This window comes from Amia ocellicauda, chromosome 18, assembly GCF_036373705.1.
Source record: "Amia ocellicauda isolate fAmiCal2 chromosome 18, fAmiCal2.hap1, whole genome shotgun sequence".
Taxonomy (NCBI): Eukaryota; Metazoa; Chordata; class Actinopteri; order Amiiformes; family Amiidae; genus Amia; species Amia ocellicauda.
Window position 1 is genome coordinate 24,156,421 of NC_089867.1, and position 72,089 is coordinate 24,228,509.

Sequence of the window (72,089 nt, forward strand, 5' to 3'; positions counted from 1 at the left end):
CGTCTAAACTGGTGTGGAGGTTTCAGTAAAGGAGTGAAACACAAATGTTAGCAGAAGAGATAATCAGATTGAAAAGGGGAAAGAGAGCTTCCCGAACAATTCGAGCAGGCTTTGTGTTTCTGGTTAGGGTCTGGACGTCACGGGAGCAGACGGGTGTGGGGAGGCAAAATCAGCATCTTCGCTGTCCATAATCTAAATTGTTAAATGGATATTTGATACAGAAATGGTGAATAAAATATACTGCTCACAAACACTGTGTGAAATTCTGTTTCTTTATAATTTTACCCCATTCGCCACCAACTCCATCTCCCTTCACTTGCAGCTCATTTGGATTTTCCACTTTCTTTCTCTCACCGTTCCATCCTAATTGTTTTAGCAACAAGTGCTCCCCACTGCCAGCCGATGCCTCCCACTCGGTGACACCGGTCCAGGGCTGAACTGAGGGCAACATTTCTTATAGTCTGTCAAGGAGGTACATCTTGGAGGTACACATTTTGAGTGTCTCAGAAGCAAGACTACTGCAGCATTTCCACAGAGAACTACACTGAAACAGGAAGTGGAAATCTGGCCTCTCAACCAGTAGAGACAAACCTGAAGAGAGAAGTATCATGAGTTAAGATCAGGGACTGTACTGGATTTAGCACTAATATTACTGACTTACTCAATGACAAGTTTAGAAGTTTTAATGAATACAATAATTGTTTAAATACTCTCTACAGCTCACCTTAAAATCAAACCAAAGCAAAGCAAAACAAGAACACATCCTGAGTACTGGGATTATTGAAACTAAAGCATTATGGGACCACATAACACATCAGTTGGCAACACAACCCATAGATTTACTGCTGTAACTCTTTCTGGAAAAAACACAAATATTCCGAAGTATGAATATAACAGGATACAGTAGTTTAATATGTATATAATTAAAATTATGATTATTATTTAATTGCATCAGAGGTTAGAAACCCTAAAGAAGTAGACTCAATTAATTAAAAGAGGTCCAATAGAATTTCCCTAATTTTGCAATCTTTACAAGTGTACTTTTCCTTTTTATTTAACTTAAATGCGCCCTTTTTAAAAATATGTCTCCAAGTTTTACACAGACAAACAAAGAAATAAACAACCCATGAACTTTAATCTTCATGTTTATATCAATAACAAGAAGAATGAGACATGCCCAATTATTAATGGTGGGGTATTTTAGCTGTTTACTGGCATTTATTCTGGCCACAAAAGCATTTCTAACTTGTTTTTCACAGAGAATTATTGCTAGAACAGTCTGTCTCGATTACCAAAAGACCATGGGACCTCCATGCGGGGACGACCCACCTCCCGAGATCAATGCCGACATTTTGGAGATCATGCAACACAGATTCGCCATGCAAGATGCATTTTGTGTGCTAAATAATTGTCAAGTGTCTATTCATTGGCGGATGTGTGCAGAAACACGAGCCAGCGCCATCGTGACGTTTATCGTTGAGTAACTTCGGCGAGTGTCTTTCTGGGTACAATGTTTATATTGTAAAAAATATATTAAAAAAGGAAAATCGAGATTATCTTTGAAATATCAGCTGCAGAATACATGGCATGAGCCTCTGCCAGGATGGCTGTGATGACCCTGCCATGTACTGCTGATAACAGACTGATAACCGAACATATGGATGATCCTTTGTGTCAGTATGTTTGTCTGTACAGAAGGGCAAAAAAAAGTGTTTCACTGATTTTGTTCTTTACATCATAAGGTCTAAGGTGTGAAAAATCATCAGTTAGATCAAATGGGTGTCAGGGTATACTCTGGTCTCTCTCCTATCTTGGAGCATTTCATCATAAAGGAGACTAAATTCCAGCCGCCTGGGCTTTTACTCAAATGAGGTTAACAGAATTAATCAGTTTGGCTGGTAAAAACTTTTATATCCGTTATTTCTGTGAATATAGTAATCCTTTCACTTTTACATTTCGTCAGTTTGTTTCACTCTCAGGCAGATACTAGGAATGATATTGAACATTGCTCTCATTTAACTTTATATATTCCTATCACTTTCACAGGCCGATAGGCAGAGTGACTGAACAGTAGATAGATGGGTATGTAAACAGAAAAATCACTGTCATAATCACTGAGATGATGACAAATTAAGAGTAAAGAAAACACATTTGTGAAGGATGCAGAGAAAGAGCCCAACTTCTCAAAGGTCCCCATGGAAGTAATTATAGCTTTTTGTCATTAAAAAAAATACATATTTATTTATATTTGAGTTGACTAGTTTAAAATCTCTTAGATTATTATTTTATTTAAAAAAAAAAGTTCATTAAACTACACTTATGTGTCAATTGTTTAGTTTCAGAGTTGGTTTAACAGAAACTGTGCTTTCAACATTTTAAATATGTTTTGTACATTGTAGGGGTTTAAGGCAGAGGACTGGAACTTCATAGAATTCAATTATTTTCATTGATTTGTATGGAGTGTCAGTACAATGTTTTCACCCCCACTGTGCTAATTCAATTCAATCAATAGGAAACTTGACTGTTTACTCTAGGCTTAATCCCTAGGCTGTATTAAACACAATCAGTGTGGTTTAATTAACAATATTTATTTCACTAAATTAATTAACAATATTTATTTCACTAAATTACACCAAATTATACTTGATCAAATTAAGGGTGTGAATATTTCCACTACAACTGTGTATATATTTATTAATTTATTTATTTAATTTTTACACACACACACACACACACACACATATATACATATATATATATATATATATATATATATATATATACATACAAATAGAGATGTAGTGGAAATATTCACACCCTTAATTTGAAGTAGTATGATTGGTGACATTTTAATAAATTACACCAATATATTTTATAAAATGTCACCAATATATATATGTAAATGTGTATGTATACATTAATTCAATACATTTAATGGGCATAATAGAATTACAGTATATTGTTATAGCAGTACCAATAAAATATGCGTGTGCTATTTCTGTATTTCATTACACATCTCAATTATTACAAGTAACAGTTACACTTGAGTTACTGTTATTTGTTTAAAAACCTGAAATATTCACTAGAAAATACAGAAAGCAGACGAAAGGCCCGTTACAGGAAAGAAAGCATGAAGAAACACAAAAAATAGTGCAATGCTGTAATTAAATCATTAAACTAGCTGAAAAAATACTACTTGCTAATTGTATTACATTATCACACTCAATTTAAAACAATGTTCCTTTGCAAAGCAGCCACAGATAGCTTAAATCATAATTACAAAAACAATCAGCACATCGGTTGCCATGTTGTAATTCACTTTTATCATGCTAATTAAGCTAATACTTAAAAGGCATGGCATTAAACTGTAAACGTCTAAATTGAGCCTGAAATGTTGTTCCCTGATCAGCCTATGCAAGCACTTTTCCTTTCTTTTCATTTTAAAGCGACGTCAGTGTCAGGGTCGATATGTGTATACCGATGGGAAAACCTCAGTCCTGCGTTCTCCAGGTTTCATTTTGTTCTGCAGGAGTGGTACTCTAGGATAAACATAGATAATCAATAGAAAACATACCATCCACAATGACAGTCATATGAAAAGACAGACTGACTCGCCTAAGATTTAAATAAGACTTAACATCTCAACACCTTTTGAAAATATCAACCTAACAAGAAAGTGCACGAGACAAAAGAGTCAAAGAAACGACGACTGTAAAGCCCAGGTAATAGACGGCATAATACAGCCGTATGGATTCCTTTAAATCTCCGTACTATAGCACTGAGCCAGTGTAGTTCCTCAGTTCCCTTTGTGTGCTATAAAATAATCTCAACCTTAAAGATAAAGTAAAGGACATCTATTAAAGCCGGGCTAATCCTCTTATTTTGCAATGCACAATGCGACGCAAGACAGATTTCAATTGTTATTCATCGGAGACAGTCAAAAGACTAAAATATTAAAATGGAGTAGCAACCCAAAGAGAGGCTTTGGAGAGCAGATTAAAAAATCATTTGAGATCCCGTATCGTTGATCCCGCTGCCCAGTTTTCTTTGCAATCAGGTATGGGCTTTTACCACAGATTGAGTTGAAGGAAGGGGATTTTTCCTCCTTTTTCTCAGAGCTACTGATTTGTTTTTCATTTCAGCTGGGGAAACATTCTACATCTATTCGAGAGACTGGAAGGAGGTTTTGAAGACGTCGAAGATGCAATTCTTCCTCTCTTCCCAAATAACTCAGATCGTATATAAGCGCTGACAAGCCTTGTGTCCTTCAGTCACCTGACCCTAACACTGCCTTGCCACCGGACCTCTGCAATAGTCCTGGAATATTATACCTGCCCGCCCCATATGCAGCCCCGCGTTCCCTGACATGTGGAAAGTCTAGGGTCTGAGCAAAAACCACGCCACTGACGCAGAAACACTGGACTACCTTATTCAATAAAGGGGAGCTTGTGTAAGTTAATCAATTACGCTGTTACATTTGTTTGCCCAGTCCTCAGACAAAAAGATCATTTATCCCCAGCGCTAGGTGTTAAGTGGATCTCCCTTCACACTCATTCACATGTCTGTCATACAAAAAAATATCAGGCCTATTTAAAGCAAGTGTGAAATCACAATGTTCCCTTCGCAGAAAGCTGTGTCTCTGATGGGGGGGGGGGAAATATTAGTGTGATGCATTCTCCTCCTGCACCATGCAAAGCACTGTGACCTCTGATTCACGCTTCACCTCAGGAAATAAATCTTTTCCCCTGCCTGAGCTACCGAGGACCGTCTGATCTGTGCAGGTTTATGTAATTTCTCCCTCATCCAAGTGCGGATTTTTTATTTTATTTGGGTTTATCGTTTTGCTGGATGATGGCGGTTTAAGAGGTCTTGGCCTGGAGTCTGTGGCTTGTATTGCTCCAACAGTCCACTCGACCAACTTTCTCTATACATTGTAGAGGAGAATTAAGTAATGATTTCATAGTTTTTGCCTGGGGAACATTTCTGACATAAAATATTAAGTGTTTATGCCTCAATAGAAATAATAGTACCTTTGGTTTTAAAAGAAGGAGTTAATTGTCTAGTTTCCTTCCATAGCATATGTAGGGGTCTGTCTTCGTCACCGACAGAGGGAACACGGCGTTTTAGCAGCACAACCATTTCCGTTTGTGTAATAAATGTTTTTTTTGTTCATCAACAAAAACGTGTTTAAATATTTGTCAGTAGAGTAAGTTTCTTTTAAAATGGAGTAGAATGGGGACGTCTGTATGTGACAGGACTGAAAATCACCAGTATGCCATTTTAATGCCCCAGATGTACCTGCAGTATATCCTTGCCCCTGTCCATAACATTCAACTGGGTCGTGTCAAACTGCTACATAGCTTTCTGCAGATCACTGCACACATACTGATCAATGCGGAGAATCAGAGGTAATTAAAAAGTGTCTGTGCACAGGAGATTCCCAAACTATGTTTTTTGGGTATGAATGCATCTCAAAGCTGGTAGCAATTCAAGTAATTAGTATTTACAAAATAGCATTACAGTATAGTAGTGTTAGAGCTCAGGTATCTTGTGTTAGAATTGACAAAGCACTTCTGAAACTGTTTACATAAATACCATGCAGTGACAAATTGGGACCATGTGGCGATTCGAGATGTATCCTATTCTTTGTGCTCAGTATTCTGTGCCTTTGATCCTGAGCAGAAGTAGACAAGTTCTGAAGACACTCAGGTTGTCGGGGTGCCACGCTGATCCTTATCTGAGTCGGGTGGGGTTTTATGTGGGGTCAGAGGGGATACGGGTATTTCGTGGCTACATGTGACAGCACGCGGTTTGTCTCGGTGTGGACAGCCCGGCTCAGGGCCAGTGAAGTCACATCAGTGCCCAACAACAAGGTGAGGACACTGAGGAAAGCTTTCAGAAATTAATTAAGAAAGAAAGAAAGAACGAAAGACCTTTGCCTGCTGTATCACCACATTGTATGCTTTTCTCTGCTTGTGTTTCAAGCACACTTCACATTTAAAGAAACAGTATTCCTGAAAACATGCTGTGTGTCAGTACAAAACAAGCCAAAAAAACACACAACCAAAGCATCATGGGAGTTTCTTATTTGTGTTATATTCATAATTTAACAGGGCAGACTGATTGTCCGCTAACATTTCAGGTTATGCACCATAAGTATAACGCATTACTCTATTCATGGGTATTTATTTTATTATTATTTGCATTATAATATACCAGGTATTTGTATTTATTTTTAGCCCTCTTTTTTTAACAGAAACATAAGCCTTCAGGTATAAAACACATGATAAACACACAATACAGATCAAACATCATGGGGGGGATTACATGATGTGAAAGGGAGCATGTATGGAGAATTGGACACCTCACCTAGAGCAGGTCTGCATTTCATTCACAACTGAGAACCTTCTCATACGGGACACATATTGGGTCACGGGTGTAAAGTACATACAATGTGAAAGTTCACATCTGTATAAAGACCACACGGATGTCACTGCAGGAGGGTGCAGTCTCAGCGTGGGTGACAGCTGGAATAAGAGCAGGCTTTTGAATGGTGCTATAGGAGTAACACATACCTTCGCTGGGAGATTCACAGGGAAACCTGCGGTCAAGCGGAGCCACTGGGATGTATGGTTCGCCTGCTTTTGAAGAACACTGGGGTGGGAGAAAAATACATATTGTCACCAGTCAACAATATGAACAGAAAAATCTGAATAACATGAAGAAAGCTATTGTACAATGCATGATAAACTGATGTTTATCCCCATCCATTACAAAACATTGATGTAACGCATTTTTGTATCTACATCAGTATTACACTGTCGCCATCTTCTGGACACGTGTAAAATGCAACACATCTGCACACACCAGGCTTACACATTTACTTTATTTCTTGCTCTGGAAACAACAATTCTCTCGGAGTGTATTTGTAGCAAATTACAAATAACAGAAACATGTTAACAAGTGCCTCTGAAATATGCTGCAATTGAATACACTCTCAGCATTAAAGAAACAATTCGTTGAACCCAATTTACCTCATAGTTCAAAATATTACAGTAATACATTAGAAATATACTAATGTTGCACAACAAAGGAGCTTGATTTGGGACGTAAATAATGGAAATGTAGTAATTTTGGTAACTTAATTTAAAGGTACTTACTCGTTTTCTAACATTACAGACACAATTCTATGCCCGACACTATAATTGTGACTAAGATATGTTGAGTAAGTTATTGTTTTGTTAATAATGTGCTGTAAATCAGTTGAACAACCAAATGGATAACCAACCAACCAACCAAACAACCATCCAACCAACCAAAATACGCTTCAGCTACACAAACGCGGTTTCGGCAATTTCCGTAATCTCACGCGGAAACAGCCGAGCGGTCGCTCCTTTACAGTTCCGGTTCATAGGTCAGAAAAATATGGCTGCGCCCGGAGCAATGTGACTCCATCAGGAACAAGTTATTTTTTTACACCTTATCTTTTAAAAATACTGTAATTCCTTGACGCGCTGGGATAATCCTGTTAGGCGACTACACGCACTTCTCTGGTACGTGTATCTGTTATTGTAAAGTGATGGTATCTGCAGCTGTCACATTATTACACTGACTTTGACAAAATAATTGCAATACGATGAATGTCAGTCTGTAAAAAGTGGTGTTTTGTGTTTTTATTTAGGGTGTGCCGATTAATACAGCGACATGGTGCATTTATGTAAGTATACACCTGCTTCTATATTAATCATAATTATATTAATAAGAAGGTCGGTAATAATATTAATCGAAATGAGTTAAGTGACATGTCAACATTGCTAATGTCCTGATGGGTACTACACTACTACCATGCCTATCTGTCTAGATTTGTGTTAGTATTTTATATAGTGGTAAAAGACGAATAAAACGGGTTGAAGCTGCAGGTTTGTCTACATGCATGACTGTATAGGACGCCTCCCCAGGCAGGCGCTATAACATGGCCGTGTCTCCCCCAGCGCCCCTGCTGCTCAAGCAGTACCACGGCGGCCATGTGGTGATCCGGCTGGCCCTGGGCGGCTGCACCAACCGGCCCTTCTACCGCGTCGTGGCCGCCCACAGCAAGCGCGCCCGGGACACCGGCCACATCGAGCAGCTGGGCTCGTACGACCCCATGCCCAACGCCCACAACGAGAAACTGGTCAGCTTCAACTACGACCGCATCAAGTACTGGATCGGCTGCGGGGCTCATCCCACCAAGCCCGTCTCCAAGCTGCTGGGTGTGTATTTTACGACTTGGTTTCTGTGCATTTCAAGTTTCCAGTTATTTGAAATGGAAACAAAAATTGCACCACGTTCAGGGAAAGAGACACAAGTTTCAAATGAATCTGCTCATTTAAATGACATGGGTGTAACGCGCAGGCATCACTTAATTTATAAAGTACAGGGACATTGTGAATCTTAGTTCTTGATGTATGTATGCATTGTAATTACAAAGCTGATTTAAGGTGTGCAGCTTTATAAAATGTCACTGTACACGGCGTTGAAATGGAATTGTATTTTTTTTTAAATGTAACTGAGAACTGTGTCCTCTATAGAGTCTATATAGCTTCAAAAACAAATTGGCACACATGGTCGGCAGCGTCATCTGAAATCATTTCCTGCCCATTTCTGACTGAACTGATGTGTTGTGTATTAGTTTGACATATTCCTATATCTGTAGCTGCCATCTACATCATCATATCATGTGGAAATCTGCAGGCTTTGAAAACCGAAGCTCTGTGTTGGCGTTAGTCTCCTCCTAAAAGCATGAAACCCTGATTACAAACTGCATGCACAACCGTACCTGGGGGCTACAGCGGACACGACACACTTGTGTGCTGCGGTCCTGATCTGTAGGTACAGCGTGTTTACCTTTCCCCTATAATCGTCCGATTGCAGGGCTGTCCGGGTTCTTTCCCCTCCACCCCATGACAGTGACCAATGCCGAGCGCATGAGGAAAAGCCCCACGCAGACAGGAGAGGCATCTCCAGAGGAGGGGGATGAGGGAGAACGGCAGGAGGTTTAGCCTTCCTTCTCTCTGAACTTGACCCTCAGCCATTTGGACTGAGATCTGGGACCCTTACAGACGCACTGCTGCTGTCATTGTGCGGACAGCGGCGCAGCCTAGAGAAGCTTTCCGGGGAGACGCTGTGCTCTCTTGGGGTCTCCCGTTTTGTAAAGAAGTATGTTGTTTATATGGCAAATAAATATTAATTTCTTGTGTCCTTTTCCATAGATGCTTAAATCTGATTTTCTTTTTTGTTTAATGAGTGTTTTATTTATGTTCTATTGACTTCAGTTCTATTTTAAATTGAGTTCCCAGTTTAAATAAACTTTTTTCTTCCAGTAACTAGTTAATGTTTTCAATCAACTAACCAGGTCCTTCATGATTTACAGAGCTAAATGATGGAATTGATTACCCCAAAAGTAAGTCTACTCACAATATGGTTGTGTTTTTAAATATATATAAAGAACTTAATGTATTCCCATCTCTAGTAATGAAGTCCTTATTTACAATTAAGTGTATTCCCGAGGCAGGAATGAAACTGTATATAAGCAGAGAGTTGGCATGTGAGAGGAATGCTGAAGAAGGAAGGTTATGTTGCCGATACTGACAGGTCAGCAAGGAGAGCTTCAGTAGTCTAATAGTCTGGAGCTGAGAGATAAACAGTAGAATGAAATAAGGTGCGTCCGGTAGACGTGCTTTAGAATAAGGCAGTAGGAGCTGCCAAGGGAGAGCAGGAGAGGGAGGGAGAGAGACGTGGAGAGCAGGAGAGGGAGGGAGAGAGGGAAAGATGTGGAGAGCGGGAGAGGGAGGGAGCGAGGTAACGCCAATGCTCAACACGGCACACATCCAAACAGGTTCTCAAAGTACAATCATATCTCTTGTGGGTGTGTTCCTAGTTTTAAAATAGAATCGTGCATCAGAATGTGACCAATTTTAGTTTCACATCAGTCAAAATACCTTCACTGCTGATGGGAGTGTCATAGTTAAAAGTTATCCCATAATCGGATATGTTCCCGAAGTGTTAAACTTCCTCGGAATCTATGTGCCAGATTGAGATGTTAACCTCTGTCACCTAAATCAAAAATTATTTTCAGACTGATGTTGAGAGCTGAGTTTAAATATTGTTACTTCCATGGTTTGTAGATTACAAAATAATCATCAGTGGGTTTAAAAAATAAAAAATAAATCTGCTCAGGATTAGTTATTAGGGGAAATATACATTCTTTATTAGGGGATGTATTTAAAACTATTTTTAGTCTAATCTGTAATTGTGTATGTTGAAAATATATGACCTCACTACATTTTAAAGATATTAATACATATATGGATTAAATAATCAAATTTAACATATAATGTGTATTGTAAATGTACACAAAGGGACCCTTTCAGTATATGAATAAATATAAAGATCCTACATTATCTACCATATGATAAAAATGTATATTTATTCCATAAGGGGTTTCAGTGGAAACAGTAGTTAAAAATGTCCCTCCAGATCGAATACATGTTCTTGCTAAACACGGCTGAATTTAATACTGAATATTGAATCTGTTGCTCTCATAGATACAGAAGTGCCAAAGAACTGCATGGAACCAATATGGGAACTTAATAGTAATTTGTAAATATTTTACTGACTGAAAACAAAAGTTGGAAACGTTTTCACTATTTAAGAAGAAAAGAAACCTCAGCTCTGACAAACACAGTGACATAAACACCATCTTATCATCCGTTCCCTAATCTTGTTGAAATGCTTCTGTGTGGGTAATGTGAGTTTAAGATTACAAATGATTACAGTAATGATAGTGTTGCATTAAGTCCACCTGTGTAGCTCCACTGTTTGCTTGATATTACTTTATCTTTCCTGAGGATATTTTTTCATGTTAAGAAAAACAACAACAAAAAGCAACACGTGTGATTCACATGATTCTTGCTCCAAAAAACAGGAGTAAGATGTTCACTGTTTACAGCACTACTTTTCATTGATTGCAGGCACAGGGGTATGATTAGATATAAATGCCCTTGTCTAAGGGTTGAACAATATTTCTTCTATTACCGTGCCAAACAGATTTCGTACTGCTGTGAGATCAGAGGGCGTGCTATGAACCCACATCACTGAAGGAATTCTCCACAATCACATCCTCACCCAAACCCAAGCAAGCCGGGACAGGACTCCATTTGATATGGTGTTAAATCTCTATTATATAGGTATTGCTGCTTTAATGTAAACTGCATTACCAAACATACTGGAATAAGCCCCACTTTGCCTGCTAACCAAGTGTACTGGAGGTCATATGGACTGTGGCAGTCCAAAGGTCTATATATCAGCAAACAGTTTCAGCCAGTTCCTGCTTGTGTGGTAAATACTTCTTGAACTCGATCTACAGTGCGTTGTCCCCTATCAGGGCCACCAGTATTCCTGAAAGCAGTGTGTGACATTCTGGACATTCTGGTTTACTGCTAATATTGTTGTTTTTTTGTGGTGAGAACCCATACACCTACCAACATGATAACACACCTGGTTACAGAGATAGGAGTGTGAATCAGCGGGTCAAAGAGAGCAGCAATGCAAATGGGCCAAGGAGACTTGTGGGTTCGACTGAAATCAGAAGGAAACTAACTTTTCTTAACACACTAGAAACTTCATTGCAGGACGAATGTCTCAACTTTCCATCCCCAGCTGTCAACAGGAGTGGAAATGGACAGTTCTTGGATTGCTTCTCTGAGCTCTCACTGAGGTTAAAGTTATTCTTACACCCCATTCGATATATAGTGCTCAGCATTTATTTTCTGTTGTTACAATACTTTTCATAATATGACATATGGTACGGTGGCCCTGAAGTGCAAAACACAACAACAAACAGAAAAACAATTTAACAAATAATCCCCCGATTGAAAGTAATCAAGTTTCGGAGGAGGGTAATTAAATGCATTTAGTTCCACTTTGTTTGTATTCCTGATGCCTTATTTATCGAATGGAAAGTGTGAGAACAAGGAGCTGGCATTGTTCGAGGAGTGGTAGTGAGTAGATTGGCAGAAACTCACAGTTGCGCATTATATAACCGAACCGTGGAGGAATCCAGGTAAATGTTTGCAGAGTCCTTGAACTTAATAAAATCTCATTTTTTGACATGCTGTTTACCCATGCTTAGTTTAATGGGGGACAATGAGGATCGAAGACCTTATCTAAAGAACTTAAAGTTACTAGTTATCAGTTTGTCCTCTCTCAGAACCATTAAACACAAGACATTAACACCCTTTATTTAAATTGTCCATGCCTGTTCATACATTTCCATTCATACAGCTTTTTTCTAGAGTCACAAAGCTTTTTTTCTCTACCCAAACAAAACTGTGGTGAATCTGAGTTATACTGTATATTGCTTTGTATATTTTAAAATAATTATAAACGTAATGGAATCCACAAGGGTTATTTGTTATCACAATACCCCAGTAGCTCTGGGATTTAAAAATGTACATTCACATCCTTAAACTGTTCTCCACAAGGTCTTATCCTTCTTATTGGCCGATACATAATCAGGCAGGACTTTGACTTGGCCTGTGCAAAAGAAGAATAAACACTGATATTTTCTTGTAATCAACTCTGCTTTTTATGTTTGTTTAATACTGTAAAAAACTAACAGATTGGAATCAATAACCCACATATTGACAGACTAAAGTGAAACACAAAATCAACAGGCACACATTATCATCGGCTCAGAAAATTAACTTAATCTAGAAAGCAACAATGCACAATGCAAGAGTTTCTGGCACCAGCGATCTGGAAACTGCCCCAACGACCATCAGCTATCGGCTATGAAACGTCTGTCAAAGAAAGAATGAACATATCACAGGGAACAGACAGCAGGTGACCGGTGTCGGGTGTGATCAAGTTCCCACTGACACGGGCTGTAACAGAGGCAGCTGAGATGCCATTCTTAATGTGCAAATATTTCTTGCTTCTGTATGTTTGCTTTCCTTTCATTCACCCTTAGAGTCAATTTCCTGTGAAGCACGGCTAAGTATTACTTTTAGTATATTTGGAGGCTTGCGGTTAGGCAATCTGTGGGCGTTGAACTATTGTAAGACTCCCCTCTGCGTTGCACCTCTGGAAGACTTTGTAACAAGATACCGGTTGGCTCCAGACTCCTACGTGTGGTTTTGGGAATTAATTATCGGTGCTGTGGGGAAGGATCAGCTATGAAAGTAAATCTGACTGTGTTAGCAAAAGACTAACAAGAAGCCAACAGGGCACCACCTGCGTCTGGTGAGTGAAATATACTACGGGCTGAGAGGAGGATTAGCGCACTATTTCAACGTCAAGTGAAAAACCCGCTGGAGTGTAAAATCGTACATGACTGCGATGCTCACAGGCTGCCTCTAACTCCACAGGTCCTTTTGAGATGGGGATGTCGAAATGCGCTGTGTGCTTTATGCATACAGTAACGGGATTAGGGTGTATTTTATCAGGGAGTGCCTTGTGAACTTTTGTTTGCTTTTGTCAAGTTACAAAAACATATTCAAGGAGTTCTAATTGATAGCATATCTTTCACATATATACACACGCACACACAAACACACATGAATACAGTGAGGGAAAAAAGTATTTGATCCCCTGCTGATTTTGTACGTTTGCCCACTGACAAAGAAATGATCAGTCTATAATTTGAATAGTAGGTGTATTTTAACAGTGAGAGACAGAATAACAGCAAAAAAATCCAGAAAAACGCATTTCAAAAAAGTTATAAATTGATTTGCATGTTAATGAGGGAAATAAGTATTTGATCACCTATCAATCAGCAAGATTTCTGGCTCCCAGGTGTCTTTTATACAGGTAACGAGCTGAGACTCTCTTAAAGGGAGTGCTCCTAATCTCAGCTCGTTACCTGTATAAAAGACACCTGTCCACAGAAGCAATCAATCAATCAGATTCCAAACTCTCCACCATGGCCAAGACCAAAGAGCTGTCCAAGGTTGTCAGGGACAAGATTGTAGACCTACACAAGGCTGGAATGGGCTACAAGACCATTGCCAAGCAGCTTGTTGAGAAGGTGAACACAAAATAACTGTCAGATCTGGGGCTCCATGCAAGATCTCACCTCGTGGAGTTTCAATGATCATGAGAACGGTGAGGAATCAGCCCAGAACTACACGGGACGATCTTGTTAATGATCTCAAGGCAGCTGGGACCATAGTCACCAAGAAAACAATTGGTAACACACTACGTCGTGAAGGACTGAAATCCTGCAGCGTCCGCAAGGTCCCCCTGCTCAAGAAAGCACATGTACAGGCCCGTCTGAAGTTTGCCAATGAACATCTGAATGATTCAGAGGAGAACTGGGTGAAAGCGTTGTGGTCAGATGAGACCAAAATCAAGCTCTTTGGCATCAACTCGACTCGCCGTGTTTGGAGGAGGAGGAATGACCCCAAGAACACCATCCCCACCGTCAAACATGGAGGTGGAAACATTATGCTTTGGGGGTGTTTTTCTGCTAAGGGGACAAGACAACAGCACCACATCAAAGGGACGATGGACGGGGCCATGTACCGTCAAATCTTGGGTGAGAACCTCCTTTCCTCAGCCAGGGCGTTGAAAATGGGTCGTGGATGGGTATTCCAGCATGACAATGACCCACAACACACAGCCAAGGCAACAAAGGAGTGGCTCAAGAAGAAGCACATTAAGGTCCTGGAGTGGCCTAGCCAGTCTCCAGACCTTAATCCCATAGAAAATCTGTGGAGGGAGCTGAAGGTTCGAGTTGCCAAATGTCAGCCTCGAAACCTTAATGACTTGGAGAGGATCTGCAAAGAGGAGTGGGACAAAATCCCTCCTGAGATGTGTGCAAACCTGGTGGCCAACTACAAGAAACGTCTGACCTCTGTGATTGCCAACAAGGGTTTTGCCACCAAGTACTAAGTCGAAGGGGTCAAATACTTATTTCCCTCATTAACATGCAAATCAATTTATAACTTTTTTGAAATGCGTTTTTCTGGATTTTTTTGTTGTTATTCTGTCCCTCACTGTTAAAATACAGCTACCATTAAAATTATAGACTGATCATTTCTTTGTCAGTGGGCAAACGTACAAAATCAGCAGGGGATCAAATACTTTTTTCCCCTACTGTATGTCTGAATATACATTTTCTTAACTGATTATGTAATAAGAATTTCACATTCCCCTGAGAGGGGGCGGGCGGGCAGTGAAAAGCTCCTCAGCAATTACAATCTTATCAAACATTAAATGCTCACGACCGTCCATTCTAATGAAAATCAAATTACTCACACAGTGCATCCAAAGCTCTGCATTGTTCCAGTGTCCACTTATGAAATTAGCTAGGTGTTATCTCGCCAGTGTGGATGCTCCAGGCAATCAGGTTTACCGGCCGTCAAGGGATTTGCATTAATTTTCTCATTTGGTATCTAGAGATCTCTCCTTGTCTGGCTGAGATTTGTAATCAGAGACATAAAAAACATGTGAAAACAAAGCCAAACAACTTGCTTAGTTCCCAAGCACTTTCTTTAACATGTGCATGGGGAGAAGGTCAGAGCAGGTGACTCCGAAGTACAGAATACTTCAGCAGAACACGTGTCTCATCTTTCTCTACTTATTTCAACAAATGCCTGAATCTAAGCAGACTTTTCCACATTTATCTACAATGAGATTTGTTTTCTGCCAACAGGATCATTCTATAAACAAATACCTCAGCGCAACTCTGTTATTCTATTTAGTATTTTTTGTATTAGGCTATACTTGAAGGAAATTAAAACCAACATGTTCATTGTGACATTTAAAACAGTTTGTTATCTTACAATATCTGCAGTTAAAATAAGATATCCTGGAGCAAAAGGGTGGGACTTCTAAAGCCTGCAAGGAACCTATTCATTAATCACCTGATCACCTGATTTATCGCCCCCAAATTGATCAACTCTACACACTATGTTAAACATTAGTTAACAGAACGAGAGCACACTTACTCAAATGATGTATAATCTCAGAAACAAGTAGGTGATGAGAAAAACTAAGCCTCAAAATGTAATACAAAGATAAATATGTATTATAAAAGGCAAAGTGTTGAGTCAGTCTCCTACAAGTAATGTAACAGAAGTGTAGTGTGACTAAAGCTCGAGAAAGAGAAGCATCTTTAATATTTAACACAGCTCTCATCAAAGCTTCCTTCCTGACATTCTTGCCTATGATAATTTAACTGTGTAACCTGCTAGCCTCTTTGGTAAAACCTTTAAATAGGATCAAACATATTCCCCCAACACTCAGTGCTCAATTCTAACAACACAGGTACAATTAAATTAGAGCTGTCAGCTTCTTTCCAGGAGCACACTTACAAATGAGAAGGACATTCTCCATTTCAAAAAAGGCTTCCTAAAGGTTAAGTACACTAAATACGGGAGATTACTGGAATAAAGGGAAAGAAAAGCCTCAGCCAGGTGACAGTCAGTGGAGCTGCACAGACTCGAATCCTTGTCTTTGTGCGGCTGGATTAGTGTCACACAATTGTTAAGACTCCTGGAAGATTTCTCTCTCAACACAAACTCTAATACACATCTGTGCAATATATCGTGGCATTATAGTGCACACTGTCTGCTAATGTGAAGTGAAAGCAGAATTCATCACAATACAGAACGGGGGGATGATTTTTCTCCTTGACGCATCTGTTATTTTTTGTTTAAATAAATCTGTGATGCAACGTATGACATCAGCAGTTTTAAGACACTGTTGAGTTGTTGTCGGTGTGGTAAATTTTGAGATTATTTAGAAACTGTATCTTATGAAAAGACTACTATGGGTCACTTTTCACGAACAAAGCAAAAGAGAACAATTAGTGTTCTGCCAGATAAAACATGACCTCAGGAGCAATGTACACATTTAGCAATATTTACTGTAAACTCTTGCTTTTGATGTAATAAACCAAAAAGACTGCATTTCCTTTCCTCTCAAATGGAAGATAATACCATCCAGATTGGCCTGTTCATATTTTTAAATCACACAATTCCTTAATGCAACAATTTCAACTAATAACATACTTTCAAAAACCTTGAATGACATCATTGGATTCCAGTTTGGGGTAACACTGTCCTGCATTGCAAATACTGAGCTGGGTTAAATGGCTGCGTTGTGGATTAAGTTCACCAGCAATCATGAACAAAACTATAAAACAAATATGCTTGCAAATTCCAAGGCTTCGTCTGATCGTTCAAAAGTGCCGATGACAGTTTTCTTCAGATAAAATTTCCACTTCCTGTATTCTTATGTTTCAGATATCTTGCCTGAATATGTTTCATATCTTGGTATCCATATCTTTAATAATATCTTTACATCATATCAGTAAGCATTATGTACTTGCCTCTTTTACATAGCATTACATCTGAATAATCTCTCGGCCCCTCCGTGTATATATATACTCTGAATTCACTGTGTGATTGCACAGGCTCCACGATTTCTTTCCAACTTTATCGATGCGTCAATCAGGTACTCCTAACATAACAGTTGGTAGGTAACCTTATTCAAGGATAAAACAGTGCCTTTATCTGCTGGTATACAGTACAGTATGCATGCAGATAGATCAGACATGTGTAAAACCCACAAGTCCAGAACAGCAAGAATCTCTGGGAAGGAGGAAAAGATAATCGCACCTTGGCAGAGCACCCTCCTCCCTGTGGCACTGCCTGTTTCTGAACGGATTAAATTACATCGCCTCTCACTCGCAGCCTCCAACGGCTTTCACAAACCGCACTTGTTCTATCGTTCGACAAAACATGCGGCATCAAACCCTCTTTAAATGCCGAACTGTGATGTATGCAAGTAAAGGTCACTGTACCAGATTTGCCTACGCTTCAGAGACAGGGGTGGGACGCAGCCAAAAAAAAGCATTTTCCCATTCAAATTAATGACAGTTGATGGCAACCGCTCAGCTGAGAAGAGGCATTAACCGCGATTTGGACCACCGTGCGCACACTTTGATTCCAGAGACTTGTGTCGGCCTCAGGCAGGGTTTTTGTGAAAGAGGTGGAAAGTGCTTTTGACATGCCGTACAGTAATGAGGTAAGAGAGACACATTGTGCACATTTCAGCACAGAACTGATAACCCCCGATACGCCTGGAACAAAGGACGGAAAGGGCGCTGTCGCCTGTGACGACAACCTTGGAAAACGAAACCTGAGAGCAGGGAAGAAAGAGGGTGTGAGCGATCCATGCTGAAATTCAGTCTTCAGAAAACATACAAACCAAAAAGGGAAGACACAAAAGGTTGTCTTTGGATCAGAGAGACACAATCTGGGTTGCAGTGTATTATCTTGATGTTGAACATTAAGAACATGAGACAGTGTCCAGTCGAGAGGAGCCCATTCGCCCCATCGTGCTCGTTTGGTCTCCATTAATAACTAAGTGATCAAGGATCCTATCCAGTCTGTTTTTGAATGTTCCCAAATTGTCTCTTCAGCCACATCGCTGGGGAGTTTGTTCAGATTGTGACGCCTCTCTGTGTCAGCATCACCCAGCACATTCACAACTTGCCAAAAATAGAAATGAACGCTTTGATGTTATCAGCGTTTTACAGGGTGACTCTTAGCTTGAGCTTTTGGTTACTGTTGTTAAGGTAATGAAAAACATGGTCACAATAACAAAGCCTATTCCAGTGAACCACAGAGGGCCCTTTTCCTGGAAATAAGACGGATCTGTAATTATTTTCTCTCCTAATACACCATATATTTTGCTTGTGAATGTACACCCAGCTGACAACTGCACTTACAGAATACTTTAAACAGAAACAAATCAGACTGTACTTCCTCATCTTAGCTCTGTTTCTTACACACTTTCTAAAACCTCCAGTCACTGGAGAAATAGAGCAATCAGTAACTAGGACTGGCTTGCAATTTTAGGCCCCTCGTTCTATCGCATATTAGCGTCAAGTTACAGTATTGAATTAAAAGACTGTTTACATGAACCTATACCTGCTGATCCCTCAGTGTTTCCTGCCAAGCCCCACTGTAAAACATAAAAATTATAAGCTTTACACTCAATTTACTGTACATCAGCATTGCTTCCAGCATCGCATTAACGATCATACTGCATGCTTTTAAATGATTCAGACATTTTAAAAGTTCTCTTATTTATAATGCATTGACATTTCTTATACATTGCCTTGAATAAAGGCGGATCAGACACAAAATAAATACATGATTTTGCTGTGTAGCTGCAGTTCCTACAACAATACAACCGGACCTCATCCTAATGCTAACCCTAACCATCTCTGTAATATGGTTCCGGGTATAACAGATACACAGCAAAATCATGTTGTCAGTCCCTTTTAGTACATCTATCTTTTAACCGTTATAAAAGAGACAATGAGGGTCAGAGCGTGAGTGTAAATTTGTTAATTTCCTGTTTTTGTCACTCAGAAAGTGGCACGGTGCTTCCGGTGGGGTGTACTGGTCCAATCAGGCAAGAACTAGTTCAAATAAGCTGTTAGAAATCTCCGGTCCCTGAAGCTCAGAGATGAACCATCCACAGAAGAAAGCCCGAATACGGAGGTCCTCTGTGGAAAAGTAGTATGAACATATATATATATACTCACCTAAAGGATTATTAGGAACACCATACTAATACTGTGTTTGACCCCCTTTCGCCTTCAGAACTGCCTTAATTCTACGTGGCATTGATTCAACAAGGTGCTGAAAGCATTCTTTAGAAATGTTGGCCCATATTGATAGGATAGCATCTTGCAGTTGATGGAGATTTGTGGGATGCACATCCAGGGCACGAAGCTCCCGTTCCACCACATCCCAAAGATGCTCTATTGGGTTGAGATCTGGTGACTGTGGGGGCCAGTTTAGTACAGTGAACTCATTGTCATGTTCAAGAAACCAATTTGAAATGATTCGACCTTTGTGACATGGTGCATTATCCTGCTGGGAGTAGCCATCAGAGGATGGGTACATGGTGGTCATAAAGGGATGGACATGGTCAGAAACAATGCTCAGGTAGGCCGTGGCATTTAAACGATGCCCAATTGGCACTAAGGGGCCTAAAGTGTGCCAAGAAAACATCCCCCACACCATTACACCACCACCACCAGCCTGCACAGTGGTAACAAGGCATGATGGATCCATGTTCTCATTCTGTTTACGCCAAATTCTGACTCTACCATCTGAATGTCTCAACAGAAATCGAGACTCATCAGACCAGGCAACATTTTTCCAGTCTTCAACTGTCCAATTTTGGTGAGCTTGTGCAAATTGTAGCCTCTTTTTCCTATTTGTAGTGGAGATGAGTGGTACCCGGTGGGGTCTTCTGCTGTTGTAGCCCATCCGCCTCAAGGTTGTACGTGTTGTGGCTTCACAAATGCTTTGCTGCATACCTCGGTTGTAACTAGTGGTTATTTCAGTCAAAGTTGCTCTTCTATCAGCTTGAATCAGTCGGCCCATTGTCCTCTGACCTCTAGCATCAACAAGGCATTTTCGCCCACAGGACTGCCGCATACTGGATGTTTTTCCCTTTTCACACCGTTCTTTGTAAACCCTAGAAATGGTTGTGCGTGAAAATCCCAGTAACTGAGCAGATTGTGAAATACTCAGACCGGCACGTCTGGCACCAACAACCGTGCCACGCTCAAAATTGCTTAAATCACCTTTCTTTCCCATTCAGACATTCAGTTTGGAGTTCAGGAGATTGTCTTGACCAGGACCACACCCCTAAATGCATTGAAGCAACTGCCATGTGATTGGTTGGTTAGATAATTGCATTAATGAGAAATTGAACAGGTGTTCCTAATAATCCTTTAGGTGAGTGTATATATATATATATATAGTTTTCTAAAAAATATGCTGTGAGATCAAGTGATGTGAACGACAAATCCATAAGGAACGTCTGTCTACTAGAGGTGACCAATCAAGCAACCCAATTAAGCCATTCATTTAAGGTGTAACAGAGAGACTTGCGGCTCTGCAGGTTTCAGTCCAAATGTACAGTAGCCTCCACACGCATTCAGAGCCTTAAATTAAAAGCCATTTTTATTGCCATATTGAGTGAACACCTGCACATTCTGGCCACATCAACAATTACCCTTCACCCAATACATTGGAAGCTCGATAACACCTCCAGTCATTTTGCGTTTAAAATGTGTGCGCCAATCCTAACAATGTGTTTCAAGGGAGTTTACCTTTGCAAACATACTTCAAGAATGAACAGTTAACACAAGTAGGTATTTGATTTCTTTTGAAGGTGAAGTGAATTTGCACTTTATCCATCCTTGGTCAATTTGAACAGTGTAGACTTGGTATAACCGACCACAGGAGACAGGCGTTTTATTGTATTTCTTAGCAGATGCTCATATCCAGGATGACTTACAATTGTTACAATAGATCACAGATTAATAAAATATATCACCAATTAAATAAAGAACACACAGTGGTTTTGTTTTGTGCTATTTATTTTCTTGGTCCCAAGTTCAGCCTGACATTTAACTCACTGAAGCAAAGTGTCAACACAAATTTAATTTATAGCTACATTACAGTTAGGCGTAACCCTGACCAATCAACGAACTATTGGACAAACAGCTTTGGTTGTTCTTTCAGCCCACAGTAACTTAATGTACCATTATACAAGAGCATTACTGCATTCTTTATATGTGAATAAGGAGTTGTCAGGTTTCAAATATGCAATCGTTGGGCCAGTCACTGAGTCAGTACCTTAAAAATCAACACTACTCTGCCTATAATAAAACAATACGCGGTCGCGAAAACAATAGTCCGATTTACTCAATCAAAGCAGTGGCTGTGTATTAGGACTCTCTTACTCCCTGTCGACTATTCATTGCCAACACGCTCCGGTAGCCTTAGATGCATTTGTTTAACGTCATCAGAGGTATTACAAAACATCTGAAATGTGAAAAGAAGTATCGAAGGCTGGTCTTAGTGTGTTCATTTTGACCATGATGGTTTGTTCATTGCTGACATCAGATTCCTATCCATTGGCTGTACTTGGAGGGTCCTTGTGTGAGTGCAGTGTCCAATTTGTGCAAATGTTGTTCTTCACACAGGACAGTAGATGTCAGCCTCACCTGAGAGTGTTTCTTTGCTTGATTTCCTTTGAACTTATTTCCACAGCTCACTGGCAGTACAGTTTGCCTCAGTCTTTGCCATACCATCAGACTTCATCTTTTGCCACGTCACTTTTGACACAAAGTATCTTCTTCTTGTCTGTTGGTGTTCAGGAGATACAGCTATTATTCTGATCACTAAGAGCATGCTCACCGTGTTTCACATCATTGTACAAATATTTCCTTAGGAAGACCAGTATCAGGCATTTTCAGGTCCACTTAATTTGCAATTTGGAGGATGTCTTTCTGGACAAATGTCCAACAATTGACATTTCAATGATCTTGGGGCACCCTATGCTGGAGTGGTTGAGTTTATTTGATGTGGGGATTTTAAGGGGTTCCTCTAACATACATCCATGATGTCATAAGAGCTTCTTTGTAGACTTCAAAAGTTGTTTCGAGTTTAATAATCTTTTCATCTCCCTGTCTCTCTCTCAAGGCATTCCGAGGGTTCTACGACATTGAACAGATTTATTAATCCCTACTCATCTGGGAATGTATGATGTGTCAGTTTGCTTCTGTGGCAGGTAAATATGTGGCCATTGGTGGTGATATTAGACAATGTAGGTCAGTGTCTTATAAGCTAGAGATCTTTCGAGGGTCATTGTTCACCTGTTGGGGAATAACTTTCGATCCATTTTACAAGCATCTTCCCTGCAATGACAACATGGGAAAGGCGTGTATATTTGTCACTCACGTGTCTACAGCCCTTTATTGTCGAATAGGTTCTGAGTGCAGTTGTGGGATGTTTGTTTCTGCCGCAAAAAAAAGAAAATATTTGTGCATGTTTACTTGGTGAATGCTGACTTTAGGTTCAAAGTCCTATTAACCTTATTGTTATTACAATTTTATTAAACTACTCATTAAACCGCAGGAGCTTATTCTCAATCTAGCTGAATCATCTTGAGCACGCGTCCAAGACCACAGCCCCCTCCGTCACCTTCACACCATCGCCTTGCGCTATTTTGTGTGTGTGTGATTATCCACTCCACAGGAGAAGTGGTTGTTGAGTTAGCCACTCAACGTACAAATGAAGTATTAAGTTTGGGATTCGGCAGCATTGTAGAATGTATTATAATTCTCAATAGGCTTATACTGCCGGCAGATACCATATCCTCAATAGCCGGAGCTACAGGACAAAGCAGCTATTTCTGATTTCCATGGTGTTTGTATTTATTTATTTATTTACTTTATCAAGCTCTGTCTACTCAGCCCTTGGGCAGGCAGAATGTATTATCATCCCAGACTTGCGTTCGAGACGAGTTAGAGAAAACCCTGGCTTCGTAAATTTGTGATTTAATTCAACGCACTGGCGATGGCTTTGCCTGGTAGGTGCGTTGGAACAGGTGCCGTTATCACCTTCATATAGCCTGAAATTGGGCAGATTGCCCCTAACGTTAAAGGCTTAACTTGCTCTCCCTTGTTTTACTACACAGATAAGTTAAGATAGTGTATCAGCGCAATCACTCCCAGTATCAGACTGATAAATGTTTGCGTAAAACTGAGCATATCAATCTCTAAATATTTTAATACACTTAGGGACCATTCGACGCTCGGATCAAAGGCTCCCCTTTACGTCGTGACTCAAAGCATTAAGATAGCAACTTAAAGTAATCGTATAAATAAATTCAAAGCACTCGAACTGCTTAGGTATGTTTGTAGTTTAGTCTGTAAAACATTTTCATGCACAAGGCACCAGGAGCTAAGCTGCAAACTGCTTATACAGTACATGCTATCTCCCCGGGTTGTCGGGAGTATTTTTTTGTAGCTGGCTAACATGTAGGACATTTATATTTATTTGGCTGCTAAGGGGTCTTCGGCTCAGCTGCATTATTTGTTTGTGACACATACTATGAAACAAATAGAAATGTAAATAAAATACGTTTGTCTCTCCCCTGAAAGATTCCAGATTTTTCAACATAATGATTTTAAAATAAATAAAAAATTCAAATGGCCCAAATAACTAAATAAGCAAGCAATCAAACCCCAGTGCACTTCTCTGTGAATAGAAACACATGGACTGGAAACTTCTATCGCTTTTCATCCTTCAGAGAATCAAGATCACATTTAGCCACTGTTGAGAGAACGTTAAATTGTTCCCCAATAATGTAGGGGACACGTACCCCCCAATATAGGCAGCATCCCTTCCAATTCTGAAATGAAACCTACGCCCCTGCTGACCACAATGGGACTTTAACCCAGCCATTGCACACCATCTAACCGTTGCACACTATGGTATCGCTTGTATACTGAGTATCGCTTGAAAATAGTTTGCTCTACCCTAGAACTTTACAACCCAAAGGGAATTCAACGTGTTGGGCAACGGCCGGCACTGTTTGCCTTTGTTTGTGTGCAGTGGGTGGACAAGGTGGTGTGGTAACTTGGACTGAAGCGCTTTAATGCAGGCATTAACATTTTATATGATTCACGTCTCTGTAAAATAGGAAAAAATTACGTATACCTTGTAGTTATTCCTGCGGTTCTTATACAGCTATTTGCATTTTTCACATTTATTGATTAAAGGGGTGGTGTAGGCTTTTTACTTCTGTAAGCCAGAACAATACCCATGGAGACCAAATGTCTTGTTGCATTTGTAATGGTCTATTTAGCTGAATCATTATTTACTTGGATATATACTTCAATGACCATAATTTCCAAACTAAGACATAAGCTAACAATTCAGCATCTGTCTGAGGAAGAACACGTTTCATTTGGTGCAGGCAGAACAAACCCATGCAGAGATAAATAGTAAAGTATTTTAAAAAAGGTGGATATATTTGATAGCTAAGCTGTGTAGCTATTATTTTGTTTTAAGACATGTGAATGTGAAGGAGTGGTTTGAAAAGGCTGCCGATGGCCATAGCTTTCCAACCGAGATATGGACATTAACCACTCAGTTTCCCTGTTAGTATTAAGATCCAGTAGTGTTTGTTTGTTTGCTTTATTGAATTGTGGAGCTCAACTTTAAAAAAATAAGAAACACACGACTCAGGACAACATTATTAAATAGTTTGAAAGTAAGAACACCATGAACAAAGTTTAATTTCCTTTTTCTTTTTAAAGGGCACATTGTTATTTAAGATACGGACTGATGTCTCTCGAGAAACACTGAAAGGCTTATTCACCTCTCCAGAAGTACTGATGAATACTGTGTTTCATATCCCTTAACAACCGAGTGGCAACCTGCAAAACAAATGCTACCAGGAAACTGAGTGGTTAATTTCCATATCTCAGTTGACAAGCTTGGGTAGTTAGGTACTTTTAACAAAGCATTTCATGATATTTCAGATTTAATCTTATGAGACCATAGTGCACAACACATTTTATGTGTGGCAATGCATAATGAAACAAGAGTTCAACATGTGATATTGCCATCTGACCAGGAGATCAATAATTTTGTTATTATTTATCAATCATTTAAAATATTAATTACCTTCCCACAGTGCACAAAACCCGTTCTTCCCCAAAAAAACTAAACAAATCTATCCTAATCCATTACATGTGCTAACTTATACTGTATAAATAATATTATCTTCATAAACCAACAGATGTCCGGTTAAACAAATTAGAACAAAACAAAGCAATAATGTATGTATTCTGATGTGGTCAGACTGTGACATTAAGTGTCAACACATATATCATAAAATATAAACAAACATTAACTCCCAGTAATGCACAAAGTATTACTTTGACCATGGTGAACGCACCACACACCTGTGTCATGAAATCTAATCAATCTCTCTATCTTTCTATCCATCTTTCTATCTATGACTCTGTAGCTGATGCAGGCCTATATATTTTGATGCGTTTCATTAAACCATGATTCCATTCAAAAATATGAAAGTGTCAAATCAGAAACCAAGTAAAACAAACACACAAACAAAAACACACACAGCTGTTCCACCAAACAAACACTTTGTGAACTGCCGTGACACAATTGGACAAGAGTTATGGGTGGCAAATTGAAGATCCACCTACACAGTGAAAGACTGTGTTGTGCAAAGTCCCTGCCTACTTGTTAACACACCCTTGTGTCAAATTAGAAAACAATTGCTTACCAATAACCACCTGGTTCCAGGACCTCAGAAACAACAACCAACAAAGCATCCACCCAGCAACCTAATCCCTCATTCCGGTTACTATATGTCCAAATTAAAGCACTCATCTTCCTGCTTGTTTGTTTCACAGTTTTCAGGGTCAGGTAACACTAGACTTCTTACAGGCCCAGACAGACATATCACATGCTGTAGATTTGCGTCCAGAAATTATCCTACTCCTTGAGCATCAATCTTTCACAGCCTTTGCAAAAAAACATACAACCAGGAGAGACAACTGATTCTGATTCTGTTAACGGATGCTGTTAATCTGTGATCTGAAGCTACAAGTCGCTTTAGATCAGATTTCAAAGTAATAGGACATGCAGACTTTCTTGAAGGCTGGTTTCTCTGATACACTTTGACTTGACTTTCTTTTTTACGCCTCTTTACTCATCTTAAAATGAATGCAAATAATAAAACACAGTACTAGGCCATCATGGTGCTTCACTCGAATTCCAGGCTGGTGACGTGTAAACTGACGGGTGTGTTGAAAAATCTAAAATTATATTTTATTCTCGGGAGGAAGTGTAACCACACATCAGTAACCTTCCAATTTATCCCAGATTAGGACAGAATGATTTTCCCATACAATACAGAATAAATTACACAACAAGGAATTTCTCCCATTGTTATAATTGGGGATTTCAAACTATGAGCAAAGTATATTAAAGTCAGGTTTGGGGTTTGGACCCAATTCTTGTTCTTGTTGCCATTGACACTGTAGGCTCTACTGGCAATGGAATTGAATTGAAGAAATCTGACTGGTCCCCAACCCTCCTGGTGTATTACTCCTCATACACAAGCAACACATCCTGTGGTTGAACATCGGCACAGCTACAAACACACACAAAACACACATGATAAAACAACATCAATGGAAAAGCTTTAGGAGAACACCAACACAGACAACCGTGTATTGGGCAAGTTACTGCAAGGATTGTCCTGCAGTGCAAGTCTTCATGAATTTACTGACCACCATGGGACTTCAATATAAATGAGACCATCTAGCCAGTCCACACTACAGCAGTATCACTTGCATTGCTCAACCCTACAACTTTACAACCCAATGGGCTGAAACTGGACATTTCTGTTTATTTTCCATTGGTCAGTCCAAGCTGTGGTCAAAGCAGTAGCACACTGTACACCAATGTGACCACAGCTGTGTGCCTTAAACTAGTAAATGCCTTCACTGTTCTTCACCTTTCTTCTGTTCAATCATTCCAGGAAATATTACATAATTTCTAGAGAAATAATAATTAAAAAAAAAATATATATATATATATATCTATTTGTGCCAACAAATTGTAACCTTAAAAAATTGCCCAGTAAACATAATACCTTCACTTTGGACTTATGGAGAACTGTATGTACGTCTGTATCTGGGGCAGCCGGGTCATAACACAGCAGTTCTGCAATTATTATCGGGGTCTGTCAGGGATTTCAAGGTTTCCTGCACTGTCTGCTATACTGTATCGATAAGGCACAGAAGATCAGAGGTGTGAGCCAGAGCAGCAGGTGACGTTACCCTGGGACCTGCTGTGTTCTCCAATAAGGGTTGTACCTTGTGATGCATGTCTGGAGGTTTACACAAGGTGTGTACTGGTACAGAAAAAGCACCTCCACTCCTTGGGTGTCTCATACACTCAACCTAACTCTGCTGATGAGATTGTGAAAGATACAGTGTGGCTATTGAGCAGTGGATTACGATTTTTCTTCAGTTATTTAGTTATTGAACAAGAACACGCGTAACAAAGAGTCATCACTCTATCAGCAATCTCGTACAAGGACTACATAAAACCCAAGAGCGTTATTATTTTCTATATATTTTTTAAGAGATTGTTTCTCGCCGGTGCAGGACAGCTCTGGAACACGTTGGGGGGGAATCTTTTGGAAGGCTTTTTAAACACGGCCCCGTTGAGGCATGAATTTGGAATGAAGTGGATGACCCGGATTTGGAAATTTGGAACTTGCACTGACTGAAAATGAAGAGGCTCTACAAACAGTTTCTGGGACATCTGTCCCTCTTATTGTACATGTTATGTTTAATTATGTTATGTTCTTCCACCTCTGCAACCACCGATGCAGGTAAAGTACATCTCCTGTTTTCTTCTGAAGTGTACCTTAATGAATATACCTGGTCAGTGAATTTTTACAGTTCAGTCACTTCAATTCATGCCATTGTTTGGTTTCAGGTTACATTTATACCATGATTCCTGCTGATAAGGAAATGTACTGATAAGTATTTACTGTATTGAGCTCAAGTCATTAGTAGGGCCCTGTGTTGTATTGCAACTTGCTTTCTAATGCTACATGTCATTCCTCCTAGTGCAAGGCAGTCAAGTAGCCTTCTTAATGAAACCACTTATTGATTAATAATATACTGAGTCCTTTAATCATCTTAATTATTTTCACTGGCAGCAGCAGCTCAAACATTTATTTAAAGGGACATGCAACCATTTATTACTAATATGTCTTATTTATAAGAATTAATTAAATGTTACAATTTAATACTGAAATCATAATATCAATGCTGTAAATTATATGTTACAAAGATATATAAGAGATAATTGTAATAATGCAAGGTTCACAAACAGCACATTAAGTGTCACTTACAGTTTCATAAAAGAAAATGTCCCGTGTATTCAATTTTGCTATTCAATTTAAGCATCATCAGTTGGTTAATCCTGGGTGCTGTCAGAGATTTACGTTGTTCTGTAAAAACATGTACAGAAGAAGAAAGAAGAAATCAGTCAGTGAAATGATCATGATATGAGCCGAAGTCAGGACTATGCAAATAAAATTGTCCAGAAGGAAAGAAAACTTAAGGCATTTCACTGGCCTAGTGGTCTAACTCGTTAAATGATTATTGATGAGTTTTAAAAAACATTAAATAACACTGTGTTTAAATTTTTACATAATGTGCAATTGAATGCGGAGATCGCTTAACGTAGATTAAAGATCTTTAACCTAACAATTCCACTTTAAATTTTGTGTGTTTACCTTTGGGCACTTCATGCTCTCCCAGACTCTCCCTGCAGATCTGACATCAAATAATATAATAACTGTTTTTACTCAGATTCTAAAAATCGCATCCGGGGATCCTTGGGCTGTCAATCACAGCTGACAGCTCATTATACATTACACGACACCGGCCTGCTTTTATTCTGGTTAGGTCGTTCTATTATCAATAATGTATGGATCTACATTCAGACGTATTAACCATCGATTTCTAAATAAAATAATAAAATTGAACCTGATAATATCTGTAATTCGACTGCTTGTACTATATAGTCTGATTTTAGAGAGATTTCTAATGACACTGATGAAAGGCTCCAAAGCTGCCTGCCTTTATGTCTGCCTCCAGTATCGTCACACACCCCACCTGTCTTTATCTCTGGCAGAATCATGTCTTTCTCTGATCGAACAACCAGGTTCACAGCATCACCTGCTCGGCATTATTAAGGCCCTGAACAAGGCTAAACTCAGTCCCTAAATCTCCTGTGTCAAAGCTTTGTGTATGTTTGCACTACCACGACATGTAAACCAGAAGTTCTGCGGTGCCGGTGATTAACGACACCTAGCAGTAAAACCTTTAAAAACTCAAAGTAGCTCATTGGGAACAACTGGCAAATATCTTTTAGCCTTCTGTGTTACACTGGAAAATAATTATTCAGCTTTAATCCAAATCATTTTAAACTTGCGTATCTGTAAGCAATTTCAGGAGGTCCTTTAACACTACAGGGTTTAGATTAATTGAGCATTTTGTTTAAAACAAAGCCTGCTTAAAAAGGGATATATTAGGAATGATATTCCACAGCAAATGACCATAGTGTGTTACCCACGGCTCAGGTGGCCACTTTATGGGTGAAGTACAGACTTCTTGTTGGAAAGCTTCTGTCAGGTGGTCTTTAAAACAGTTCTCTGCTTGGGCAATATACACTCACCTAAACGATTATTAGGAACACCATACTAATACTGTGTTTGACCCCCTTTCGCCTTCAGAACTGCCTTAATTCTACGTGGCATTGATTCAACAAGGTGCTGAAAGCATTCTTTAGAAATGTTGGCCCATATTGATAGGATAGCATCTTGCAGTTGATGGAGATTTGTGGGATGCACATCCAGGGCACGAAGCTCCCGTTCCACCACATCCCAAAGATGCTCTATTGGGTTGAGATCTGGTGACTGTGGGGGCCAGTTTAGTACAGTGAATTCATTGTCATGTTCAAGAAAACAATTTGAAATGATTCGACCTTTGTGACATGGTGCATTATCCTGCTGGAAGTAGCCATCAGAGGATGGGTACATGGTGGTCATAAAGGGATGGACATGGTCAGAAACAATGCTCAGGTAGGCCGTGGCATTTAAACGATGCCCAATTGGCACTAAGGGGCCTAAAGTGTGCCAAGAAAACATCCCCCACACCATTACACCACCACCACCAGCCTGCACAGTGGTAACAAGGCATGATGGATCCATGTTCTCATTCTGTTTACGCCAAATTCTGACTCTACCATCTGAATGTCTCAACAGAAATCGAGACTCATCAGACCAGGCAACATTTTTCCAGTCTTCAACTGTCCAATTTTGGTGAGCTTGTGCAAATTGTAGCCTCTTTTTCCTATTTGTAGTGGAGATGAGTGGTACCCGGTGGGGTCTTCTGCTGTTGTAGCCCATCCGCCTCAAGGTTGTACGTGTTGTGGCTTCACAAATGCTTTGCTGCATACCTCGGTTGTAACTAGTGGTTATTTCAGTCAAAGTTGCTCTTCTATCAGCTTGAATCAGTCGGCCCATTCTCCTCTGACCTCTAGCATCAACAAGGCATTTTCGCCCACAGGACTGCCGCATACTGGATGTTTTTCCCTTTTCACACCATTCTTTGTAAACCCTAGAAATGGTTGTGCGTGAAAATCCCAGTAACTGAGCAGATTGTGAAATACTCAGACCGGCCCGTCTGGCACCAACAACCGTGCCACGCTCAAAATTGCTTAAATCACCTTTCTTTCCCATTCAGACATTCAGTTTGGAGTTCAGGAGATTGTCTTGACCAGGACCACACCCCTAAATGCATTGAAGCAACTGCCATGTGATTGGTTGATTAGATAATTGCATTAATGAGAAATTGAACAGGTGTTCCTAATAATCCTTTAAGTGAGTGTATAGGCTACATATTGTTTCACAACTGCTTTCAGAAAATGATTTGCACTGATATTGTGGCAAGGGCTGTAATGTGAGCATTTCAAGCCAAACGTACTGAATTTGGTGGTAAACCTCGAGGAATGTCATTGTGTACCTTGATCATGTAACTGGCATTCTTGGAGACAAATCCAGTCACATTATTAAAATGAACTTCAAATGCGTTTAAACAACACCCTGCACCACTGATAGCAATTCACGGACTGTATCGGTGAATAATATTACTTTCAGTTCATCTGAGGTATATCATCTGGTAGTCCTTGGAGAAAATACAAAAATGTGCAAAAGACAAAGTTTTGCATCTGTAGACTCGTCAGTAACTACAGTTAGACTGTCAAACATTTGCTCAGATTTAAAAATGTAGAATCTGAATTTGTCCAGTTTTTATTAAATACACGCAGCACACACGCAGAAAAGACTGAGTCCAAACCACAAACCACTCATAGGTATCTGACAATATTACATGTATTTCTAACTAGAAATGCTTCACTTTCCTTTCATACACTCCAACAGGCAACATGGAAAGTCTGGAGCACACAGTTTTTAAATTAAATCTCAAGGTTAGACAGGAACATAGCTACTATAAAAAACACCTGATAAACTGTTATAGTCTGAGGAACAACAATAAGAATATTTAGGATAATTTCTGTAAGTCTCCTAATTGTGGTATTTACAACTGAAGCATGTTTGAGTCAACATGATATAGATGTTGATACAAAAGATTAAGAACTGAAAATAGTTTATTTCCATATGAATAAGTACAAATAATACAGCAATACATTTATCTTGTAGTTATCTTTTACTGTTGCTACGAGGGGGGAAGAAAACTGTTAAAAATATACTTTCAAAGGATCAACAACACCCCCTAAAGGTATCACTGAGGAATGTGCTTCCAGACCAACTCTGGATAAGAAATGTGATGGAAACATAATGTACCAAACAGAACACAGTCAAATCCCCCATAAAATAATGCATCATACACATACCTTATTACTAAAGGGCAGAGGTTCTTAAATGCTTTTCTCTGTGAACTACCAGGATCTTGGGGGAGACCTCTGCACACAACTCACAACCCTGGAAAATGGCGTCTACCTGAAATAAAAAAAATAATAAAAAAATAACTCAATAAACAACACAGGAAAATCACTATTAAAGAGGACCTCCACCGAAAATCCATATTTTCTCAGGTTATTCTATAAGTAGGAGCATATTCTGTGGAGTGAGTTTTTCATGTCCTGCTCATTCTATGTACCAGAAATCAGAGATCAAGAAATTGGCCGTGACGTCACGGGGGTGCAAACTCTGGTGCTGCTTTGCAGAGAGTCAACAGAGAAAATCAGAAAAAGTCACGAAAATCTTTAAAAACTTACATTTTATGCACATGCATGGCCCCATCGTCATATGTTTCCGAAAGAACCATCAGATTGTAGTAATAAAAAATGTATTTCACCACCCAGAACTTTCAATATTTTTTAGATGATTATATGATTCCAGGCACTGCCATATCGGATATCAGATATCAGAAACTAGCTAATTGCACAGCACTACACACATCGATTTTAACTTTGCTTTAAGTGAAAAGAGAGCTGCAAGTGAACCCTTGAGCTGCTGCCTTTGGTAGGATGTGCACTTGCAAATCTCCTTCTTTCTCTGTCATCCAGTTTGGAGGGACGGTCTGATCTAGGCAGAGTCTTGGTGGTGCCACTTCCACTTCTTAATAATTTCAAAATAATTTCAAGAAATTTTCAAAAAAGTAAAAATAAAAGAAAAAAGTGCATTTCTCTTTTTGTGAAAAAACTTGGTAGTACTGTAATATAGTTTGTCTAATCATGATCAGCTATGCAGAATAGTATAGTACAGGTTGTCTAGTTTAATTTGATAGGTGTACACAAACCTGTACTCCTTATAATGCCAATATTAAACACTTGCGCATCTAAGAAGTCCAACCAAGCGAAAATAAGGGCGGGCGTTAATAGTTAAGAGTCGTATTGCCTAATAACTGCTTTCAGATTAAAGAGTCACATTTGCTAAACCATAAGTGTTCTAATAAAAAATGTCCTTGATCTTCAACTTTGACCTCTCATTTTGGCTCAAATGGAAGATTTTAACTTTTACATCTACACTCACCTAAAGGATTATTAGGAACACCTGTTCAATTTCTCATTAATGCAATTATCTAACCAACCAATCACATGGCAGTTGCTTCAATGCATTTAGGGGTGTGGTCCTGGTCAAGACAATCTCCTGAACTCCAAACTGAATGTCTGAATGGGAAAGAAAGGTGATTTAAGCAATTTTGAGCATGGCATGGTTGTTGGTGCCAGACGGGCCGGTCTGAGTATTTCACAATCTGCTCAGTTACTGGGATTTTCACGCACAACCATTTCTAGGGTTTACAAAGAATGGTGTGAAAAGGGAAAAACATCCAGTATGTGGCAGTCCTGTGGGCGAAAATGCCTTGTTGATGCTAGAGGTCAGAGGAGAATGGGCCGACTGATTCAAGCTGATAGAAGAGCAACTTTGACTGAAATAAGCACTCGTTACAACCGAGGTATGCAGCAAAGCATTTGTGAAGCCACAACACGTACAACCTTGAGGCGGATGGGCTACAACAGCAGAAGACCCCACCGGGTACCACTCATCTCCACTACAAATAGGAAAAAGAGGCTACAATTTGCACAAGCTCACCAAAATTGGACAGTTGAAGACTGGAAAAATGTTGCCTGGTCTGATGAGTCTCGATTTCTGTTGAGACATTCAGATGGTAGAGTCAGAATTTGGCGTAAACAGAATGAGAACATGGATCCATCATGCCTTGTTACCACTGTGCAGGCTGGTGGTGGTGGTGTAATGGTGTGGGGGATGTTTTCTTGGCACACTTTAGGCCCCTTAGTGCCAATTGGGCATCGTTTAAATGCCACAGCCTACCTGAGCATTGTTTCTGACCATGTCCATCCCTTTATAACCACCATGTACCCATCCTCTGATGGCTACTTCCAGCAGGATAATGCACCATCTCACAAAGGTCGAATCATTTCAAATTGGTTTCTTGAACATGACAATGAGTTCACTGTACTAAACTGGCCCCCACAGTCACCAGATCTCAACCCAATAGAGAATCTTTGGGATGTGGTGGAACGGGAGCTTCGTGCCCTGGATGTGCATCCCACAAATCTCCATCAACTGCAAGATGCTATCCTATCAATATGGGCCAACATTTCTAAAGAATGCTTTCAGCACCTTGTTGAATCAATGCCACGTAGAATTAAGGCAGTTCTGAAGGCGAAAGGGGGTCAAACACAGTATTAGTATAGTGTTCCTAATAATCCTTTAGGTGAGTGTATAACGCCTCACAGAGAGGGGAAAGACCTATATGGAAATCATATAGCAAACGATATATGTGCTTTCAAAATATGACCCTGAGTTTGACCTTTGACATTTCCTTCGAGGTAAAATTCATTAGCTCGTTTAAAGGAGTCAAATGGGGGATGTTTTCAACATCTTACTACTTCTGAGACAACTTTATTGTTAAATATTAGTAGTAATAACGACAACAACAGTAATAATCTGTTAATTTATTCGACACACAGCACAAGCCGACAGGCTGATTCGTTTTGTTGTTGTTGTTTTACAGTGTAATTCTGACGAAAATAATTATGATTTATTAAATACTTTTAGATATGAAATATATGTGGGTGGAGATTCTCGCTTCCCATATTTATATTTGATTTATTATCTAGACACTCGGTCCTGGAGTTGTATGACAACTTGATCAAACCCACTATTATGGGAAGCTGAGCACATATGAGGAAGTAATAGGGAGAACGGGGAATGGCAATAGCACTATTGGAAGCTACAGTTTTAAACTTCTAACCACAAACCTACTACTCCATCTCCCAATATCATTATTTAATTTTTACAAACTTTTGTAAAATTACAAAAATAACAATTAATTATGAATTATACTAGTAGTGTTTAAAAAATGAAATACAAAGCATTTCAAAGATGTATATATATTTGATCATTTAGCTAATTAAAGATGTTTCTGCTCTATTTCTTATCTCAGCACAAAACAGTACAATGTCATCAACCTCTACTCTCTCCACTGAATCACACACTTCAGTCACATCAAATGTTCCTCATACTTCTACAGAAACTACTGATCAACACACGACGTCACCTCAAACAACAGATGAATCATCTTCCACAGAAAAACATTCAACACATATCACACCAGAAGAGAAAAATACTTCATCAACCTCTACTGTCTCAACTGAATCACACACTTCTCTGACATCAAATGTTCCTCATTCTTCTACAGAAACTACTCTAAAGCATACAAGTACAAGCTCACCTAACACTACAGAAGAACCATCCTCCACTGGAAAACATTCAACACATTTCACACCAGAAGAGAAAAATACTTCATCAACCTCTACTCTCTCCACAGAATCACACACTTCTGTGACATCAAATGTGCCTCATTCTTCTACAGAAACTACTGAACAACACACAACGTCACCTCACACAACAGAAGAACCATCTTCCACAGAAAAACATTCAACACATGTCACACCAGAAGAGAAAAATAAATCGTCAACCTCTACTGTCTCAACTCAATCACACACTTCTGTGACATCAAATGATCCTCATTCTTCTACAGAAACTACTGAACAACACACAACGTCACCTCATACAACAGAAGATCCCTCTTCATCGGGAAAACATTCAACACATTTCACACCAGAAGAGAAAAATAAATCGTCAACCTCTACTGTGTCCACTGAATCACACACTTCTGTGACATCAAATGTTCCTCATACTTCTACAGAAACTAGTCTAAAGCATACAAGAACAAGGTCACCTCACACTACACAAGAACCATCTTCCACTGGAAAACATTCAACACATTTCACACCAGAAGAGAAAAATACTTCATCAACCTCTACTCTCTCCACAGAATCACACACTTCTGTGACATCAAATGTGCCTCATTCTTCTACAGAAACTACTGAACAACACACAACGTCACCTCACACAACAGAAGAACCATCTTCCACAGAAAAACATTCAACACATGTCACACCAGAAGAGAAAAATAAATCGTCAACCTCTACTGTCTCAACTCAATCACACACTTCTCTGACATCAAATGTTCCTAATTCCTCGACAGAAACTACTGAACAACACACGACATCACCTCACACAACAGAAGAACCCTATTCATCTGGAAAACATTCAACACATTTCACACCAGAAGAGAAAAATTCTTCATCAACCTCTACTCTCTCCACAGAATCACACACTTCTCTGACATCAAATGTGCCTCATTCTTCTACAGAAACTACTGAACAACACACGACGTCACCTCACACTACAGAAGAACCATCTTCCACAGAAAAACATTCAACACATGTCACACCAGAAGAGAAAAATAAATCGTCAACCTCAACTGTCTCAACTGAATCACACACTTCTCTGACATCAAATGTTCCTCATTCTTCTACAGAAACTACTCTAAAGCATACAAGTACAAGCTCACCTTACACTACAGAAGAACCATCCTCCACTGGAAAACATTCAACACATTTCACACCAGAAGAGAAAAATACTTCATCAACCTCTACTCTCTCCACAGAATCACACACTTCTGTGACATCAAATGTTCCTCATACTTCTACAGAAACTACTTTAAAGCATACAAGTACAAAGTCACCTCACACTACAGAAGAACCATCCTCCACTGGAAAACATTCAACACATTTCACACCAGAAGAGAAAAATACTTCATCAACCTCTACTCTCTCCACAGAATCACACACTTCAGTCACATCAAATGTGCCTCATTCTTCTACAGAAACTACTGAACAACACACAACGTCACCTCACACAACAGAAGAACCATCTTCCACTGGAAAACATTCAACACATGTCACACCAGAAGAGAAAAATAAATCGTCAACCTCAACTGTCTCAACTGAATCACACACTTCTGTGACATCAAATGTGCCTCATTCTTCTACAGAAACTACTGAACAACACACAACGTCACCTCACACAACAGAAGAACCATCTTCCACAGAAAAACATTCAACACATGTCACACCAGAAGAGAAAAATAAATCGTCAACCTCTACTGTCTCAACTCAATCACACACTTCTCTGACATCAAATGTTCCTAATTCCTCGACAGAAACTACTGAACAACACACGACATCACCTCACACAACAGAAGAACCCTATTCATCTGGAAAACATTCAACACATTTCACACCAGAAGAGAAAAATTCTTCATCAACCTCTACTCTCTCCACAGAATCACACACTTCTCTGACATCAAATGTTCCTCATTCTTCTACAAAAACTACTGAACAACACACAACGTCACCTCACACAACAGAAGAACCATCTTCCACAGAAAAACATTCAACACACTTCACACCAGAAGAGAAAAATAAATCTTCAACCTCTACTCTCTCCACAGAATCACACACTTCTGTGACATCAAATGTGCCTCATTCTTCTACAGAAACTACTGAACAACACACAACGTCACCTCACACAACAGAAGAACCATCTTCCACAGAAAAACATTCAACACACTTCACACCAGAAGAGAAAAATAAATCGTCAACCTCTACTCTCTCCACAGAATCACACACTTCTGTGACATCAAATGTTCCTCATACTTCTACAGAAACTACTCTAAAGCATACAAGTACAAAGTCACCTCACACTACAGAAGAACCATCCTCCACTGGAAAACATTCAACACATTTCACACCAGAAGAGAAAAATACTTCATCAACCTCTACTCTCTCCACAGAATCACACACTTCTGTGACATCAAATGTGCCTCATTCTTCTACAGAAACTACTGAACAACACACAACGTCACCTCACACAACAGAAGAACCATCTTCCACAGAAAAACATTCAACACATGTCACACCAGAAGAGAAAAATAAATCGTCAACCTCTACTGTCTCAACTCAATCACACACTTCTGTGACATCAAATGATCCTCATTCTTCTACAGAAACTACTGAACAACACACAACGTCACCTCACACAACAGAAGATCCCTCTTCATCGGGAAAACATTCAACACACTTCACACCAGAAGAGAAAAATAAATCGTCAACCTCTACTCTCTCCACAGAATCACACACTTCTGTGACATCAAATGTTCCTCATACTTCTACAGAAACTAGTCTAAAGCATACAAGAACAAGGTCACCTCACACTACACAAGAACCATCTTCCACTGGAAAACATTCAACACATGTCACACCAGAAGAGAAAAATAAATCGTCAACCTCTACTCTCTCCACAGAATCACACACTTCTGTGACATCAAATGTTCCTCATACTTCTACAGAAACTAGTCTAAAGCATACAAGAACAAGGTCACCTCACACTACACAAGAACCATCTTCCACTGGAAAACATTCAACACATGTCACACCAGAAGAGAAAAATAAATCGTCAACCTCAACTGTCTCAACTGAATCACACACTTCTCTGACATCAAATGTTCCTCATTCTTCTACAGAAACTACTCTAAAGCATACAAGTACAAGCTCATCTTACACTACAGAAGAACCATCCTCCACTGGAAAACATTCAACACATTTCACACCAGAAGAGAAAAATACTTCATCAACCTCTACTCTCTCCACAGAATCACACACTTCTGTGACATCAAATGTGCCTCATTCTTCTACAGAAACTACTGAACAACACACAACGTCACCTCACACAACAGAAGAACCATCTTCCACAGAAAAACATTCAACACATGTCACACCAGAAGAGAAAAATAAATCGTCAACCTCTACTGTCTCAACTCAATCACACACTTCTGTGACATCAAATGATCCTCATTCTTCTACAGAAACTACTGAACAACACACAACGTCACCTCACACAACAGAAGATCCCTCTTCATCGGGAAAACATTCAACACATTTCACACCAGAAGAGAAAAATAAATCGTCAACCTCTACTGTGTCCACTGAATCACACACTTCTGTGACATCAAATGTTCCTCATACTTCTACAGAAACTAGTCTAAAGCATACAAGTACAAAGTCACCTCACACTACAGAAGAACCATCCTCCACTGGAAAACATTCAACACATTTCACACCAGAAGAGAAAAATACTTCATCAACCTCTACTCTCTCCACAGAATCACACACTTCAGTCACATCAAATGTGCCTCATTCTTCTACAGAAACTACTGAACAACACACAACGTCACCTCACACAACAGAAGAACCATCTTCCACTGGAAAACATTCAACACATGTCACACCAGAAGAGAAAAATAAATCGTCAACCTCTACTGTCTCAACTGAATCACACACTTCTGTGACATCAAATGTGCCTCATTCTTCTACAGAAACTACTGAACAACACACAACGTCACCTCACACAACAGAAGAACCATCTTCCACAGAAAAACATTCAACACATGTCACACCAGAAGAGAAAAATAAATCGTCAACCTCTACTGTCTCAACTCAATCACACACTTCTCTGACATCAAATGTTCCTAATTCCTCGACAGAAACTACTGAACAACACACGACATCACCTCACACAACAGAAGAACCCTATTCATCTGGAAAACATTCAACACATTTCACACCAGAAGAGAAAAATTCTTCATCAACCTCTACTCTCTCCACAGAATCACACACTTCTCTGACATCAAATGTTCCTCATTCTTCTACAAAAACTACTGAACAACACACAACGTCACCTCACACAACAGAAGAACCATCTTCCACAGAAAAACATTCAACACACTTCACACCAGAAGAGAAAAATAAATCTTCAACCTCTACTCTCTCCACAGAATCACACACTTCTGTGACATCAAATGTGCCTCATTCTTCTACAGAAACTACTGAACAACACACAACGTCACCTCACACAACAAAAGAACCATCTTCCACAGAAAAACATTCAACACACTTCACACCAGAAGAGAAAAATAAATCGTCAACCTCTACTCTCTCCACAGAATCACACACTTCTGTGACATCAAATGTTCCTCATACTTCTACAGAAACTACTCTAAAGCATACAAGTACAAAGTCACCTCACACTACAGAAGAACCATCCTCCACTGGAAAACATTCAACACATTTCACACCAGAAGAGAAAAATACTTCATCAACCTCTACTCTCTCCACAGAATCACACACTTCTGTGACATCAAATGTTCCTCATACTTCTACAGAAACTAGTCTAAAGCATACAAGAACAAGGTCACCTCACACTACACAAGAACCATCTTCCACTGGAAAACATTCAACACATGTCACACCAGAAGAGAAAAATAAATCGTCAACCTCAACTGTCTCAACTGAATCACACACTTCTCTGACATCAAATGTTCCTAATTCCTCGACAGAAACTACTGAACAACACACAACGTCACCTCACACAACAGAAGAACCATCTTCCACAGAAAAACATTCAACACATGTCACACCAGAAGAGAAAAATAAATCGTCAACCTCTACTCTCTCCACAGAATCTCACACTTCTGTGACATCAAATGTTCCTCATACTTCTACAGAAACTAGTCTAAAGCATACAAGAACAAGGTCACCTCACACTACAGAAGAACCATCTTCCACTGGAAAACATTCAACACATGTCACACCAGAAGAGAAAAATAAATCGTCAACCTCAACTGTCTCAACTGAATCACACACTTCTCTGACATCAAATGTTCCTCATTCTTCTACAGAAACTACTCTAAAGCATACAAGTACAAGCTCACCTTACACTACAGAAGAACCATCCTCCACTGGAAAACATTCAACACATTTCACACCAGAAGAGAAAAATACTTCATCAACCTCTACTCTCTCCACAGAATCACACACTTCTGTGACATCAAATGTGCCTCATTCTTCTACAGAAACTACTGAACAACACACAACGTCACCTCACACAACAGAAGAACCATCTTCCACAGAAAAACATTCAACACATGTCACACCAGAAGAGAAAAATAAATCGTCAACCTCTACTGTCTCAACTCAATCACACACTTCTCTGACATCAAATGTTCCTAATTCCTCGACAGAAACTACTGAACAACACACGACATCACCTCACACAACAGAAGAACCCTATTCATCTGGAAAACATTCAACACATTTCACACCAGAAGAGAAAAATTCTTCATCAACCTCTACTCTCTCCACAGAATCACACACTTCTCTGACATCAAATGTTCCTCATTCTTCTACAAAAACTACTGAACAACACACAACGTCACCTCACACAACAGAAGAACCATCTTCCACAGAAAAACATTCAACACACTTCACACCAGAAGAGAAAAATAAATCTTCAACCTCTACTCTCTCCACAGAATCACACACTTCTGTGACATCAAATGTGCCTCATTCTTCTACAGAAACTACTGAACAACACACGACGTCACCTCACACTACAGAAGAACCATCTTCCACAGAAAAACATTCAACACATATCACACCAGAAGAGAAAAATAAATCGTCAACCTCTACTCTCTCCACAGAATCACACACTTCTGTGACATCAAATGTTCCTCATACTTCTACAGAAACTACTCTAAAGCATACAAGTACAACGTCACCTCACACTACAGAAGAACCATCCTCCACTGGAAAACATTCAACACATTTCACACCAGAAGAGAAAAATACTTCATCAACCTCTACTCTCTCCACAGAATCACACACTTCAGTCACATCAAATGTGCCTCATTCTTCTACAGAAACTACTGAACAACACACAACGTCACCTCACACAACAGAAGAACCATCTTCCACAGAAAAACATTCAACACATGTCACACCAGAAGAGAAAAATAAATCGTCAACCTCAACTGTCTCAACTGAATCACACACTTCTCTGACATCAAATGTTCCTCATTCTTCTACAGAAACTACTCTAAAGCATACAAGTACAAGCTCACCTTACACTACAGAAGAACCATCCTCCACTGGAAAACATTCAACACATTTCACACCAGAAGAGAAAAATACTTCATCAACCTCTACTCTCTCCACAGAATCACACACTTCTGTGACATCAAATGTGCCTCATTCTTCTGCAAAAACTACTGAACAACACACAACGTCACCTCACACAACAGAAGAACCATCTTCCACAGAAGAACATTCAACACATGTCACACCAGAAGAGAAAAATAAATCGTCAACCTCTACTGTCTCAACTCAATCACACACTTCTCTGACATCAAATGTTCCTAATTCCTCGACAGAAACTACTGAACAACACACGACATCACCTCACACAACAGAAGAACCCTATTCATCTGGAAAACATTCAACACATTTCACACCAGAAGAGAAAAATTCTTCATCAACCTCTACTCTCTCCACAGAATCACACACTTCTCTGACATCAAATGTTCCTCATTCTTCTACAAAAACTACTGAACAACACACAACGTCACCTCACACAACAGAAGAACCATCTTCCACAGAAAAACATTCAACACACTTCACACCAGAAGAGAAAAATAAATCTTCAACCTCTACTCTCTCCACAGAATCACACACTTCTGTGACATCAAATGTGCCTCATTCTTCTACAGAAACTACTGAACAACACACAACGTCACCTCACACAACAGAAGATCCCTCTTCATCGGGAAAACATTCAACACATTTCACACCAGAAGAGAAAAATAAATCGTCAACCTCTACTGTGTCCACTGAATCACACACTTCTGTGACATCAAATGTTCCTCATACTTCTACAGAAACTAGTCTAAAGCATACAAGTACAAAGTCACCTCACACTACAGAAGAACCATCCTCCACTGGAAAACACTCAACACATTTCACACCAGAAGAGAAAAATAAATCGTCAACCTCTACTGTCTCAACTGAATCACACACTTCTCTGACATCAAATGTTCCTAATTCCTCGACAGAAACTACTGAACAACACACGACATCACCTCACACAACAGAAGAACCCTATTCATCTGGAAAACATTCAACACATTTCACACCAGAAGAGAAAAATTCTTCATCAACCTCTACTCTCTCCACAGAATCACACACTTCAGTCACATCAAATGTTCCTCATTCTTCTACAAAAACTACTGAACAACACACAACGTCACCTCACACTACAGAAGAACCATCATCCACAGAAAAACATTCAACACACTTCACACCAGAAGAGAAAAATAAATCTTCAACCTCTACTCTCTCCACAGAATCTCACACTTCTGTGACATCAAATGTTCCTCATACTTCTACAGAAACTAGTCTAAAGCATACAAGAACAAGGTCACCTCACACTACAGAAGAACCATCTTCCACTGGAAAACATTCAACACATGTCACACCAGAAGAGAAAAATAAATCGTCAACCTCAACTGTCTCAACTGAATCACACACTTCTCTGACATCAAATGTTCCTCATTCTTCTACAGAAACTACTCTAAAGCATACAAGTACAAGCTCACCTTACACTACAGAAGAACCATCCTCCACTGGAAAACATTCAACACATTTCACACCAGAAGAGAAAAATACTTCATCAACCTCTACTCTCTCCACAGAATCACACACTTCTGTGACATCAAATGTGCCTCATTCTTCTGCAAAAACTACTGAACAACACACAACGTCACCTCACACAACAGAAGAACCATCTTCCACAGAAAAACATTCAACACACTTCACACCAGAAGAGAAAAATAAATCGTCAACCTCTACTGTGTCCACTGAATCACACACTTCTGTGACATCAAATGTGCCTCATTCTTCTACAGAAACTACTGAACAACACACAACGTCACCTCATACAACAGAAGATTCCTCCTCATCTGGAAAACATTCAACATATTTCACACCAGAAGAGAAAAATAAATCGTCAACCTCTACTGTGTCCACTGAATCACACACTTCTGTGACATCAAATGTTCCTCATACTTCTACAGAAACTAGTCTAAAGCATACAAGTACAAAGTCACCTCACACTACAGAAGAACCATCCTCCACTGGAAAACACTCAACACATTTCACACCAGAAGAGAAAAATAAATCGTCAACCTCTACTGTCTCCACTGAATCACACACTTCAGTCACATCAAATGTTCCTCATTCTTCTAAAGAAACTACTGAACAACACACGACGTCACCTCACACAACAGAAGAACCATCTTCCACAGAAAAATATTCAACACATATCACACCAGAAGAGAAAAATACTTCATCAACCTCTACTCTCTCCACAGAATCACACACTTCTGTGACATCAAATGTTACTCATTCCTCCATAGAAACTACTGATCAACATACGACGTCACCTCAAACTACACAAGAACCCTCGTCATCTGGAACACATTCAACACATTTCACACCAGAAGAGAAGAATACTTCATCAACCTCTACTGTTTCCACTGAACCACATACTTCTGTGACATCAAATGTTCCGAATTCTCCTACAAAAACTACTGAACAACACACAACGTCACCTCACACAACAGAAGAACCATCTTCCACAGAAAAACATTCAACACACTTCACAACAGAAGAGAAATATACTTCATCAACCTCTACTGTCTCCACTGAACCACATACTTCTGTAACATCAAATAATCCTCATACTTATACAGAAACTAGTCTAAATGATACAAGCACAAGGTCACCTTACACTACAGAAGAACCCTCTTCATCTGAACCACATTCAACACATGTCACACCAGAAGAGAAAAATAAATCATCTACCTCTAATATTTCCACTGAACCACACATTTCAGTCACATCAAATGTTCCTCATTCTTCTACAGAAACTACACAACAGCACACAAAGTCACCACACACTACAAAAGAAAATCATTCATCAAGTGGAAGAACATCAAGACCCTTCACAACAACAGAGACACACCATTCATCTTCGGCTCACAGTGAGACAACTGAACCACTGTCCTCACACACATCAAGTCCACATATATCAGAAAACCCAAATACTAAAGCCCACAGTGCATCAGTCCACACTACAGAAGAATCTTCTTCATCAAGTGGAAGAACATCAAGACCCATCACAACAACAGAGTCACGCCTCTCATCTTCGGCTGCTACTGAGACAACTGAACCACTGTCCTCACACACATCAAGTCCACATATATCAGAAAACCCAAATACTAAAGCCCACAGTGCATCAGTCCACACTACAGAAGAATCTTCAACATCAAGTGGAAGAACACCAAGACCCTTCACAACAACAGAGACACACCATTCATCTTCGGCTCCCAGTGTGACAACTGAACCACTGTCCTCACACACATCAACTGAACATGTATCAGAAAACCCAAATACTAATGCCCACAGTGCATCAATCCACACTACAGAAGAATCTTCAACATCAAGTGGAAGAACATCAAGACCCTTCATAACAACAGAGACACACCATTCATCTTCGGCTCCCAGTGTGACAACTGAACCACTGTCCTCACACACATCAAGTGCACATGTATCAGAAACCACAAATACTAAAGCCCACAGTGCATCAGTCCACACTACAGAAGAATCTTCTTCATCAAGTGGAAGAACATCAAGACCCTTCACAACAACAGAATCACGCCTCTCATCTTCGGCTGCTACTGAGACAACTGAACCACTGTCCTCACACACATCAACTGAACATGTATCAGAAAACCCAAATACTAATGCCCACAGTGCATCAATCCACACTACAGAAGAATCTTCAACATCAAGTGGAAGAACACCAAGACCCTTCACAACAACAGAGACACACCATTCATCTTCGGCTCCCAGTGAGACAACTGAACCACTGTCCTCACACACATCAAGTCCACATATATCAGAAAACCCAAATACTAAAGCCCACAGTGCATCAGTCCAAACTACAGAAGAATCTTCTTCATCAAGTGGAAGAACACCAAGACCCTTCACAACAACAGAGACACACCATTCATCTTCGGCTCCCAGTGAGACAACTGAACCACTGTCATCACACACATCAAGTCCACATATATCAGAAAACCCAAATACTAAAGCCCACAGTGCATCAGTCCAAACTACAGAAGAATCTTCTTCATCAAGTGGAAGAACATCAAGACCCTTCACAACAACAGAGTCACGCCTCTCATCTTCGGCTGCTACTGAGACAACTGAACCACTGTCCTCACACACATCAACTGAACATGTATCAGAAAACCCAAAAACTAATGACCACAGTGCATCAATCCACACTACAGAAGAATCTTCAACATCAAGTGGAAGAACACCAAGACCCTTCACAACAACAGAGACACACCATTCATCTTCGGCTCCCAGTGTGACAACTGAACCACTGTCCTCACACACATCAACTGAACATGTATCAGAAAACCCAAAAACTAATGCCCACAGTGCATCAATCCACACTACAGAAGAATCTTCAACATCAAGTGGAAGAACACCAAGACCCTTCACAACAACAGAGACACACCATTCATCTTCGGCTCCCAGTGTGACAACTGAACCACTGTCCTCACACACATCAACTGAACATGTATCAGAAAACCCAAATACTAATGCCCACAGTGCATCAATCCACACTACAGAAGAATCTTCAACATCAAGTGGAAGAACATCAAGACCCTTCATAACAACAGAGACACACCATTCATCTTCGGCTCCCAGTGTGACAACTGAACCACTGTCCTCACACACATCAAGTGCACATGTATCAGAAACCACAAATACTAAAGCCCACAGTGCATCAGTCCACACTACAGAAGAATCTTCTTCATCAAGTGGAAGAACATCAAGACCCTTCACAACAACAGAATCACGCCTCTCATCTTCGGCTGCTACTGAGACAACTGAACCACTGTCCTCACACACATCAACTGAACATGTATCAGAAAACCCAAATACTAATGCCCACAGTGCATCAATCCACACTACAGAAGAATCTTCAACATCAAGTGGAAGAACACCAAGACCCTTCACAACAACAAGGACACAACATTCATCTTCGGCTCCCAGTGTGACAACTGAACCACTGTCCTCACACACATCAAGTCCACATATATCAGAAACCACAAATACTAAAGCCCACAGTGCATCAATCCACACTACAGAAGAATCTTCAACATCAAGTGGAAGAACACCAAGACCATTCACAACAACAGAGTCACGCCTCTCATCTTCGGCTGCTACTGAGACAACTGAACCACTGTCCTCACACACATCAAGTCCACATGTATCAGAAAACCCAAATACTAATGGCCACAGTGCATCAATCCACACTACAGAAGAATCTTCTTCATCAAGTGGAAGAACACCAAGACCCTTCACAACAACAGAGACACACCATTCATCTTCGGCTCCCAGTGAGACAACTGAACCACTGTCCTCACACACATCAAGTCCACATATATCAGAAAACCCAAATACTAAAGCCCACAGTGCATCAGTCCAAACTACAGAAGAATCTTCTTCATCAAGTGGAAGAACATCAAGACCCTTCACAACAACAGAGTCACGCCTCTCATCTTCGGCTGCTACTGAGACAACTGAACCACTGTCCTCACACACATCAACTGAACATGTATCAGAAAACCCAAAAACTAATGACCACAGTGCATCAATCCACACTACAGAAGAATCTTCAACATCAAGTGGAAGAACACCAAGACCCTTCACAACAACAGAGACACACCATTCATCTTCGGCTCCCAGTGTGACAACTGAACCACTGTCCTCACACACATCAACTGAACATGTATCAGAAAACCCAAATACTAATGCCCACAGTGCATCAATCCACACTACAGAAGAATCTTCTTCATCAAGTGGAAGAACATCAAGACCCTTCACAACAACAGAGACACACCATTCATCTTCGGCTCCCAGTGAGACAACTGAACCACTGTCCTCACACACATCAAGTCCACATATATCAGAAAACCCAAATACTAAAGCCCACAGTGCATCAGTCCACACTACAGAAGAATCTTCAACATCAAGTGGAAGAACACCAAGACCCTTCACAACAACAGAGTCACGCCTCTCATCTTCGGCTGCTACTGAGACAACTGAACCACTGTCCTCACACACATCAAGTGCACATGTATCAGAAACCACAAATACTAAAGCCCACAGTGCATCAGTCCACACTACAGAAGAATCTTCTTCATCAAGTGGAAGAACATCAAGACCCTTCACAACAACAGAATCACGCCTCTCATCTTCGGCTGCTACTGAGACAACTGAACCACTGTCCTCACACACATCAACTGAACATGTATCAGAAAACCCAAATACTAATGCCCACAGTGCATCAATCCACACTACAGAAGAATCTTCTTCATCAAGTGGAAGAACACCAAGACCCTCCACAACAACAGAGACACACCATTCATCTTCGGCTCCCAGTGTGACAACTGAACCACTGTCCTCACACACATCAAGTGCACATGTATCAGAAACCACAAATACTAAAGCCCACAGTGCATCAGTCCACACTACAGAAGAATCTTCTTCATCAAGTGGAAGAACATCAAGACCCTTCACAACAACAGAGTCACGCCTCTCATCTTCGGCTGCTACTGAGACAACTGAACCACTGTCCTCACACACATCAACTGAACATGTATCAGAAAACCCAAATACTAATGCCCACAGTGCATCAGTCCACACTACAGAAGAATCTTCAACATCAAGTGGAAGAACACCAAGACCATTCACAACGACAGAGACACACCATTCATCTTCGGCTCATAGTGAGACAACTGAACCACTGTCCTCACACACATCAAGTCCACATATATCAGAAAACCCAAATACTAAAGCCCACAGTGCATCAGTCCACACTACAGAAGAATCTTCTTCATCAAGTGGAAGAACATCAAGACCCTTCACAACAACAGAGTCACGCCTCTCATCTTCGGCTGCTACTGAGACAACAGAACCACTGTCCTCACACACATCAACTGAACATGTATCAGAAAACCCAAATACTAATGCCCACAGTGCATCAATCCACACTACAGAAGAATCTTCTTCATCAAGTGGAAGAACATCAAGACCCTTCACAACAACAGAGACACACCATTCATCTTCGGCTCCCAGTGAGACAACTGAACCACTGTCCTCACACACATCAAGTCCACATATATCAGAAAACCCAAATACTAAAGCCCACAGTGCATCAGTCCACACTACAGAAGAATCTTCAACATCAAGTGGAAGAACATCAAGAACCTTCACAACAACAGAGACACACCATTCATCTTCGGCTCCCAGTGAGACAACTGAACCACTGTCCTCACACACATCATCTGAACATGTATCAGAAAACCCAAATACTAATGCCCACAGTGCATCAATCCACACTACAGAAGAATCTTCCTCATCAAGTGGAAGAACATCAAGACCCTTCACAACAACAGAGACACACCATTCATCTTCGGCTCCAAGTGAGAAAACTGAACCACTGTCCTCACACACATCAACTGTACATGTATCAGAAAACCCAAATACTAATGCCCACAGTGCATCAATCCACACTACAGAAGAATCTTCAACATCAAGTGGAAGAACATCAAGACCCTTCACAACAACAGAGTCACACCTCTCATCTTCGGCTGCGACTGAGACAACTGAACCACTGTCCTCACACACATCAACTGAACATGTATCAGAAAACCCAAATACTAATGCCCACAGTGCATCAATCCACACTACAGAAGAATCTTCAACATCAAGTGGAAGAACACCAAGACCCTCCACAACAACAGAGATAAACCATTCATCTTCGGCTCCCAGTGTGACAACTGAACCACTGTCCTCACACACATCAAGTCCACATATATCAGAAAACCCAAATACTAAAGCCCACAGTGCATCAGTCCACACTACAGAAGAATCTTCTTCATCAAGTGGAAGAACATCAAGACCCTTCACAACAACAGAGACACACCATTCATCTTCGGCTCCCAGTGAGACAACTGAACCACTGTCCTCACACACATCAAGTCCACATGTATCAGAAAACCCAAATACTAAAGCCCACAGTGCATCAGTCCACACTACAGAAGAATCTTCTTCATCAAGTGGAAGAACATCAAGACCCTTCACAACAACAGAGTCACGCCTCTCATCTTCGGCTGCTACTGAGACAACTGAACCACTGTCCTCACACACTTCAACTGAACATGTATCAGAAAACCCAAATACTAATGCCCACAGTGCATCAGTCCACACTACAGAAGAATCTTCTTCATCAAGTGGAAGAACATCAAGACCCTTCACAACAACAGAGTCACGCCTCTCATCTTCGGCTGCTACTGAGACAACTGAACCACTGTCCTCACACACATCAACTGAACATGTATCAGAAAACCCAAATACTAATGCCCACAGTGCATCAATCCACACTACAGAAGAATCTTCAACATCAAGTGGAAGAACATCAAGACCCTTCACAACAACAGAGACACACCATTCATCTTCGGCTCCCAGTGAGACAACTGAACCACTGTCCTCACACACATCAAGTCCACATATATCAGAAAACCCAAATACAAAAGCCCACAGTGCATCAGTCCACACTACAGAAAAATCTTCAACATCAAGTGGAAGAACATCAAGTCCCTTCACAACAACAGAGACACACTTTTCATCTTCGGCTCATAGTGAGACAACTGAACCACTGTCCTCACACACATCAAGTCCACATGTATCAGAAAACCCAAATACTAATGCCCACAGTGCATCACTACACACTACAGAAGAATCTTCTTCATCAAGTGGAAGAACATCAAGACCCTTCACAACAACAGAGTCACGCCTCTCATCTTCGGCTGCTACTGAGACAACTGAACCACTGTCCTCACACACATCAACTGAACATGTATCAGAAAACCCAAATACTAATGCCCACAGTGCATCAATCCACACTACAGAAGAATCTTCAACATCAAGTGGAAGAACATCAAGACCCTTCAGAACAACAGAGACACACCATTCATCTTCGGCTGCCAGTGAGACAACTGAACCACTGTCCTCACACACATCAAGTCCACATATATCAGAAAACCCAAATACTAAAGCCCACAGTGCATCAATCCACACTACAGAAGAATCTTCTTCATCAAGTGGAAAATCATCAAGACCCTTCACAACAACAGAGTCACGCCTCTCATCTTCGGCTGCTACTGAGACAACTGAACCACTGTCCTCACACACATCAAGTCCACATGTATCAGAAAACCCAAATACTAAAGCCCACAGTGCATCAGTCCACACTACAGAAGAATCTTCTTCATCAAGTGGAAGAACATCAAGACCCTTCACAACAACAGAGTCACGCCTCTCATCTTCGGCTGCTACTGAGACAACTGAACCACTGTCCTCACACACATCAACTGAACATGTATCAGAAAACCCAAATACTAATGCCCACAGTGCATCAATCCACACTACAGAAGAATCTTCTTCATCAAGTGGAAGAACATCAAGACCCTTCACAACAACAGAGTCACGCCTCTCATCTTCGGCTGCTACTGAGACAACTGAACCACTGTCCTCACACACATCAACTGAACATGTATCAGAAAACCCAAATACTAATGCCCACAGTGCATCAGTCCACACTACAGAAGAATCTTCTTCATCAAGTGGAAGAACATCAAGACCCTTCACAACAACAGAGTCACGCCTCTCATCTTCGGCTGCTACTGAGACAACTGAACCACTGTCCTCACACACATCAACTGAACATGTATCAGAAAACCCAAATACTAATGCCCACAGTGCATCAGTCCTCACTACAGAAAAATCTTCAACATCAAGTGGAAGAACATCAAGTCCCTTCACAACAACAGAGACACACTTTTCATCTTCGGCTCATAGTGAGACAACTGAACCACTGTCCTCACACACATCAAGTCCACATGTATCAGAAAACCCAAATACTAATGCCCACAGTGCATCAATCCACACTACAGAAGAATCTTCTTCATCAAGTGGAAGAACATCAAGACCCTTCACAACAATAGAGTCACGCCTCTCATCTTCGGCTGCTACTGAGACAACTGAACCACTGTCCTCACACACATCAAGTCCACATATATCAGAAAACCCAAATACTAAAGCCCACAGTGCATCAGTCCACACTACAGAAGAATCTTCTTCATCAAGTGGAAGAACATCAAGACCCTTCACAACAACAGAGTCACGCCTCTCATCTTCGGCTGCTACTGAGACAACTGAACCACTGTCCTCACACACATCAACTGAACATGTATCAGAAAACCCAAATACTAATGCCCACAGTGCATCAATCCACACTACAGAAGAATCTTCTTCATCAAGTGGAAGAACATCAAGACCCATCACAACAACAGAGACACACCACTCATCTTCGGCTGCTACTGAGACAACTGAACCACTGTCCTCACACACATCAAGTCCACATGTATCAGAAAACCCAAATACTAATGCCCACAGTGCATCAATCCACACTACAGAAGAATCTTCTTCATCAAGTGGAAGAACATCAAGACCCTTCACAACAACAGAGTCACGCCTCTCATCTTCGGCTCCCAGTGAGACAACTGAACCACTGTCCTCACACACATCAACTGAACATGTATCAGAAAACCCAAATACTAATGCCCACAGTGCATCAGTCCACACTACAGAAGAATCTTCTTCATCAAGTGGAAGAACATCAAGACCCTTCACAACAACAGAGTCACGCCTCTCATCTTCGGCTGCTACTGAGACAACTGAACCACTGTCCTCACACACATCAACTGAACATGTATCAGAAAACCCAAATACTAATGCCCACAGTGCATCAATCCACACTACAGAAGAATCTTCAACATCAAGTGGAAGAACACCAAGACCCTCCACAACAACAGAGACACACCATTCATCTTCGGCTCCCAGTGTGACAACTGAACCACTGTCCTCACACACATCAAGTCCACATATATCAGAAACCACAAATACTAAAGCCCACAGTGCATCAGTCCACACTACAGAAGAATCTTCTTCATCAAGTGGAAGAACATCAAGACCCTTCACAACAACAGAGTCACGCCTCTCATCTTCGGCTGCTACTGAGACAACTGAACCACTGTCCTCACACACATCAACTGAACATGTATCAGAAAACCCAAATACTAATGCCCACAGTGCATCAATCCACACTACAGAAGAATCTTCAACATCAAGTGGAAGAACACCAAGACCCTCCACAACAACAGAGACACACCATTCATCTTCGGCTCCCAGTGTGACAACTGAACCACTGTCCTCACACACATCAAGTCCACATATATCAGAAACCACAAATACTAAAGCCCACAGTGCATCATTCCACACTACAGAAGAATCTTCTTCATCAAGTGGAAGAACATCAAGACCCTTCACAACAACAGAATCACGCCTCTCATCTTCGGCTGCTACTGAGACAACTGAACCACTGTCCTCACACACATCAAGTCCACATGTATCAGAAAACCCAAATACTAAAGCCCACAGTGCATCAGTCCACACTACAGAAGAATCTTCTTCATCAAGTGGAAGAACATCAAGACCCTTCACAACAACAGAGTCACGCCTCTCATCTTCGGCTGCTACTGAGACAACTGAACCACTGTCCTCACACACATCAACTGAACATGTATCAGAAAACCCAAATACTAATGCCCACAGTGCATCAATCCACACTACAGAAGAATCTTCTTCATCGAGTGGAAGAACATCAAGACCCTTCACAACAACAGAGACACACCATTCATCTTCGGCTCCCAGTGAGACAACTGAACCACTGTCCTCACACACATCAAGTCCACATGTATCAGAAAACCCAAATACTAAAGCCCACAGTGCATCAGTCCACACTACAGAAGAATCTTCTTCATCAAGTGGAAGAACATCAAGACCCTTCACAACAACAGAGACACACCATTCATCTTCGGCTGCCAGTGAGACAACTGAACCACTGTCCTCACACACATCAACTGAACATGTATCTCAAACACCAGCTACAAGAACCCACAGTACATCAATCCACACTACAGAAGAAGCTTCCTCATCCAGTGGAAAACAATGCAATGATGCTGAATGTGACTGCAACGGGTATCCCTGTGTCTTCAGTAGTATTACTGGGACATGTCAATGTCAATGCCCGAATTTCACATTGAGCAATTCACACTGCCTTGCTGGGGAGAACTACACCACAGTGCACATCAGTAAGAATCCCTTTCAAAAATAATAATTTACTTCCAAGGAGTAATGTTCCATTTCAAACGTTACCTGTCTGGAAGTAGTTTCAGTGTGAAATGTATATTTCAAAATGATATAGACTATCATACACGTCTATCTGAGTATAATATATATTGTTGTTATCTCCTATTCAATAAGTAGCAGTGTTGGGGCACCAGCAATCTGAGACAGTGTAACAAGAATCGTGTTAGTATTGAAACTGCTGGAGAACAATGTCTTCAGATTAATATGTATACTTGGAAATCACTCAGTATTGGTAAATTAAATCTAAGACAGGATATGAAATTGTGATTGTTTATATCATGCTAGTACCAAAGAAAGAGATTGGGAATTAAAGTAAACAGGTGTTTCATTTAGATATGTTTTTACTAATTATAATTGGAAAAGGTTGCCCAATTTGTCTTTAATCCCATGGTATGAATACCTGATAACAAGAGTAGCCATTTAGTTCTGTCATGTTTAGCATGATACAGGAGTTCAAATATAAGCTGTTATATGACACCAAACTTCTTCATTTATACTTCACAGATTCCAGCGCAATACCAACCAGGAACTTCACTATCTCCTTGAGAATACATAAGGAATTTAACCCTGACCTGGAAAATACAAGCTCTCCGTTATACATTAAATACACAGACATCATACAACCTGAGGTATGGAGAACTGATAGGATGGACATACAATGCACCTGCACATATCTTCTATTATTAATCTCCCACAACATCACACCTACCTGAGAAAAGCATGATACCAATGACTGAAAGAAGGAAAGGTTTCTACTTCCTTGAGCCAACAAATGTGAAGCGACAACAGTAATCAGCGTACAGAAAAATAAAATCACTGATATAAATCCTCTACTGAAGAGTATAAAGCACCAGAGTGTGTCGTGGTCAGGGCTCTGGACTCCTGTGCCGACGGTTATGGGTTCAATCCCAGGTGGGGGATCCTGCTGCTGTAATCTTGAGCAAGACACTGTACCTGGATTAGTCCAGTAAATGCCCAGCTGTATAAATGGGTAATTGCATAGAAAAATAAGTTGCCCTGGGTTCCTGTAAAAACGATACAATTAGTAATATCTGAATGGGAAAGTTCCATTCTGTACTCAAACTGATTATTCATACATCAATCATTTTTCTTTGCAGCTGGAGAAATTGTGCAAACAGGCTGATCCAGACAATTTCAGAAATGTGACGATCACTGGTTTTAGGTAAGAAAAAGTCCTTAGAGAGAAGAGCTATTGTATTTTTAACCCTACATCAGGTTTATGTGATTTCTGGAAAACATTCCTCATGATCTCAGTGGAATACATACAACATGTTTATTATTATCATTTTCTTTAGTATTCATTTTAGCAAATGTACAGATTCTTAATATTGTTTCATATTAAAGTACTTTAAATGTGTTCATTTGAGGTCTTGAGCATAACATAGGCCACTTTCAGTCCTCCTCTTTAAAGCAATCATTATTCACTATTAAATACTTTCATTGTAATGCAGACTCACCCATCAGTCAAGACTGAAGGTATATTTGCAGCCCTGTGTATATTATAGTATTTGACATCATATATAGCTATCAAATCAAATACTACATCAATACTGATTAAGTTTGTCTCTTCTTGCAGGAGTGGGAGCATCATCGCAGAAAGTGTTGCTCAGTATAACTATCCCAACAATCAGACACAAATTGAGTTCCTGAACACAGGACTGAACTCCACATTACATACTATGTTTAACCCTCACAATTTGACAAACATAACTGAGAGATTAAATGCAACAGTAGAGCCTACAATCGTTGTGCAAAATACTACTGTACAAAGTAAGTACAAGTTTAATTGTTTGGTCAAAACAATAAATCGCACTGTACATAATGGGACAAGGATGCTGATATTGATAGCATGCTCGTTTACTATAATGTTCTGGTGTTTAATGTTCTCTGATGCCCCTCAACTATCACAGTCATAAAACTATTTCAATGGTTTAAACATGCAGAACCCTTGCAAGTGGTCAATTACAAACAGACAAATGTAGAGCTTTAATTGAAAGGTAGACAGTTGTTTTATGTACTTCTTGTCTAATTCTGTTTTTCTCCAGTTGAGGTCTGTGCTCCGGTCCTTGAATGCTCTTGTCGCTTTTGAATGGTTCACAGTCATATATTGGGGTTCATTATGTTTTTGTTCTACGTCCATTATCTTTTCTTCTTAGTAAGATCCTGTCACAAGGTGTTGTGGGATTGTGGGACAGGTGGCAACTCAAATGTGTGGGAATGTACAAGAACGTTGTGAAATCCTCTAGTGGTACAAACCTTGTTTAACAGCATTTCTCTCATACAAAAGGATACACGTCTTACTTTAAAAAAATGTATGAATTGTACAGAACAGTTTCAGATGGCGGAAAACAGAACAGAACACAACAGAAGACAGCAATCTATTATTGAGTCAATAATCTGCAACATGAGCCTCAGAATGTATGAAAACATCAAGGGGGAGGGAAACCATTCAAGGCTGAAATCATTCCGACAATCAATTCATTAATGACGTGTTTCTTTTGTTTTCCTTCAAGATGTCTTAGACCTAAGACCATACGTCAACTGTAGCTTGAGTTACTCGAACTACACAATGAAAGTTGTGAATGGGGTTTTGGAGTGTGAAGGACCCTGCGCCACTCATCGAAACTACTGTAGCGGACATGGAGCCTGCTCTAACTTAAAAGATGGACCAAGTTGCAAGTAAAGAAAAATAATAATTTCATGTCTGGTATATCAATGCAGTTGGAATCTGTTGATCTACCGTGTTGTAATAATTTCACCATGTGGAGCGGGTGACCATAGACTGAACAAAGAGGCGTAGTGAATAAATTACCTTTTGACAACAGACATGGAAGCCACAGCTGTGTTTCTCTTGCATGTAAAAGTGAAAGCAGGCAGATACTGTGAATACTGAAGGGCAGCGGGGGGGGTGCAAGGCGTGGTCAGTTCTCTCACCGCGTGTGCTGCGTCCCGTGCAGGTGCTACGCGTCGGACTTCCACCAGTACTCCGGGGAACACTGCCAGCTGTACGGGATCAGCGCCGGTTTCTACGCTGTCCTGTTCGGCGTGCTGGGAGCCGCCCTGCTGCTCATCATCATTGTGATCGTGGCCGTCCTGGTGCTGAAGAAGAAGACAAGAACGCACTCATGGTGGGTCGGTGTGGGGAAAGCCTCTGCTCTTATCCGCTGGGAGGCAGGTGTAGAAGAGGGGGGCTGTTATAGCTTCAATTACAATTACAGCAGCATTGGGGGTTGAAAATGCAATTAAAGTCATAAACATGTTTTGTTTGATAACAATCGTTTCTCCAATTATGCTACAGTAATTGCAAATCATAGTAACACATGATTATTATTATTTTTCACCTGACAAAACAAATTAAAACTGCAGCCCAGTTTACTGCTGCTGTGCTAAGCAGGAAAGCAAGCAAACAGCTCTTTTCTGTAGCCGAGTTCCTATGTGTCCTTTGTGTCATGTTGTGCTCTTGTTATGCCAATAAGTGACAGATGACACAGGGCAAAAGTTACAGACAAAAGTGAACCCTTGCTTCGTGTGTTGTTGCACATTTTCAGGAATAACAAAGCACCGCGATCCAGAAGGTGGTACTCACTGGATGAGGAACATTTCAACTTCTCTCATACAGGTATGTCTCCGTTTATAAACCTCCAAAGTATTTTATGCATTTACAACGTGAGAACTTATGCACAAGTTGATTTAGTCCAGTTACAATGACTTGCAATGTGGGTCCTTTGACTGCACAAAAAGAAACCTATCCTCTCAGTATACTCCCGATCTTACTGCTTTTAAAGAAATGCTGATTCAATAAGAATAATATTAGTATGATGATGATAACAAATAACCACAAGACACAAATGTCCAATAACATACTTTTACATTCATTTCAAGACCTGGGCAATATGGGCTCAAGCACTGAAGGTTTATCAGGGAGGACCGCAAAATACAACCTCAATGAAAACATGACTTACGCCAACGAAATTGATCAAGGAGTTTTCAGGCCTAAGCTGGAAAATGTTGACGTCTCGCAAAACGTATGTATCCTGCCCTTAAAAAGCCACCCAATGCTGTGATATGAACAGACTGAACAGCAGCGGGTCACGGTTAGACCCCAGATGCGCTTATAGTCCATATCTCAACTTACATGCAGATAGCAAAGTACAAATATATACCCTGTCATGGTTTACTTTATTATTAGAAGCCACTTTATATTATTTATAAATCAGAACACAATAGGGTACGTCATCTGTGATTCGCAGGTGGGTCAATGTCTCGATTTGGCCTCGCCCTGTATGTCATCCTGCTCTGTGTTTTTGGTTGTGAGTATCGGCTCAAAGCAGCACCTTATCATCTATGGGTTTAGTGAAGAACAGTGATTGTATCCCACTGTAGCACATTATAGCCAACAGATTGAGACTAAACCTGCTGGGAGCTCAACGCACATTTCCTTTTCCAGGTCAAGACCAAGCGACCAGAGCTGCGCAGCCCGTCCAGCGATCAATAGCAGACGCTCTGAGTCCCTGCTTACCTCCCCAGTATCATCTGTAATATTGTATTTATTTCTGTGATTTGTTTGTTCTATGGTGACTGTTATTTGTACGTCAGGCCTACCTAAAGCTGCACTATTTAAAACAAAACCATCATTTTTCACCCTTTTGCATATTTATAATAACACCATGTTATCAAAGCTTTAGCCCATTTTTCTGCACATTGAACGATGTAAATTTGGAGACTCGGTTATCTGTATGCAATTAAGTTTTAAGATTAGATCATAAATGCAGCAAGAAAAATATATATACCAGTCATGCTTTTACTGTAAGATTTTTTTTTCAGCATTTGTAGTTTCTTCTGTTTTATGACGGTTCTGTTGGTTTACTCATCAAGAATTGCACCTTACCTAAAGTATGGTATTTAGTTACTCACAATTAGCTATAGTTTAGTTTATTTCTATTTCTGACCCTTAATACAGATTTCTTGTCTCCAAATACTACTAATAACAGTCATGAAATATTAGGAATTATATAGATTGATTTAAAGGTGTCAAGTCTACATTAACATCACTTCATTAGTAATGGAAACAAATCTACTTTACTAAACCGAATCAGTTGAATGATGGTGTTGGTATTTGAGTTTTCCAGACAAAGGGTTATACAAATGTTTGCCTGCAGTGCCTTTAAGACACAATGTGAATGAAAAAAGCACTTTATAAAAGATTCCTGGACAAATGATCAGAGACAATTCTGATTTCTCTCTTAAATCAAGCACTTTTTTACAAACAAGTTTCTCTATTATTTGATACATCCCCGTTATCATATTAGTACCATAAAGACACATTGTTAACGTGTTAACTTACAGCCTGCATTCTTTCACATCATATGAACAAATTATTTATGTTACTGTGGTTTTACAATGTTTTTTTATATTATTTGGATATGTTGTGCTATATTTAAAGTTATATTAGTCAGTCCAGCAGTCTATCATTTAAAACGGATGTATTCCTCACCTGCAAAGAGGTGGAGAACTTAGGGGCACATATATCAGAGCTATAGCACACTGTCATCTGTAACCTGCTTTATTAATTCCAAAATAAAGCCGGTATAAGCAATTGAATAAATGACATGATTATACAACAGTAACTCACTTTGGTGTCTATCATTTTAAGAGTGCGACCTACAACCCATCCACCCACGCCTGCTAATGACCCTGCTGTGAGGTTAGCTAACAGATAACAGATACATTGTACATGTTTCCATGTCCTTTACGCATTAATGCATATCAAATTACACTTTATTTGATCATACAGACACATTTCAACTGTGGCCTACCTCATACATACCAACACAACTGAATGTGCGTTGACTAAAACAGGTAGCCTAGAACAAACTCGTTATAATTGTATATTATTAGAAAGATGGGACATAATTTATACCAACATTTTACAAAGAACAAAGTGAATCACAAAAAAAGAAAATAACACCTTAATAATGAACTTACCACTGACGTTACTTCTCTCGGGGAGTAAAGAGAGTAAATGAACATACACAGATATATTAACGGTGTCAACAACTGCTGTACACTGAACAGACACATTGAATATAATAATAATAATAATAATAATAATAATAATAATAATAATAATAATAATAATAATGTAGCAGCTAAAACTAAAGATTAGACTTAAATACTCACATTATTAAGTTGAGGTGTAATGCCATCGTATTTCCACCAGAGGTCAGTTTTGTCTTATTTGGTCCGGTCAGTGGCGGTGCTAAGTGCTCGGCCGCCCCCCATATCTTATCACTAAACCTGTAACAAATATATGAGTAGTAATCCGTGATAATTGGGCTCATATCTCAGGTCTCGAATGAACATAATTGGTTTTAAAAACGACATCATCACAGGGCAGTGTTTCCGCGCCGCTCCTTCCCGGGTCGAGTGAGTTAGGCCCAAACGCCAGGGGCGTGTCCTAGCCTAATAAACACGCGTGATTGGCCAGGGCTAGGTCATTGGTCAGCAGCAGGAGAGCGCTGATTGGACAGATTCAGAGCCTCGGTTTCCTCCTGAGCGCTTTCCCGCGCTCCACGGTGAAGGTGTTTAAACCGTGAGACGAGATTAGTATAGAGAGTTTCACTGCACATGAATCCACTCAGGCCGAAACAGACTAAACCTGTAAACCTGACAATTCACTGGACGACCTCTTCCCACCCAGAGAGATCTGCTAACAACCCCTTCTTCCAGTAAGTAAGAAACTTCTGGCTAGCTAAATTACATTTTAAGGATTTAGTTTGTTGCCTGTGTAAGTAACAGAGTAGCAAGACACAGAGGGTCCAGTGGGCCTACAGACTTTTTATTCAACAAAAAAAATGTAATAACAATATCCTCCTCATAGGAGTACGGAAGCTTATTAGCGCCACAGAGAAAAACATTATTGCATTAATATGAGATAATATTGTGTTTTTTCTCAATAATTATTGTTTTAAAAGGAGATATGATTGATTTGAGATTCAGGTCATTCTATAGGAGGATCAAGAAAACATTACATTTATCATTTTTTAGTGACTCCCCACAAAAGGTTTAAAATAACACATAATGTTTTTCTCTGTGACACAAATCACAGAGGAGCCTTCAAACTCAGAGACGAGTTAATAAAATGAACAAAAGAAAGACAGACGAGCACAAGACAGATTCCTCAGGCGCCCCGAGGCTCAGTACCGTGATGTGGGAATAGGGTGAGGCACAGCGCTGACTGATGCTGATGAGAGACAACGCAGCCCTCAAGCATATCTGTGCTGTGAGGCCCACCTGTCCGTAAGCTTGATAAAATAAATATAGAATAATGTCAGTGGACTTTCATTATTTTGCTTGATCTGTAAGCAACACTGCCGAACCTCCACATAATTAGAAGAACATAAGAAAGTTTACAAACGAGAGGAGCCCATTTGCCCCATCGTGCTCGTTTGGTGTCCATTAATAACTAAGTGATCAAGGATCCTATCCAGTCTGTTTTTGAATGTTCCCAAATTGTCTCTTCAGCCACATCGCTGGGGAGTTTGTTCAGATTGTGACGCCTCTCTGTGTGAAGAAGTGTCTCCTGTTTTCTGTCTTGAATGCCTTGAAGCCCAATTTCCATTTGTGTCCCCGGGTGCGTGTGTCCCTGCTGATCTGGAAAAGCTCCTCTGGTTTGATGTGGTTGATGCCTTTCATGATTTTGAAGACTTGGATCAAGTCCCCACGTAGTCTCCTCTGTTCCAGGGTGAAAAGGTTCAGTTCCTCAGTCTCTCAGTAGGACTTTCCCTTCAGACCTGGAATAAGTCTGGTTGCTCTCCTCTGAACTGCCTCTAGAGCAGCGATATCTTTCTTGAAGTGTGGAGCCCAGAACTGTCCACAGTATCCAGATGAGCTCTAACTAGTGCATTGTACAGTCTGAACATCACTGCCCTTGTTCTCAATTCTACACTTTTGACAATATACCCTAGCATTGTGTTTGCCTTTTTTATTGCTTCCCCACATTGTTTGGATGGAGAAAGTGAGGAGTCCACACAGACTCCTTGGTCTTTCTCATGCGTTACTTCATCTAGTTCTATTCCTCCCATTGTGAAATTCATCATTTCTAACTTCTGTTAGTCTTTGACAAAGTCTGTTGTTTTAATGCTTGTTGCTGAGAGATCATGAAGACAGGCAGTGAGCGTTATAAAGCAGTGACATGTATTGGTGTGTTTTTGCAGTGGATCGAGAAGTAATATGAAAACCTACAGTTTCATGGTATGGACACTAGAGGGTGACATTGCCTTGAATGAAAAATCACTGGGATGTAACTATCCTTTTCTCAAATCTGAGGTGCCAGTCCTGACAGAGTTTGGGCCTTGGTTGGTACTTCCAAGGCAGCAGTGTGTGTGTGCGTGTGTGTGTGTGTGTATGTACAAATAAAGAGACAAGATACAGCTCGCTCCCATGAGATAACAATTATCTGGTTGGCCCTGATAAAGTGATTGGAGAAAGACATTATTTTAATGGTATCCCCGTCCCATATCACAGGCTGCAGTTGCCGACTATTGATAGAAGGCAGTAGACTTTCTGCACCATCCCACCACTGTGGTCAATCCCTAGGCATGCGCTTTACTCCGTACTTTGGCTGTGGATTTTCTCTGCCCTGGTTTAAACACCCCACAATGTTAATTACCTAACAAAATCACATTCCAGGTGACAGAGTTGCATTCATTCTCCGAATTACTTATTTCACCAGCTGAATCAGATCTGAGCCTTATTGTCTGCAGCACGTCTCTTGGTATGGCAACAGGCCACATACCGCGACTGAGCTGTTAGTGCTTGTAGGCTTGAGTGTGAGGTGTGTGAGCAATTACGAATTCCCTCGGCCTTTGTTCTTGTTCAAGTTATACCCTCTATCGAGCAGTCAGGTCGTTGTGTAAGGATCTTTGCATTACTGAAACACACAATAGAGCAAGTGCAGTCGCTCATAGCATTTGCCTGACTCGCTGGTCTGACTGGCACAGTTATTGTCTTTGCTTTAGCTGTCACGTAACCTTTGAAATGCATATTAGAAACAGGAGCTTGCACGTGAGGTGGTTTGGTGTAGGCCGGTTGGATAGGGCAGGGCACATGTTGGGAGGATGCAGCAAACATCTGGTGGCAGGGGGTTAGATGGCTGGAGCCACAGACAGACAGGGTTCATACCCAGAGTAAGGCTCAGCATGTAGATGAGCTGGCATTTTGTAATCGAGGACAGTATTGAGTTACAGTGCTGTCAGACCTAAGGGTCTCCATTGAATGTAGAAAAACTACTCAGGGCTGTCAGGGAGGTATATGGACACCTTGGAATACCCGGAGACTACCCACAATGAAAAGGATTATTTTAGTGACATGAGAACAATAATAATAAAATCGAACAAAATACAGTGTGTGAATGCATGCACAACAATCAAACTGCTCTCCATATGGCGTGGAGGTTGCAGAGACGGAGATGTGCAGACAGCATTACTGTGCCAAGATCTGAGAGCATTTACAGTACTGGGAATTAGTTTAACTGCAAATGAAAAGAACACAATATGTGTCTTATATGCATGCAAAATAACTAAAATTGTAACTACTGGGGAGAGGACCTTATTGTGTCGCAATCGGACAACGTCAACGCCACTACAGGGTCGGGGGTTTTCCATTTCTGCACTTCCCATTGGCTACCTCAAGTGAGTGAAATGGATAGGTAGGGGGTCAGGGCTGAAAACAACTGGCCCTGATGGATTCATAGTGGTGTTCAGAGTACTGATGTGATCACCTGAGATCCCCTGCACCAAACTGCCTTTCCGGAGCCTCAAGAGAACCCTGATGTGAGTGCAGCTCTAGGATGAAGTCTGGGCGCTCCTGAGACGCGCTCCTAAGCTGGCTGGGTGTGACAGCGCCACATCGCACGCTGCCTTGACAACCCCCCAACAGCACGCTGCACCTCTGTGCTTGTGTGCTTTCCGTGCTGCCAACAGACAGAATAGCACGGAGCAAAGATAAAGAAAGAAAACAGGGGGAAAGAATGAAAAGAGACCATTGTTTAAATCAAAAAATTAATTAATTGAAATACAAAAAGACAAAGCTTCTGAGTGCAAACCGCAGACATAGTGGTTACCATGATAACAGCGGGGAAAACAAACAGGGATCGCCCTGCTGTATGCAAATGGTGGCATTATGAGGTTGCTGAACACGGTATTGTGGTTTTGTGAAAGGAAGGGGGCGCAATTAGAGTTAATCCACACCTGCATTCCCTAGATGAACTCGTCTCAGGGGAAATCCTGCAAATTTACTGGCTGTCAGTCTCTCAGTAGGACATTCCCTTCAGACCTGGAATAAGTCTAGTTGCTCTCCTCTGAACTGCCTCTAGAGCAGCGATATCTTTCTTGAAGTGTGGAGCCCAGAACTGCACACAGTATCCAGATGAGCTCTAACTAGTGCATTGTACAGTCTGAACATCACTGCCCTTGTTCTCAATTCTACACTTTTGACAATATACCCCAGAATTGTGTTTGCCTTATTTATTGCTTCTCCACATTGTTTGATTGAGGAAAGTGAACCCATGAGAAGAAAAACATTACATTGTGTTTCTCCGAGTTGACAGAATGTCTTCTGGAGTTGCTTCTCTCCCAGGTTCTCTCCCAGCCTGTGTTCCTCGCATGCCAACCCAGGGTTCCTATTTCTCTTTCGACGCACTTGCTTGTGGTGTAAAACACTCTGAAGCTGCCCCCGTCCCCTTGGTCGGTGCACACATTGCTCGACCAGTCGCTAACCAGCTGATACAGATACACGTCTCATGGCCCGTGCTGTGTGGAGGAACGGAGGACCATAAGGGACTGCTTTTTCCTACTGCTCTTAATCTACCGCCAACCAGAGGCCTCGAACAAAAATAGAGACGTCATTCCCCAAAAACACACGCTCGATTGAAAAAACGCTTCTGTTTCCATCCACGAGCACACCGCAGGGCCGACTGCATGAGCACAGCAGCGCACAAAGATCGATGTGTTCCTCGGGGTTACATCCCCGGGCCCGGAGACAACAACTCCGGTCTTTGCCATGATTTATGGGAAGACGAAGGAAATCGGGGGGGAAAGAGAAACCTGCCTTGGGGATGGCATGCTGCAGACAAGGAGGCCTGAAGGACAAGATAAACATCCTGCAGGAGCCTCTGTCTGCTTACACTAGACCTTGAACGAGTGATTACTATTGCAGAGGAGAGGGTAACGCATTGATCTTGGAACCCTGCCTGCACCCCCTACACTTGATACGGACCCCCTATCCCCCAAGAGCTCGCCAAGATCAAGGCTGCAGTCCACCTTGTTTGGAGATCATCCCGGCCTGTTTTGTGCATTAGCAGATCTCTGCTGACGTCTGGTGCCCTGCTCCCTCTTGGCTTGCTCAGCCCACCCAAGGACCCTGTGATAGGCAGATAGACCAGAAAGGAAATGAGGCCTCTGGTCCTGTCCCCGAAGTCTTAAACACAAGCGGTCACATTGGAGTGAGAAACTCCTCTCCGAGTCCTGACGGCATATTTATCGTCACCACTGATAGGGAACCGCTTTTGCTGTTGCCCGAGATGACAAGCGTTCTCCGGTACGGTTAGAAGACGACTGTAGAAAGTCACACAGTAGTGCAACAGAGATTGCACACTGTGTGAATTCGTGCAGCCACACCATGCAGAAAAGAGCAGGAGGAATAGTGTGCATCAAAGCACTCAGAAACTACAGCAAATGAGGCATCGAACACCAAACCCCTGGAATGAAACAGTGGGATGATTGTATAATATCATAAAAACAGTGAAATGCAACCATATGGCCAGTATTAGAGAAGGTAAATAGGAACCCTACTGTTTGTTTTAAAGAGACACTACAAAAACACCTGCCTGGAGTCGTCTGATAAAAGGCTAGGCCCCTGGTCCAGCTGGATGTTGATTTCTGGCTCCAGGTCCTGCAGGGCCATGTTGATTTTCAGCAGTGAGATAAGGCTGGCTGCAGCGGGGCCAGGATCTGTTTACAAAGCCAATAAAACAGGGGGGTTATGCAAGGGATACAGTATTATGTTTCTCTGGAGTGTGTGCGTGGGCAGGACTGCCTGTAATGGGCCATATACCCATTAAATGCAGTAGTAATAATGAGTGATACTAACAATAACAATAAAGGAAGATAATTGTTCTAAAGGGTAAACTGGCTAGAAACATACAGGCTGCCAAAACGACATTATCTCAGCCTTCGCGATTGCTAATTTAATCTTTCTCCTCCATATCGGTTCTGTCTGTCACTGTGTCCACAGCCCCCGCTGTCCCCTGTCCCCTGAGAGCGCAGGGAAGGCTAATGTTGGTATAGGTGACCTAGTTTGCACCAGGTGTTTGCTCAGATTAGACAGCTGGTTCAGAATCAATGTTTGCAAACCATAAAATGGTTCGCCCCGCCAAGGCTAGTGGAAAACATGGGTCTCAGCGAGAAACACAGGCTTTGGGCTTGTCAAACAGAGTAATCACTGAAACAAGAACACCGTGTCTCAACGCCTGATAAGCCGTTATACAGCCTGGACCCTGATATTGATTTTTCACCCCCCCACCCCACACACACACACACACACACAAACCGCTCTCTCCACTTCTCTCCCCTGCCTGCCTGCTCTCTCACCAGCAGCTTCGTTAGCATTGAGCATTTCCGTACATCTGTTAAAGTCACAATGATTGGAAGACACCTCAGTTAAATCCTTTCCAGTTTCAATCAAGAAACGTCCATAGAAACCAGGATGACCAAGACCTGCTGCCCAGTGCACTTCCAGATGAGAAATCGAACATCGTTTTTACTGTGGATTTTGTAAACTGAGATAAAGCTCTGAAATCATGGACAATAGTTCAAGCTACCCTGAAATGAGCTGATCTCTGATCCTAGTGGCACCTATCCAAGTAAATGTTTGGGGACATACATACCTATACTCTATACCTGCCTCCTAAAATGTCTCCTTTTCATCTCCTAATAAAGTGCTTTCTTTCTCTTCCTGTGTCGAACAAAGGCACACAACTCTCCCAGGTCCATCTCTGGTTCTCTGTTCACGCCAGGTAGCTGTAGCAACATGCAAGTAAAAAAAACTGTGCATTTATGTGGGAGCATAATGGAAGAAGGATTATCGAGTGTGTTGGACACAGTGTGTGTGGTCCGCCGCAGAAGACAGCTGTGCAGTGCGCAAGCAGTGCCCCCACAGAGAGGCTTATTGTATTGGATGGGCAGGCCAGCACACCTGGTCTCTGCAGGGGAGTCGGCCCACCCTAATGAAGGGTGACGCAGGTGCCCAGCTCTCTCCCAAGTAGAGCGAATACGCCACACATCACAGCACACACACACACACACACACACACACACAGACACACAGGATTTCAGTAGCTGACTTTAACAGACTTTGGAAATAGGCTTTCATTATTATTTGGGGAGGCTGGGACTAGCTGTAAAAGTCTGAAACGCCACAGAACGCAGGTTTGGAGGAAGAAACAGATTAGATTACGCAGATTGACTCAGGGAAAAGCACTCTGCTGTGGTTGGTTCTCTCTCTCTTTCTCTCCGTTCCCTGGACTATTAGATAAGTGTCAAACGGTTGAACTCCTTTGACCTGTAGTGTTAATACACCCCCATTTCTCCCAAAAGACCAGATTGTTTGACAATTGATATAAAAAGCGAGTCTGAACACAGTTCGAGATATGAAAATGAATCCCCATGCGATAAACCCAGAGAGTACAATAAAATGACATAATGACAGCACTTCATAAATAAGTCATTTTTATTTTAGGTTTTTAAAGACTATAAACAACATTAGAGTATTAAGAATAACATACATTTTTCAATATGACAAGGGGAACTTTGTCAAATACTGTACACATTACAACATACTGTAATATCAGTGCATTTGCTTTTACCACAGCAGAGAATGTCATTTCATTCTTGATGAACTTGCCTTCATTTATAGTTTGTTATTGTTATATATATATATATATATATATATATATAGTAAGACTTGTAAATAGGTTAAGATATTAAATAATTCACATAATCACATCTAGCAGTTCTACAATGTAAACAGGTTTCTGACAAAAATAAAATCACTCGACATGGTATCTGGTCAGTATGTCTGTTTGCTTTGCAGTGTATAGAGAGAAAAACAGAAACAAACAAAATCAGGAGCCCCAAAAAGCTACATCACAGATTTTGAAAATGTTTAGTTTATACATAATGTTCATTTAAGTCAATTTCAGTAAAACGTTTGTTGGTGAGTATTCAATTAGTCTTTGTTCAGTGGGATTTTATTTTTATTAAAAAATATAAAATAAAAACCTTCAAAATCGTTGTGATGAGGGGCTGAATGATCAGAACAGGGGTGACCCTTCAGTCCAGGTCACCAGGATTTAGAAAGTCCCTAAAGGAACATAGAAAACAGGGCCAGGTGTGTCATCTGTTGTACAAATAAGGACAGGAAGCAACAGGAGAGACTACAGAGCCCCGCCTCGCCCCCTTGCTCTGTTGTAGGGATATGGGAGGCTGGCATATAGAGAGTATCAGCCCTTGCCCTCCCAGCGCTTCTCCTCATTAACCGCACAACCTCACACAGAAGGAGGAAACAGCCGTTCGACCATACAGGTGAGAGGCAGCAAGCCAAGCAGGGAAATCTGAGACTCGCCTCAGAAGTGTAGTATTCTGGAGACAATATTCCCTATTACGAAAACAGCAGGGAAAAGGGGAAGTACAGTGACATCACAGGCTTATCTGCCACACTGTAATCAGAAGATTATCCTGTCAATGAGGTTTGTTTCCTTCGATCTGTAGGAGGAGGTGTGGAAGAGACGATGATGTCAGCAGAAATGGTTTAACACGCCCTACAGGCAATACGTGAGGAGAAGCACTCGTGTAAAAAGGTGAACAGCGTTTCATCCTGAGGCCCAGCCTGTTTGAGTAGTGATGCCAAGTTGTTTGGCACCCTTTTCTCCAGGTAATCTACCAGACAAATATAATGCTACATATACAGTCTCAGTTTAACACACGCACAATATTAGCTTATAACTTTCAAACTTACTCCTTAGCTACCAGCAGCCTGTATGACCGCGCCCACTGCAGTCACAGAGAGACATGAATCTATATACAGCAAATACTATGCCAAATACAGTTCAGCACAACCTGGGCTTAACAAAGTAAGCCAGAAAATGTGCATCAACCTAGATTTGGCCTTAAAAAGAGTTCACTGAAAAACAAAAAAAGCATTTCCTTTCGGAGAGCTACGAAAGTTCTCTCCCAGTTTTAGTTTAAAAGGTTTAAAAGGTGCAAATCCACCCAAGGAACAGGATGGTGGGCAAAGGAAACATTTTTCTATTGTTGAATGGAGCTGCAGTAAACATGTCTGAAAGCTACGCCATCACTGGACCAGACTGGACTGAATGAACGGGTCCCTTCCATTGTTTAAAATGGACTCGAGTAGGACATCCCAACAAGGGTGACTGATACCACACACACACAGAGACTTTATTTGTCTGCGCTGGGGAGGAGACCCAAATTGAGGCCTTGTGATGCAACACATGGCTCTGGACACTGAAACTGATACATACTGGGTAACATGCACACGCACACGCACACAGATATCTCAACCTGCAAGTGTACAAGAGTTACATTTGAAATAACCTTCAAATATTTCAATAAAAGTAGTGACAGAAAGGGCCAAGTAGCTTCTTAAAATAACGAGAATGAGTATGTTCAGAATATTTTCAGAAATTAGCAGTTTTATTTGTCTCCATTAGAAGTAGGTGTAGTTAAGCCAAAAACAAATATTTCTTCTGGCTGGTTTCTCATACCTGGCAGTCAGGTCTCGTATGAGGTAAGAATGAACATCATTCTAGTTGTATGTGATTTTTGGAAAATATCAAGAGATGATTCATCTCCAGAGTTTGACGACAGCACGTATACTGAAAACAGACTCATCTCGTTAACAATTCAAATAAATTAAACATACATTCACATGTAGAACAGATCCACATTCTGTGCAGGAACAAAAATAAAATAAAAACTGCAGACACGTTGACAAGATTCCTTCATATTCGTTAGTTCAAAGGTCACGCACAAGTTCACAAAGAAAAAAATACAAATAAATGTAAGGCACTGGAAAAAGAATGACAATTTGCTCCCCAAGAAGCAGGAAAAAAAAACTACACTTTTACATACAGCACACTGACAAGAGTGCACTCCCTCTCACACACACACAGTCTTCCCTCCCACAGACACACTTTTCAAATGTCCCCTGACTGACACACACACACACACACACACACACACACACACTGCACAAGGCTACCCCAACACACACACAAAGACCGCCCTGTTTTGTATTTGTCATGGGGAGTATACTTAAGACTCCCATTACACGGCTGTCTCTTTCAACAGCTGTGGAAACTGTGTGTGGACCGAAGATGTAAAAGTACACAAATTTACAAAGGAAGGCAGGTTTTGTAGGAAATAAGGATTGTCCCTTCATATTGACTTCTTAAAATAAAAAAGTTAACATTTTCCCCTCATAAATTATCGAAGCAGTGTGATTTTCTCTGCCATTCTCTCTTGCCCTCAAGCACACACAAACTCCCTGGCAATGGAGCATCAGCCACAACGAACACAGCCAAGCCAGACACAAACAATCTGCAGCATTTTCTGTCAGAGAAGAAACAAAAACACTGAAAAACACACGGTACGAGTCCAGCTCCTACCACACTACACCACACCATGGGCAACACGTGACAACACTAATACCGATATCATATTAATAGAAACAACAATAATATTAATATCAAAAATAATAATTCTGAATCATCTTCCCCGCAACAAGGATAACGTCTGCGTAACTGAACAGAGACAGTGTTTATGCCGATACTGCATCGGGGGATCGACAGTTTCGTGGTTTCAAATAAAAAATCCCCTTCAACTCGAGCAGTGTTGCGTCACTTACCCCGCTTGGCAGACAGGTGTTAATAATCACAATCAGACAATCAGAAACAAACTTGCACAACCGCTGGGCAGTTTTATCTCTTGGTTTAAAGTAAGTGTCCAGTTACAATAAGATCTGTCCTGTCCGAGATTATTACTGGTGCGGGCGATAAGCAGCGTGTGTGACCGAACTCTAGTCCTGAAACGACTGCCTCAGGCCGGCCGGGTGGGCAGTGTCTCTGGGCCCCTAGGGCGACACCACGTTCACATGGTGCCTCTGTTTGGCCTGGCTGTCCCATTTGGCGTCCGGGCCGGGGGCAGCGCTCTGGCTGGACCCAGAGTC

General features: G+C 40.7%; 3 protein-coding genes across 3 annotated transcripts in view; 2 read left to right on the forward strand and 1 right to left on the reverse strand.

The window, feature by feature from the left end:
• Positions 1–7,399: 7,399 nt before the first annotated feature.
• On the forward strand, positions 7,400–9,361 carry mrps16 (mitochondrial ribosomal protein S16). The gene is made up of 4 exons (XM_066691098.1): positions 7,400–7,553; positions 7,682–7,717; positions 7,992–8,252; positions 8,914–9,361. Exons 2-4 carry the CDS (start codon positions 7,705–7,707, stop codon positions 9,039–9,041), a joined length of 402 nt encoding a protein of 133 aa, XP_066547195.1. The 5' UTR covers positions 7,400–7,553; positions 7,682–7,704; the 3' UTR covers positions 9,042–9,361.
• Positions 9,362–23,444: 14,083 nt separating this feature from the next.
• Positions 23,445–60,409, forward strand: LOC136713541 (serine-rich adhesin for platelets). The gene is made up of 14 exons (XM_066690659.1): positions 23,445–23,457; positions 36,086–37,126; positions 41,018–46,372; positions 47,747–47,764; positions 47,924–53,044; positions 53,888–54,703; positions 55,266–55,390; positions 55,880–55,944; positions 56,359–56,552; positions 57,296–57,461; positions 57,740–57,910; positions 58,331–58,401; positions 58,665–58,807; positions 59,230–60,409. Exons 1-14 carry the CDS (start codon positions 23,445–23,447, stop codon positions 59,275–59,277), a joined length of 13,347 nt encoding a protein of 4,448 aa, XP_066546756.1. The 3' UTR covers positions 59,278–60,409.
• An 8,143-nt stretch (positions 60,410–68,552) lies between these two features.
• errfi1a (ERBB receptor feedback inhibitor 1a) overlaps positions 68,553–72,089 on the reverse strand; it is a 14,710-nt gene continuing 11,173 nt past the window's right edge. The window contains exon 4 of the mRNA XM_066690521.1: positions 68,553–72,089. This exon is cut by the window's right edge and continues 1,055 nt beyond it. Coding sequence (XP_066546618.1) covers positions 71,994–72,089 — 96 coding nt within the window. The 3' untranslated portion in view covers positions 68,553–71,993.

What these genes read in the sequence shown, in the direction of transcription:
- mrps16 (XM_066691098.1), top strand. An exon ending in GCCCGTCTCCAAGCTGCTGG is followed by an intron (nt 8,253 to 8,913) that starts GTGTGTATTTTA and finishes GTCCGATTGCAG; the next exon opens with GGCTGTCCGGGTTCTTTCCC.
- LOC136713541 (XM_066690659.1), top strand. An exon ending in TTTCAACTTCTCTCATACAG is followed by an intron (nt 58,402 to 58,664) that starts GTATGTCTCCGT and finishes ATTCATTTCAAG; the next exon opens with ACCTGGGCAATATGGGCTCA. An exon ending in ATGTTGACGTCTCGCAAAAC is followed by an intron (nt 58,808 to 59,229) that starts GTATGTATCCTG and finishes TTCCTTTTCCAG; the next exon opens with GTCAAGACCAAGCGACCAGA.